The sequence below is a fragment of the Diceros bicornis genome, chromosome 19 (assembly GCF_020826845.1).
Source record: "Diceros bicornis minor isolate mBicDic1 chromosome 19, mDicBic1.mat.cur, whole genome shotgun sequence".
Lineage (NCBI taxonomy): Eukaryota > Metazoa > Chordata > Mammalia > Perissodactyla > Rhinocerotidae > Diceros > Diceros bicornis.
In genome coordinates this window covers 4,939,607-4,995,039 of record NC_080758.1, presented here as the reverse complement: position 1 = coordinate 4,995,039, position 55,433 = coordinate 4,939,607, and the positions used below count along the sequence as shown (strand labels likewise).

Sequence of the window (55,433 nt, the reverse complement as noted above, 5' to 3'; positions counted from 1 at the left end):
AGGACTGTATTTCCTCTCAAATGTGTCTGTGTCCCACCTCCTCCTCAAAGGCTGGGATGGTTCTTTGTCACGAAGCATTAACTTTGACCTATGTATACCTGGTGGGAGATGTCACCAAGGCAATTGGGAGTATGTCTTTTTTTAAACAGCAGAGTCTGTACATACATAGGAGCTGTCTTTATAAGTAGTCACCAAAAAAAAAAAAAAGTAGCTTGCCAAAAGCTAGGCATTTAGTCCTGTGATGCTGCTGTTGCTTATGGCAATTAATTACCTCCAGAGCCTGTTGATGAACCACACAAAAGAAGCAACTCTTACTGTGCTCTCACCTAATTTTTTAACTAGAAATTACATCCCCCCCACTTACTCACCAGCCATTGGCTCTGTCCAAGAATCAAATGCTCTCTCAAAAGAGAGACATTTACCATAGGCTTCGAGAACATTCTGACTAGTGATAATAACATTGAAGAAGTCCTCCATCCTGGTGCAGACTGCTGTAAAAGTGGCAACACGTGTGAATGTGTAGGCTCTGCAGGGTGTGTGAGCTTCTTGAGTGGTAACCTCATGGGTTATGTCCCGACTGAGTTTTTGGTGGCTCACTCCTGAAATGGTGCTACAAGTGTGTGCAGATATAATCGGAAACATTGGGTGTTGAGCAGAGAGCTGCGAAGGCTCAGGTCCTGGCCCTCAGGTGTGACTTGCCTGGAGGCATGGAAGTATGGACAGTCGGGTGACTCTTTTTGAATGGCCACATTGACGGTAGGAGAACAGGCTGGATGTAGATTTACCCTGCTAAATTTCATGAACCTCCTTTAAGAACTCTGATCATAAACCAAAATTTGAGTAACTTAGAATTCTTCCCGGTCTGTCTGTTGTAGTTGTATAGCCACAGCAAAATGACTTACCTAGCCTAGTATGATCTGTATCTAAATTTAATAAGATAGCATGTTGTTCTACATGTGGGCTTCATTTTGTTCATTAGGATCCCTTATTCTAGTCAAGATGTGTAGGGTACTGTATGGAGAGACCTGGCTAATGTCTTCACAGAGGGGGCTTTCGTTAGTTGGGTGTAGGGAGGGTAGAACAACACTTCAGTGGTGCTGATTTATTGATTAGTTGTCGTAAGTTTCCATTTCTTCTTAGATTTAGGTAGGCAGACTAGGTTCATTTGATGTTAGCTGTATTTTCAAACTTAGCACTGTGCATACATATAAATGTGGGCCTTGAATTGTATATCTCTGTGTTAGCCCTTAAAAACTCCTAATTTTCCCTCTCCAAATTCCCGTGACCACCCAGATGCCATCACTAACCTGTTGCCTGATGTTTTTGTTTAGTTTTGTTTTGAAATTAAGGGAAAACAACCCCCTTCAGAATGATGGCCATTAGAGTGAGCTAATGAGGGTGCCGCTGGGTGGGCTCGCAGAGAGACTTCCAGCTCATCTGCAAGTGCCTCGGATTTGGGACTTGGGTTACACGGTGGGCATCAGCTGTGTGCTGTGTGCGTCGTGTCCCTGATTCCACGCCATCTTTGACGTCATCCTCCCAGTCTATGGCCAGGTCTTCTTACAACACAAAGGGACATTCCACAGAGTCAAATGGCAGAGACTTGTGCACAATTATCTGGTCAATTGAGGAAAAAGAAAATAATCATTTGTCCAACTGTCCAAAGTAGCTCCCTGGACTGTCCTGAATGCTCAGGATAATTGTGTGGGCTTCCACTTCGTCTCCGTAATCTGGCTAGAATGGACCATTTAATTGAGACTCTATTCAACATGATGTACATTTAAATTGGGCTTAGTTAAAATAGACCACTGAGTTTAGCTGTTTTCTGTTTGTCAACTATTATTCTAAAATTGCTTTTAGCTAATCATCCAAATTCTGCCATCAATAATCACTATTGCTTTCATTTTATAGATGTTGTAATGGAGGCAAAAGGGCTCTGGTTTGCATCATTTGGTCTCTTTCTCAGAGGAAATGCTGAGGAAATCAAATGTTTTTTTAACTTGGTATTCTGACTCAGGACACCATAATAGACCTCCATTTTCATCAACTGTTGGGGAAAGAGTGTACCCGCACCCCTGCCAAACCTCCCCCTTTTCCAGATGGGGAAACTGAGACCCAAGAGAAGGCTTGCTAGAGTCTCATGACTAATATAACCCAGGGCTGGAACTAGAACCTTCAACTTTCTAATTTCCAGACCACTACTATTGCTGCTTATGCCATTTTAATTGTTCATTTCTTTTCATAAAATTAAGTGACCTTCTTCAAGAAAGATTTCATGGTCAAGATGTGATTTGGTAAAAGCTTCCTCAAGGATTTTTTTTTATTACAAAGATTAGACCAGACTGAGGCTAAGAGAGATTTGCAAACAGTGGTATGTCATTATCCTTGGTTCAGTTTTTGGGGTAATTGGTGTGAAGAGATTGCTGCTGATGACTAAGCCTGCCACTGAACAGAGAGTAATGATTCTTTTGCTACATGACTTGGTGTGCATACATGTATATTTGTGGTTTTTTTAAAAGGTATATGTATACATAAAATGCCTACCAAGAAAGAGAATGGCATTTTAAAATTGTAGATAATAAAAAATAGTCTTGAGCAAAACTGATTTTACAATTGCTGGAGAATGCCACACTTCATTTCCACCCTATGCAATGGCCAGAAATTGATTTTTTTTTTAATCCAATTAAGCCTCAAGGTTGGTTATCCATTTAAAAGGTCGGCTGAGTTAAACAATGACAGTACCTTCAGTTCATGCTAATAATTAAATTTACTCAGAACTTCAGCACTCACATCGTGCATTGTGGAGGCATACATCATGTGTTTTTGCATAACATTGCGCTGCAGAAGTTCCCAGCAACAGTGCACTCACACAAGCAGATCATGAACCCTGACTTGGTAAGTCCTTGAGGTGGCTGCCATCCCTGTCACTCCTTCCCCTCAGATGTCCACAGTCCACCCTGGAGAGGACTGGTCCCAACAGACAACTGTTCCCTGCTTACCTCCCATCCTCTCTTTTCTGTGGCCCCAAGAGTACTGGGAAATGGAAAGTAGCCTCTCATTTAAGTTAAAAAAAAAAGGAGGGAATTCTTGGTGTATACACTACTTGGTTTCATGTGCTGCCGAGTTTATAATGTAACAAATACATCATGTTTGAAAAATAGTACTTTATAGTGCATATTTACTATGCGTCCCTAAGGTGTTAAGAAAAAGACTTCAAAATGTCTCTTTATGGTTCTCATAGGTAATGCATAAGTATTATTGAATTTATGAAGATGTTAGGAGAATCACGAACCTGATTGGAATGCTTTTTACTCTGTTGGGGTTATAATGTCACTCAAGTTTTGTAAGTCATTGAGAAGGCGTGAGTAATCTTATTTCAAATCTAGCATTTTAACCTGCATTGTAATATAAGTAAGGTTCCTCCATTTCAGTATTTTCCATCCATAACTGTTAACCAGCCTGAAATATGGAACGTTCCAGATTGAGTGAGAAAAAAGTACTGAATTTCCTTCTCCTGGCCCTTAAAAAAACTAACAATTTCTGGTTAGTTTTTCCTTCCCCCACCCTTTCCTCACATTGCTCAGCTGCCAAGATCCTCAGCAACAGATTTATGATTCTTTTTTACTTTTTAAAAGATCCACATTTAGATAGTACAGATAGACGTGTTGCTTTACACAAGGGTGTTTCTGGAAAAAATGTGACTCAGGTTTTTGAAGATTGAATCATTTTCAATGCACTGGAGAAATATACTACTTAAAAGGATCCAATGGCTGAAGGTTTTCTTAAAGAAAAGATTTCTTGATCAAAATAAAATTTACCCCTCGTTTTGTTTTTCTATACATCTCAATGCTCATATGCTAAGTGTGCTTCAAGGAATGTGGAGCCACATTTGGTCTGTTAATTATTTCTCTTTTTCTTTCCACAGCTACCCCATCCCCAGGCTCCAGGTCTTCAATATGCCCTTGAAAATTTCTGCAGGTGCAAAAATAAGTTTGGTGGTGTTCTGAAGTAAATAGGAATTTAGTTCCCGAGACATCAGGGTTATTACTATCTGACACTGTGCCCTTCCTGGGAGAATAATCTAGGCAGCAAGAACAGCAAGGGACCTGCAAGAGCTCCTCCCTCAGCCCCCTCATTTCATCGAGAAGTCCTAAAAACTGATGTGAGAAGGATCAGTTCTTGTTGTTAATAAATGGTTCCACTAGTACATTTTTATTAACACATTCTCTCATCCCGCTGATCTCGGAAGGTAGAAACACAGTGCTTTAGATAGTGCAAAATGTGCTTTTTAAGCAAAGTGCAAAAGATTACGTGCAATATGCTATCTTTTGTGTAAGATCTATGAATATATATAATCTCGTATTTTTTTTTCAAAAACAGGAAAGAAAGATAAACCAAAAACTAATAAAAATGGTTCCCTGTGGGAGGACGAGTAGAAAGAAGGTGGAAGAGACGTGGGACTTTTTGAGCATTCCTTTTCACAGTTTTGACTTTCGAATCATATAAATGTTTTATGTGTTCAGAAAAGGAAAACGGCAAACCCTGTGTTGAACACAAACAGAAACGTAGGAATCTAGATGTATGTCGGATAGATGGACCACACAAAAATCAAGTAAGTTTTGAATGTATCAGTGGGATATATTCTAAGAACAAAAAAAAATAAAGAAATCTTGAACTTTTTGTAGGAGGCTCTTTGTCAGGAGTAGAGGCTATTTGGTGAGTGTTGTAGGAAAGAACAACCGAGTATCCACACAAGGGTAATTGGGAACTCGGGTCCTCACTGTGGGAGAAGGAGATAGAGATGTGGGATAGGCGCAGGTGAGGAAAAGGCCTGTAACATGAGATGTGGGAGTTGGAGGAATCAGTATGAACTCATGCTATTAAAAAAAACAAGTCCTACTTCTGTCTTCGAAAAGGGTCGGAAACAATGACACACAGCGCACCTAGCACACAGAGCTGAGTCTCTCAATACGAACCTCTTGCTTTCTAAACAACCATTCCCCCGACAAACAGGAGACGGGGTTCCTTGGAGAAATGGCTGACTCTAGATTTGGGACAAAGAAGGAACAAAGTGAGCCTGGGGATCGTCTTCTTGTTCCAGAAAGGGCAAAAGTACTTAAAAACTGGGGGACTAGGTGAAAAGTCACAGGAGCCAGCCTGGTGGGGCCTCACTGGTCTACGTGGGGACACTGGGAACAGTGATGCTGAAAGATACATGTGGACGCATAGTGGGGGCAAGGCCGGCTGCATGGGCAGGCAGCCGTGGCAGTCACCTGGGGCCCCGTTCTTGGTTTAATGCTCTGCTGTTGCTATCTTGAAATTCTTTTTTGAAAGAAAGGAGGCTCTGCATTTTCATCTTTGCACTGGACCCCACAAATTATGTAGCCTAGTCCTGGGGAGGGGAGGAAGCAGGAGGTCTTCTTTACTCAAGAATACCAGGTAGTAAGTGTAGAAGGAATGATACAGCTAGAAAATCACCATGTTGCAACCAATACTTGATGCAGGCAGAGAGCATCGTTGGATAGGAAAGCTGCTGGGGGAAAGGTGGTCAGGAAACAGAACATTCTCATAGTCTCCGAGCGTCACTCCACATGTTATAAAGAGGAAACTGATTTTAATTCTATTAATTATAAAGGGGGAAATGTATCTTTACCATGAAGAGATCTGGCTGACCCCACTTAAAGCAAGTAACCAACCTTGGCCAGTAATGGGAGACACGTGGGTTCTGTGGCTCCTGGTGAAGTGCAGTGGGAGACACAACGTGTATTGTTGCCAAAAACATTTAACCCGAATCTAATCATAAGGAATCAGTTAGACAAATCCAGACTGTGGGACCTTCTACGAGACATATCAATGTCGGGAAAGACAAAGGCAGGGATTGTTCTGGATTAAAGGAGACCAAAGAGACTTGACAACCAGCAGAATGCCTGATCTTTATTTGGATTTTGGATTTAAAAAGAAAGGTCCAGGAAGGACACTCTTGGGACAATTAAAGAAATTTCAATGTGGACCGTATGTTAGATAATAGTATTGTTTCAAGGTTAAATTTCCATGGGTGTGATAAAGATATTATTGTGAATATGTGGGCTGGTGTCCTTGTTCCTAAGAGATACACACTGAGGTATTCAGGGTTAAGTGTATGCAACTAACTTTAAATGGCACAGAAAAAAATATACATATGTACACAGACATACACATACACATATACATATGAATCTAGGGAAAGGCTATACCAGTTCATTGTACTGGTTATTCAACTTTTCCATAAGTTAATGCATTTTCCAAAAAAGTTTCTACAGAAATGTCATTTTCATGGCAATTAGTTAATTTTTAATCTTTTGGGGAACGTTCAGTGCAAATCTCCTAGGTGCATGTCTGACACAATATTTACAAACGGTAACTGAGGCACTCCCTGATGTCCAGGCACTTATGGCATGGTGAGGGAAGGCACAAACACATACAACACAGGCGGCTTTCTGGAAGGTCATGCAGGTGTCACCATCTTTGTTGGATGGCGGCTCACTTCTAGACGAGCTACTCCATGGAGGGGCATCGTTGGAGCTGAGCCTCCCCTCCCTTCCTCCGGGCACATGAAGCAGCAGGTCATTCTCAACTGGGAATGAGCCCCACCTTCATTTCATGTTAGTCCTGACTGAGGCACTTCCGCTGGCTTTCAGTTGCCCACAAGGTCAAGTGCAGACTTCGTGGCTCAGCATACATCTTATGCTCCCTTTATGTGCAGCCACATGAGCTTTTGACGATTCTGGAATGGACCATGCCCTTTAGTACTTTGGGGCTTTGCGTGAACAATTCCCTTGTCAGGCATCAGACTGCCTGACACACCTCAACCTGCCTTCAAGACCCAGCTCGAATAGCTCATCCAAACTCAGTCTTCTCCCAGGTATTGGATTTCTGGGTTTTACTGCTGTGTTTGTCACACACACACACACACGCGCACACACACACACACACGCATCATTGTATCCCCAAAGCCTAACCCAGCCTGGAGCTCTTCAGAACTGATACTCAATAAATGTACGTTGAATGAATGAATGAAAACACCAGAAAGATGAAGCAAATTCTCCAAGGGAATGAGTGTTTCTTTCTCATATCAGATATAGTGGAATCTGGGAAACTCATGGTGAGCAATTGAGTCTAAGCAGGCATTAGAAGATTTTATACAGGTGAACTGTGGCATGAAAGGAACATATAAATGCACACTTGATACACCTAGAGCCATCTGACATGATGTGATTTCAGAAATGTGTTCTAGAATGTGGTCTGTACCAAAAAACTTCCTAATAAGTCCTGGGAACTTTATTCTGATTTCTTCCAGAAGTTTTTAGTCTTTTCCTCAACTCCTAAATTAAGTCTGAACACCCAGTTGAGTTTGGAACGAGTCTCAAGTCATCACAAACATAAGTTATTTCTTGGGTTGCATGAAAGATCTGGTAAGTTGTTTTATTTTATTTATTTATTATTTTTTTTGTGAGCAAGATCAGCCCTGAGCTAACATCTGCCAATCCTCCTCTTTTTGCTGAGGAATACTGGCCCTGGGCCAACATCCGTGCCCATGTTCCTCCACTTTATATGGGACGCTGCCACAGCATGGCCTGAGAAGCGGTACGTCGGTGCTCGCCTGGGATCCGAACCGGCGAACCCGGGCCGCCACGGTGGAGCGCGTGCACTTAACCGCTTGCGCCACTGGGCCGGCCCCTGGTAAGTTGTTTTCTTTTCATTTTTTAAAGAAAATTAAAATGAGTTGAATTTTTCATTGACAGTGAAATATATACTAAGCTATGGATTAATACCTTCATAAAAATTTATGTAAACAAAGTGCTGCCTGTCTTATTTATGTTGAAGTCTGTAAAGTCTGCAGTGAAAAGGGAAAAGTACTTTCCTGGAATATATTTGTATTTGTCACAAGCTGCATCTTGAGGAAATTGGCAGGCATTTGAAGTGGAATAATTCCTTAGTGTTCTGTTTAGTTTGGATTTCTTTGATTCAGGGGTGGCTTAAAACCAGAATCAAGAATACCTGCTTTTAACAAGCATCTAACATTTTCTCTTGCTTTGTGTATAATAAGTGTTCAATAAATGTTGGTTGAATTGAATCATCTTGTTCATTCTTTCTTGGGGCCATTGGGGTTACTCAGTCTATTCTTAAATACGGAGGAATTGTGAAAGGAAAGAATCTCTAAACTAATCTCTCTACCAACAGTTTCTCTCCCCCTCCAGCTCCCTGTACAGGAAACTGCCAGGTCCGGCACTCTAAAATGATTCTTGCATTCCTTCCTCAGTTTGCAAAAGTCTATGGAGTGAATCAAAGACTCCTGGTCCACCCCCATCACCCCACTCTTTCTCTATTCTCCAGGACCCCTCTTTTCTTACATACTGGTTGCAGACCCCTGTGGACACTCTAGGTCTGTGCTTTCTTCCTGGGTTTCTCCCCACCTGAATGCCTTCCCCTGTGCTGTTTGCCTGCGGAAGTCCTCTTTCATCCAGCGGGGCATAGTTTACGGCCCTCACCCTCTAGGAAGATCCCCCACTGCCTCAGCCCTCTGCTCGAGTGCCCTGTGCCTGTCTGCAATGTATTTGCAAACAGAAGAGAGTGATAGATCTTCATATATGCTCTTCGTACCCTTTACAAATGTGTGAAAACATTCAGCTGCTGTAAAATCTTTTGAGGAAAATAAGATCCAATTAGCGTCGACTCCTATGTCGGGAAAGCTGAGGGTTTCTAAGGAATTCCTTTCCCTCATTCAACAACTATTTTTTGAGCGCCTGCTCTGTGCCAGGCATTGGAGAAAAAAGCAGACAAAAAGACCTGCCTTCAGAATGCTGAAGCTCTAGTCCAGCGGGATGTTTGTGACCCTCTGAGCTGTGCCAGCGACCATGGGTCAAAGCTGAGGAGGAGACATGGAGGGAGGGAACAGGGAAGATGAAAGTGCAGCTTGTGGGTGGGCTGAAGTCAGGGAGTGGGGGAGATGTGCTGGGAGGTCAGTGGCTGATGCCGCCCTAGGGAGTTGGCTTTGCTATTTTTAAGGCTGACAATGAAACGGAAACTCAAAATAAGAGGAGTGGGGCATGGAACTAGCCGGAGGGAACAGAGTGGGGAGCCAAAGGCCCTTGAGCAATCAGGATGCCGGCAGGATGGGGTAACAGATTTTCATTTTTAAATGACTCCTAGCTAGAGCTTCCTCAACTGGGTCATCACTCCCTGAACCTTGTCTCTGAGCCGGGGCAGGAGCCAGGACCCTCACCAACAGCACACCCACCACCCACCAGGTGCCTAGACCCTCTGCCCTCACCCAGAGCCCCTTCACCACTCACCAGGTGCCCCCAACTCCCTCCAGGCACCCCTCGCCCCCACTAGCCTTCCCTCCTCAATGAGTGCTGTCTTGTAAACCGCCCGATGCTGCTCCTCTTGTCTATGGTCTTCTGCTCTCAGTAGGCGGGAGGCTGTAGGGGCAGCTTGCTCAGACTATTGCTAGATGACCCTTCCTGCAGAGGGGTGGGCTGAAGAAGGGTCCTCCACTTGACACCAACCTGGGGATGCCTGGATTTATAATTGGCCATCGAATTATAAGCAGCAACCTGGATGGAAACCCTCATCCCTGACACCCCTCTCACATCCAGGACAGGGCCTGGTAAATGGTGGGGGTCTGATAAATGTCAAGGAACTCATTAAGTGAGGAGGAAGAGACTGTTGACACTTCCCAGCATGCCAGGCCGTGGGGCCTTGTACAACTCAGGAGCTGGCACAAACCCAAGACTCATGAGCCAATCCAAACCTGACTGAGGGGGGAGGTACGGTGTGCTAAGGGCAGCCTTGCCAGTGTGGGGTCTCCCAGGACCACTGCAGGCTGCTCACAGACCTCTGGAGGGCTGGCCCCAGGTTAGGCCTGGGCCTGCTTAGGGCTTATGGAGACTCTGGTCTGATGGGGACGGCTGGGGTGGACTTGAGGTTGAGCCTGAGTCTGCTCAGGACCCGCTGGAGGTCAGGGCCACCAGGAGTCTGCTGGCAGCCTGCTGCGGCTGGGGCCAAGGCCCCTTCCTGGAAAGGCTGTCAGGAGCGCTGTGTTTCCTCACTTTGAGGGCAGGACCCACTTGGGAGCCTGCCCTGGTTTGGGGCCGGCCAGGGGTTGGGGCCTGGCTGGGGTTTGGGGCCTGCCCAGGGTCGGCCTGCGGGGTTGCGGCCTGCCCGGGAGTTGAGGCCTGCCTGGAGGTCGGGGCCCGGGGCGTGGGGCCTGCCGGGGTCGGGGCCCGCCGGAGTCGGGCCTGCGGGCCTGCTCGGGTCGGGGCGCCCGCCCGGCCCGGCCGGGCTCTGCCCTCCCTCCGCCCCACCGGCCGGCGCCCCCTCGCGCCCCGGGCGGGCCCTGCACGTCTCGCGAGCGGCCCGGAGCGGCGGGGGAGGCGGGGCCGGGCGGCCGGGCAGGGCCGGGGCGGCGCCGGGGCCGGGCCGGAGCGGGAGCCCGGGCGGAGCGGGCGCGGCGGCCGGGGCGGGGGGCGCGGGCCGACGAAGATGGCGAACGTGGGGCTGCAGTTCCAGGCGAGCGCCGGGGACGCGGACCCGCAGAGCCGGCCGCTGCTGCTGCTCGGGCAGCTGCACCACCTGCACCGCGTGCCCTGGAGCCACGTCCGCGGGAAGCTGCAGCCCCGGGTCACCGAGGAGGTGAGCGGGCCCGCCGGCCGCCATGCGCCGCCCCGCCGGCGAGCGGAGGACGGGCGGGGGCCGGGCCGGCGGGGCGGCCGCGGAGGCCCCGCCTTGGCCGCCCGGCGCCCCCAGCCCCCCGCCCGCCGGGTGCGCCCGGCCAGGCCGCCAGCCGAGGCCCGGGGCCGCCCGCCTCAGGAGAGGCAGAAGACCAGGCGCCCGTCCAGCGGCGGTGGCGGTGCCCAGCCCCGCCCTGAGAGGCCGCAGGCCCTGCACCCACCGGGCCCCCACGCTCGTGGGGAGAGCTGGCAGATGTGACCAGTCTCTAACGAACTGCCTTCGAGGGGCTGTGCCCTGGCAGCCCTGCTGGGGGATCTGCCCGCCCGCCTTCCAGAACCCCGTGGCAGTGCCCAGCTGCCCCCCCTTCAGTGGCACCCGGCTGGGTCGCACCCCAGTGTGGGTTTCCAGCGTATGAAGTAAAGCAGCCCCCAAACTGGCCTTTTACATCCCCACTGCTTAATCCCACCAGGGTGGAATTGTGCCAGCAGACACACACAGCTCTAGCAAGATGCCACACATCTTAATTAGGAATCGTGGGTGCCCAGGGAAGCTGCAAAAGTGCCCCTTTAGCATTGCAAGCGTCCACACGCAGGCACGGGGCTCCTGGCATGCGGACTGTTTGAAGTCTGGTGTCTGTCTCTTGTCTCTCCCCTTCTGATCCAGCTCTGGCAGGCCGCTCTAAGCACGCTCAACCCCAACCCCACGGACAGCTGTCCCCTCTACCTGAACTATGCCACCGTGGCCGCCCTGCCCTCCAGGGTGAGCAGGCACAACAGCCCCTCGGCCGCGCACTTCATCACCCGACTTGTGCGGACCTGTCTGCCGCCGGGAACCCATCGGTGCATTCTGGTGAGTGCTTCTGAGAGAAGATGGCCCCACGTGGCACCTAGTCATAGCAGGGAACGTGTGTCTCCTGTAGCTCAGCCCTGCTGACCGCAGAGCACTCTGGCCCACAGTATCTCAGAGGTGCATGATGCTGCCACAACCCCAATATTGTAACCCCTGCTTTACAGACAGGGAAACTGAGGTCGGAGAGGCTAAGCCAGTTACCCTAGGTCAGTTTTGGTGGCAAATCTGAGACTCAGACCCAGATTGCCTAAATCCAGATCTACTGTTCGTCCCTCCATGTCCTGCTCTCCTGGCTCAGAAGGCAGTAGACAACATCTGCAGGCTGATGTTTTCTTTTCTCACGTAGCGAGACGGTGGTTCTGGGGAAGGCCCCTGAGGTGATGGTTTTGTTGGGGCACCTCTGTCCAGATTGTGTCCACAGTGGTCTCTGACCCAGCTGTGAGGTCCCAGCACTTCCTGGTCACAGCTCCCGTGGGTTTGCCCCTGTGTCCCATCCCCCCCTTCGCCCCTCATCGTAGCTCTGCCTCTCTGTGCTGCAGATGGTCTGTGAGCGGGCCGACGCCTTCGCCTCTGCCTGCGCCCTGGCCCGCGCTTTCCCGCTGTTCACCCACCGCTCGGGGGCTTCCAGGCGCACGGAGAAGAAGACTGTCACAGTGGAGTTTTTCCTGGTGGGACAAGACAACGGGCCAGTGGAAGTGTCCACTTTGCAAGTGGGTGTCTGGAAATTCAGACCGTGTCCCCAGGTCCCCACGAGCTGGGCAGCCGGAAGGGGTGTCGGGAGAGCGCTCTCTCCCACTTCCTGGGGAGGATGGTAGGGCTGCTCTAATTCCTGAGAAGGCCCCAGAGGCCTTTCCAAACCTGGGCAGGGGGCTCGCTCTCCCTCAGGGTGGTCTTTGTTTTCGGGATTCAGTTCTGTTCCGCCAATGTTTAATGAGCACCAAAGCAGTGCCAGGCACTTTCATGGTTTAATACTCATAATCCTGTCCATGTACATATCATGTTACCCTTTATGGTGCACTTTTACATATGTTATTTCATTTGATCCTCAGAATGATCCTTTTGAGGCAAGGCGAGCCTGGAAGTGATCTCCAACTTAGAAGTCCTTGCATGGGCTGAATGTCGGGTTCCCTTCCTCATGGCAACTGTCCCAGACCCTGTCGCTGTGGTCTCGCCCTCCCCACCTCCAGCCCCAACTCCAACAAGTAGGCCAGACCCAGGTAGTCCTTTCTCCTGCCTCATCCTTCACTTCTGTCTTGGGAAAGCTGTCGCAGTCAGTCCCAGGAGAGCACCCCTCGTCTGCTGTCTCCTCCCAAGGTCTGTAACTGCTCCCCTCTGCCTGGATTCCTTCCTGTAGGAGAGAGCGTGCTTCTGCCTCTGCCATCTTGAAACAGCTCCTCTTTTTCCTTCCCTTCATCTCCAGACTTGTTAAAAACATGGCCTAATTGCTTTGCCTTTCTTAACTCCCTTTTCCCCCTCAGCCCACCAAAAGCTAGTTTCCGCCTCCTTCCTGACATTGTTGTTTTAAGGGCCCTGTCTGCTGGACTCGAACATTTGTCATCCCTCCTTGAAGTGCACACGCCCCACCCAGAGTCGTCCCTCTCCCCTGTTCTTCCTTCGGCCACGGCCCAGCGTTCCGACCTCAGTCTCTCCTCTCTGGGTGGTTTCAGCACCTCCAGGCCCCATCCCACAGTTGGGCACCGACCACTCATTCCCTCTAGCTCCAGGGAGTTCCTTCTGAGTTCAGCCCCACCATTCATCAGACCCCAGGGCTGAGAGCCTGAGCACCAAGCCTAGATTCACCCACCTCCTCCAAGCCCCCTCTTCCTGCCCTTGACCCTACCCCTCCTCCCTTCCCTCCTTCGCTCCCTCCCAGCCACAGTGGACTGACTTCCTGCTGTCCCTGGGCCTTGCCAAGCCCAGTCCTCCTCAGGTTCCCTCTTCATCCTGCTCCAGGTCTGCCTAGTCTCAGTCCGGCTTCTACCCACATCCCTTCTCCAGGGAGGCCTGGCCATCCTGGCTAATATGGCTCCTCTCACACCATCAGGCCCTCTGCCAGCTGAGTGTCACTCACACCTGACATTATACCTCTTTGTTTAGCTTCTGTGCCTTCATGGAATTGGAGCTCCCCAAGGGCAGAGACCTGGTCTTGTGCGTAGTAATCTCAGCAACAGCTACGCACATGACGAGGGCCAGTGGGTTGGGGGGGGGTCTCCTTGGCCCCTATATCCCATCCATCCTACTCTGCCCACTGCTCCTGCCTTGGGGCGCCCCCACCCGTACCCTACTGCTCTCCTGGACCATTGCAGCAGCCTCCTAACTGGTCTTGCTGCCTGCACGTGCCCTCCCTCCAGTTCCCCCTTCCCACTGTCTTACAAAGGTAGATCTGGCCACGTGAGCACCAGTGTTTTCCAGGTGTTGGTCAGTGTCAGGCACTGCCCTGAGCACGTGTGCACACACACAGATTGGTTTACTTAAGTCTCACAACAGCCCTGTGAGATGGATCCTATTATTCCCACTTTAGAGTTGAGCAAACTGAGGCTCAAAGACATTAAGTAACTTACTGGGGCCATGCCAGCAAGGGGTAGAACCATGTTCTAACCGCGGCCACCGTCTGTCAGTCCTCTTTCCCATCTGTCTTAGATCATGAACACATGAGGTTCTGACACCCCGTGGGGCCTTTTCCTCCTCAGCCCCCAACCGGGTCGTGGTCCCCTCCTCCGGATCCTTGTGGCCCCTTGTCCCCTCCTTCTCTGTAGCATTTAATGAAACAATGTGTTGTGATTCTCTGTTGGATCAGAGTCCCTTGATGTCTTTGGATTCTCAGAGTCTAGTGTGGAGCCTGGCACACAGTGGGTGCTCACATAAACGTGGATGGAATGAGTGAATGAATGAATGATCCTGCTTTGCTGATGAGGAAACTGAGGCATGAGGAGGCTCAAGCTCTTCCTCAGTGCGGTGCGGCTGTGCGGTGGTGGAGGGGCACTGGGCGCCTCCGCCACGAATGCTCTCTGCCCTCTCACCCTGAGCCGCGCTGCGCGGAGGAGCTCTGAGCTCACCAGAGGTCTGCAAGGCGAGCGCCTGGCCTCCTCTGAGACGAGTCTCAGGGCATTGACGCACTTCCCAGACAGCAGCCATGGGCTGCGTCAGAGATGAGCAATGGGTCTCTGTGACGCCCACAGACAGGGACCCTCGCTCTCCCGGAGGAGAGCCCGCTGACAGGCGGCGGGGACCACACAGGCACATCTCATATCTGAGCTGTCACGTCTTGCGTCTCTGCGTTTGAGGCTTTGGGGTTTAATTACCTCGGGACAGGCAGAGGTTCTTGCAGCAATTCGACAGGGCCTGGGAGGTGGCTGGGCTGACATTATCGACCCAGAGCCTGCCCTCCCTGACGCTGTGGGACTGGAACAGGCCGTGATAAACTTGATGCTGTCTGCGCCCCCGCTAAACCTGCGCTGCTTTTCTCTTTTAATTTCGCCTCTTTCCTGCATGCTGGGGGAGGCGGCCAGGCCAGCCTGCTGTCTGAAGCTTGGGTGGATGGAGGGGATCGAGGTGGGGCAGGAGGCACCAGGAGTCAGTGAGAGCACGGTGCTGTGGGCAGAAGTGAGGCAGAGACAAATGAGAAGGCACAGAAGTTCCAGAGGCAGGGCTGAAGCAAAAGTAGGACAGAAGGTCTTTGCGGAAATTGTGGGGGGCAGTCAGTTTCTGGACCAAGTGTGACCTCTGCATAGGTGCATATACCCCTGTCTGAAGTGCCTCCCGCTGCAAGGCTGAGCGTGGTGGATGGTGTCAGGCTCCTGCTCCCTTCTGGGCACTGGGTTGACGTGTGAGCTGCACGAGGCAGGGTCTTTCCATGCTCTTCCCTCTCTTGAGAGGATCTGGAGAAGCTTCTGGAGGATATGGCCTTTGAGAAGTGCCTCAAAGGATGGCTGGGATCTTGATGAGAGAAGAGACAGTGTATTGGTCTGCTCAGGCTGCCATAACAAAATACCATAGACCAGGCGACTTTACCAACAGATTTCTCACCGTTCTGGAGGCTGGATGTCCGAGATCTGGGTGGGTTCTGCTGAGGGCTCTCTTCCTGGCTCTCAGCTGCCCACCTTCTTGCTGTGTCCTCACATGGCAGAGAGAGAGGGCTCTGGCTTCTTCCTCTTCTTATAAGGACACTCTAATCCCATCATAGGGGCCCCATCCTCCTGACCTCATGTAAACCTGAACACCTCCCAAAGGCCTCCTAATACATCACATTGGAGCTTTGGGCTTCAAGAGATGAGTTTGGGGGAGACTCAGACTTTCAGACCATAACAGAAGGCCACGCCTCCCCCTGAGAGATGGTACCCAATTAGTAGAGGCCAGAGGTAGGAATGCACGCTTTCAGGGCCAGGCATGAGGGCCACCTGCCACCAGGATGAGGAGAAGAACTAGAGATGAACCTTGGAAAGAGAGGGGGCCCCGCTTGTACCAGGTCAGGACACTGGGCCGGAGAGTGACTGTGTAATTCTGGAGATGGGGTACGGAGCCGTGGGGAACTTTCTATAGATTGCTGGGTGGGTCATGGGCACTGAGGAGCGAGAGCAGTGTGACTCTGGCCTCTCTTCCACCTGCCGCTTGCCTCCCTGTCAGCAGGTCTGCAACTTCCCCCAGGTAACATGTGCCTCTGATGGCTTTGGGTTCCTGGGGGAATGGACGAAGAGGGACAGCCCCCTTGCGCCTGGTCCCAGGGCCCCACTGACAGCCTTTGGTTCTTTTCTAGTGCTTAGCAAACGCCACGGAGGGCGTGCGGTTGGCGGCCCGCATTGTGGACACGCCCTGCAATGAGATGAACACAGACAGCTTCCTAGAGGTTTGTGGCCCCGGGGGACGTGTCAGGGGGTGGGGCCAGGATGGGATGGGTGTCAGTAGACCCCAAGGAGAGTCAGAGGAGACCTGGGGGCTGGCAGGGGACAGTGGCCACGGTCTCTGCACCTTGCCTGGGGAAGCCTGGGACTGCTGTGGATGAAGTCTTGCTGTTTACCCGGCTCTAAGGGGCCTGCAGGCCGTGGCTGAGGGTGGAGGGAGGACAGAGCCTCCTCCGCAAGGCCCCTCCGCAGGACTCCAGCCATGAGCTGCAGGAAATTGCAGAGCTTGGAGGGTGAGTCTGCTCTCCTGGGTTTAATCACGCTCAAAGCCAAGAGAGTTGAAGCCACTGGCTCCCAAGCCTGGTTCCTCTCCCACCGTACAGGCATCGGCTCATCCTGGCTCAGACCCTCGGCCTTGCCTTGACTTCAGCCATTCTCACGTGTCTTCCTGTTGTTGTTTCCATGAATGTGTCCAGGAGATTAAGAAAGTTGGAAAAGATCTGGGGATCGCCCCAACCATCATCCGGGACGAGGAGCTGAAGACAAGAGGATTTGGAGGTGGGTGGGGGCTGGTCCTTTCAGGTCTTGGCCTCAGGGAATGCTCTGGGGTACCTTAGGTGGCAGGGTGGTGGTGGGCCACATGGTATGTTGCCCCAAGCTTCATCCTGAAAGAAACCAGCCTGTGTCCAACTCTGAGGCCAGACTCGGGGAAGCAGACCTTCTCTGGGGGAGAAAGGAGGCAGTGATTCAGATTCTGGAAGACGCGGGATCCAAGTCCTTCCCCCGCCCACTCCCTCTCCAGCTCCTCACGTGCTGCTGTCCTGGCTCCCTGGGCCAACTCAGCAGGGCCTTTCTGTTCCTCGAATACATAAGTTCATATCCACATCAGCGCCTTGAATTTACGGCTCGCTCTATCTAAAATACTTTCCCCCCAGATACTCTCTTAGTGGGGACCATCGTACCCTGTACATGTCAGCTCAAAGCCACCTCCTCAGAGCCTTCCCTGATTACCAGGCCCATCCTCCCCAACTCTTTGGGCACTGGAGGTGTGGTGACAACTAGGACAAGGTACTTTCAGACTGGCTGGGGGAGGGTCACTGTATTCGTTATCTATGGTTGTAAAACAAATTACCCCGGAAGGTAGCAGCTGAAAGCAACACACATGCATTATCTCACGGTTCTGTGGGTGGGAAAGTGGGCCTGGCTTAGCTGGGTCCCAGGCCCAGGGTCTCTCCTAGGCTGTGATTAAGGTGTTGACCAGGGGCTGCAGTCATCTAAAGGCTTGACTGGGGCCAGCGACATGCTCCCAGCAAGGCTTACTCACAGCACTGCCAGCAGGCGTCAGGCCCTCACTGGCTGTTCCTTGTCATGTGGGTTTCTCCTTGAACAGCTCACACGTGGCAGCTGCTTCCCTCAGAGCGAGGTCTTCAAGAGAGAGAGCGAGAAAAAGCGAGCAAGCAAGATAAAGGCACAGTCTTTTTTTGTAACCTAAACTTGGAAGTGGTATCTCATCACTTCTGCCAGATCCAGAAGTGAGACACAAGGTCCTGCCCATACTTAGGGAAACAGGATCCACACGGTCATGAATACCCAGAGGTGGGGGTCATTGGGGGCCATCTTAGAGTACCTACTGCAGACATACAAACCAATTACAAGTGATGAGAGAGGCTGTTCCTATCAGGGAAAGCCTCACAGAGGAGGTGACGTTTGCAGTGGGTCTTGCAGGATGAGTAGGAGTTTATCAGACAGCCATTGTTGGGTTGGGGAACCTTGAGGCATGGATGCTGCCCACAGCAGTCCACCATTTTATTGAGAAGATGGGGCCTGTAAACTGAACAGAGAGGCAATGGTGGGTGCGAGCTTGGAAAGGATAGTGCAGTTCTGAGTGCACAGAGGGTTCAGGGAGGGGAAAACAAGCGTGGGCTGGAGCGGCCTTGAAGCATTATCCAAAAATCATTTCATTCTGCAATCCTGTTCATTTCTTTCTGGGAATGATACAATATTTTTTTTCTCAGCGGGTTTTCTTGCCTAACAGTACTGTGCATAGAATTCATTCGCAGTCCCTGAGTGTTGGAACTAATTTGCATTCCCCATCTCACGCTGGCCAGGGGGCAGGAGAGGGGGCAGGGAGCTCAGGCTTGGACAGCACAGCTCTCCAGGAGAAGGCAATGGATATTTCCTGGGGGAGAGCTCGTGTTTCTGGGGGAGCTGCTGAAAGTCCTCTGTTCAGTTCAACCTGAGCCTAATCGACCCTCTCCCCACGCTTTCTGTAGGAATCTATGGTGTTGGCAAAGCTGCTGTCCACCCCCCAGCTCTGGCCATCCTCAGCCATACTCCAGATGGAGCCACCCAGACCATTGCATGGGTGGGCAAAGGGATCGTCTACGACACAGGGGGTCTCAGCATCAAAGGGAAGGTGAGGTGTGGGGCTGGTGCCTGGGCGGGTCCTGGGGTGGGGAGGGCTCTAGGTGGGCTCACCAGCTCTCAGAGGCGTCGGAGGAAGGCAGGGAGGTTTCTGGGAGCTCGGAGTTGGGGCGTGCCTCTGGGGAGCCAGGTTCAGGAAGAGAGTCAATGGGGCCGATTCCCCTCCTGAGAGGGAGATGATTTCGTGCCCACACTTCAAACAGGAGTCTGGAAGCAAAAAGTCTGGACGGGATCCAGAGAAAAGCTGCAGAAATGATTAAAAGGCTGGAAAACAGAACCCAGGGAGGCAAGGTTCAAGGAATCAGGTGGTTGTGCGAAGAGGAGAAGCGTGTGGGGTGAGGCCCGCTGTCTCCACGACTGTCCGAGGTTTCCACGGAGAGAACACTTAGAGTGGTCCGCATGAGACCGCTCAGAAAGCAGGCGCGCTCGCTAACACAAGGGGAATTTGGAGCCAGAAGCAAGCTGCCTGGGAGCGTTGCCTGGGAGGCCAGCAGTCCCAGAAGTCCCTCCTGTGGGTGGCCTTTTAAGTCCGGCCATCTCAGGAGGATGGGTGCTTAAGAACCTCCTGTCTGCATCTGTCTGCCTCTGAGCAGCCCGCGCTCCTCCATCCCAGCGTGTCGGGGCCTGCTGTGCCCCAGGAGCCGTGCTGGCACCAGGAACAGCAGGAGCGAGAGGTCTTCATCTGCTCGTCCTGCACACTCGTGTTGAGCAGCTCCTGAGCACCAGGCCCGAACTGGGCTCTGAGGAGCAGACTGGGAAGGAGCAGACGTGAAACTGACGCCCCACGAGATCTGGAAGAAGAGAATCAAACATCCCAGAGAGAAAGCTTTAGATGGGCCAGGGCAAGCTAAGCTCGTGCAGAGCAGACGTTGAAAACTGGCAGCCCACATGGCTCACAGATGTGTCCTATTGGCCCAAGTGGTGGTTTAAGATTTGAGTTAGTTACCAACATTTAAAAACAGGAAGAATTCTCACAAAAGACTAAATTTCTGAACTTTGGAAACTCAGAAGATCTGGCAGTGCTCGTCCTATGTTCCCAACTGGCAGCATTCTGCTGGAGCCAAGTGACGGCTGTCCCCATGGGTGTAGTCTACATCCTCCAGTTTGCCGTAGACCCCACCACTCCCTGTCACCTCTCTGACATTGAACCCCAGTATAAGTTGCTCTTTAGGGTAGAGCTTGTGCTGCTACCTTTTGTACTTCTAGCCTGTCCAGTGTGTTTGGTGCCTAGAGGAGATGTCTTTTTTTGTTAAACATCACTCCTCCTCTAAACAACAAAATTATTTTCAGCACTAATCAGGAAATGAAATGAATAATAATAAAGGTTTAAAAAAACAAATACTGATAGTGAATTCTCTTTTATTGAATTCCATACATATTATCATGCTAGTAAAAAATTAAAAATAAATATTACAGTACAAATGAAGAAAACAGTAATGGATTAACACTTTTAAATAGCATTAATATAATTTTTTTTAATAGAAAAAACTCATGCCTCCATATCGATGTCTTGTGGTAGTGGATGTTAGTGTTGCAGTTTCTGTTTTCAGGCCTTAGCTTCTGCAGATTTGTCACTGACTTTATCAGACTTGATCTTCTTCACATCTCTGTGTTCACTAGACAGACAGAGGTACCATATTTGCCATCTATCTTCACTCATAGTCGATCCAAAAAACACTACTAATTTTGATTTTGAAGAGTTTCTGTCACATGAAGCAACCAATATGCAATACTCAAGAAAAGCCTTTAACATAAGGGTCACTTGGCAGAGACTGCTGAAAGTCCCATTTCCCGAGAAATGCCAGAAATTTCAAGACTTTCCATGTCTTCACTTCTTTGAGATCGATTCTAGTGGCTTTCAAATGTCTGTGGAGTCAAAACGCTTTCAACACAACTCCAGTTGTTCACATGGACTGAGGGAAGCGAAGAGACGAGCTCACTGCCCCTGGAGTTGGAGCCACCGTTTGAAGGCAGAACGTGCGACATCGAAGGCCCTGCAATGCCGGCTGCATCCGAAGGCAGACCCCACGGTCCCCAACCATCAGGACCGTTCTCAGAATGAAGGTGCGTCGCGGAGTCTGTGCGTATCAGGCCAGCTGTGTAACTGGCAGTTATTAGCATCCATGTAGAATAATGTTTCTAGAAGGATAAATAATTAAAATAGGTGGATTTGAAGCTTTTATTTGTATGATTAGAACTCAACGTCAACCAACAACAGATTTTTTCAGGAGGAATACTTTACCACTGATGACAACAGGCAAACTGACTTTTAGTCGGTTTATTATTGTTTTTAAATTCTCCACAGACGATGTGGCCCCTCTAGCCCCACCTGCTTTTGACCCCGGCTCTTGCCCTGGAGGCAGCTGAGCTCCGGCTGGTAGCATTGTGGGCTTGTTTCTCCTGGAATCAGACCCTTGTTTTGGCTGTTGGCTTGTTAGAGGGTCAGAGTGAGAAGCAGGGTGTCCTGGGAATTAGTCATTTTGCTGGTGGTACCAATTTTGTAGGAACAATCACAGCTCCATTTCCAGAGATTTCAAAGGCAAACCAGGATCAGCATGAACTAGCAGGTCTCAAATGTGTTAGTCTCAGGACCCCTTATACTCTTAAAAAGTACTGATCCCAAAGAGATTTTGTTTATACGGGTAATGTCTGTTGATATTTACCCTACAAGAAATTAAAACTGGGAAATTGTAAAGATATTTATTAATTCATTCAAAAATAACAATATAACCCCATTACATGTTATGGTAAATAATATAATTTTATGAAAATAACTATATTTTTCAAAATGAAAAAAAATAGTGAGAAGAATAGGCATTGTTTTACATTTTTGCAGATCTCTTTAGTGTCTGCCTTAATAGAAGACAGCTGTGATCTGCGTGTAGTCTATTGTGATACATTATTTTAGTTGAAATGCAAAAAGAAAATCTGGCCTCATTCATTTTGTAGTTGGAAAAGGGAGAAGTGTTTGAGTACTCTTTCCAGATAACTAAGGACATTCTTCTTTGCTGTTACACCAGAACTGGAAAGATTAGTTATAATGTGGAATCTAAAGCCAGATCAGTGAACTTTTGTACTCTGTTACATTAAAATCTACTGGTCTATCCTACACTTTGAATGCATGATTTTGTAATATCCTACATGGATCATTTGGAAATATTGTTCACAGAGTTATGCAGAACCTCCAAATTTTAACACATTTCATTGTATAAAATTAAAGAAAATCACCTTCGATAATACCACCATCCATCTCATTTAAAAAGTTGTTGAGTTTTAGGAAGCTGTCATGGAGGCAAATACAAGTTTTCTAAAATTCTGATTTTTGCCTGAAAGCTCAAATTTTACCATTGGCAACAAATAATATCAGCTATTCTCCTGGAAGTGAGAGGCTCACTTTGTTCGTTTTTGAGAAAACATCTGCCAGCTACCTGTTTGAATAACCATCATGTATCAGCTGATCTTCCAAGGAAAGATGATGTTCATGAGAACAGAGGCTGGTTGAACTCAGAACTCCAACGACCTGGCCTGGCTTCCTCTCTAACCAACCACTGAGCGTCCGGAGAGAGCAGGAGTGCTTTGCGAGGATCTTCTGTTTGGTCACACAGAGTATTGAAAACGGCTGCGCTCAACGGTTGAGACTGTTTTTAAGATTTTATTTATTTATTTATTTTTCCCCCCAAAGCCCCAGTAGATAGTTGTATATCATAGCTGCACATCCTTCTAGCTGCTGTATGTGGGACGCGGCCTCAGCATGGCAGGAGAAGCGGTGTGTCGGTGCGCGCCTGGGATCCGAACCTGGGCCGCCAGCAGCAGAGCGTGCGCACCCAACCGCCAAGCCACGGGGCCAGCCCGTGATTTTTTTAAACTCAAGTGAAATTGGCAGTGCTTTCTTTTCCTGGAGGGCTGGAGATGAATCCAGTGATGCTGGATCCTGGGTGCCACGCCCCGGTCCGTGCCGCGGCACCAGCCCATCATTGATTTTCCCCATTCGTTTGTCAACCCAGTGAAAAAGGCAAACACATCTTGGTGTTAATACGGAAATGGTTTCTTTTTTAAAAACAGGAATGATGTATGGAGAGTCTGCAAAGTTTACACGATCAGTTGAGCTCCTGGGCATTTGTTCTGCCTGTAGTCGGGAGGCTGTGTGGTGACAAGAGGACGCCATTTCAGTGACCATCTTGAGTCATTTTCTGTGTGGGCCATTTTGCAAGTGGTTTGATTCCAGATCTGAGGCCCCATTTTTCCATTTAAACAATCCTGTGCTTCCTCGAATGTTAGGTCAGAAGAGATAGCTTATTTTCAATAGTGCTAGCTGGGTCATTTTCACCCGACTTAATTGTAAAAGCAGCTCCGTTTATATCTAAAAATACTTTCCATTAAAACTCGAGGCTCTTGTAATCCGATAAGGATTCCAAAAATCACTCAGTACACTTCAAACCCAAATCCTTACATCTGATGACCTGTTGTTAATTTAAAATATGAACTTGTCAATTCGAGTTGGGAGCCTGTAAAATGTAAAAATGTGTAACCACTCTCAACTAGTTTATAGAAAATCACATTTGCCTCTGCGGCAGGAGGCGCCTCTGTTTCTAGCGCTGTCTTGTTAGACCCGTCTACGCGGGAGACTTGAACGGAGGATGGGGCCAAGTGGTGGGGTGGGGTTGGTGATGTGACAGTGGCGTTGGGAAGAGTTCACATTAACCCAAGTGGATCCTTCAAGACAGTGACATGGAAGAGGAGAGAGAGCCGAGACCAAAAGTGTCACTGAGGCCAGATGGTGATGGGTTTAAATGCCAGTGAGAGCAAGTGGGGCCTGTTCCCTGGGTGGCCGGTGGCCAGGGCAGGGTGGTCTGCTGCAGAAAGGTGGTCTTGGCTGTGGCATGAGGGAGGGAAGAAGGCTCACGTGCGAGGGAGGCTGGAGCAGTCGTGTGGTGTAGTGAGGGACATGGCCTGGCCCAGCGGAGAGGGCTGGCCAGGGTGAGCCAGACCTTCCAGAAGGACAGCAGGCAGGAGGGAACAGAGGAGGCAGAGATTTGCTCTTGGGAGATGTGTGGAGACTCGCTCCCAAACAAAGATGGAGGGTACGGGGAGGAGGCAGTGGAGGTGAAGTCACCTGGTGCCTGGTTTTAACCTGCTGTGTGGCTGCTGCAGGAAGCCCCTGGGATTTGGGTGTGGATGTGGGTGGGGTGAGAGCTCAGGGGCAGCAGGAAGTGGGCAGGCCTGGGATAAAGCTCCAGGGCTCTTTCCTTGCACTGGGCCTGTGGAAGAAGAGTGGTAGAGAGAGGGGCACGAAGGGAGGAGAGGCTATCCAGGGGAGGCTTCCTGTAGGGCCTGGCTGCCCCAGGGCCCTCCGCTGATGAGCACACTGGGCTGGCACTGGGCCTGCAAGTGCGGGGCAGAGAGCTTCAGAAGCAGGGAGAGGCCACTCCCGTGAGCCCAGCAGCCACCTGGAATCAGAGGGGCCGAAAGCCATGGTGCTTGGCATTGGGGGCACCACTGACCCAACAGAGCACGGTGGCTGGGGGAGGTGGGCCACTGGGAGAAGCAGGTGGCAGGTGAGCAGGTGAGCTGTCCAGAGAGCTCAGGGACAGAGAAGGGGAGTCTCCATGGGCTGTCTCAGGATAAGGATCTCGAGGGTGCCTGTCAGCTGAGGGCTGAGGGGTGGGAACCAAGGAAAAGAGAAAGGTTGGCGTCGTGGGAGGGACCCAGGGCTGGGCCCACCCGGCGGAAGCAGCAGTGGGGGGACAGCACAGGTGAAGGTGGCTCCAGGAGAAGGCCCTGAGGGTGGAGGGAAGACAGGACTCTGATGGCTTTTGAAGCAGGAGGCAAGTTGAGTCCTGAGTGGGGTGGGGCTGATGGGGACAGAGACTGGAAGGTCAGAAAGGCCACCGTGGGAGCGGGGAGCACTGCTCGGGCTTCGGAGGGTGAGTGGACAGAGTGCTGAGTGGCTGTGCCTCCAGCTGTGGCTGGAAATCATAAATGACCATCAGAGGCAGTCAGCCCACTGTGTGGTTTTCTCCAACAGGGCTGCGCTGCCTGGCGCAGCAGCTGAGCAGATGAGGGTCGTGGGGCCACTCTAAGGTAGAGGGCCGGGCTCAACCTTGAGGCAGGAGGGCCAGGGAGCTTCGGGGTGTCTGGCACTGACCTCAACCCCCAGGTCCCCCCATAAACACAGCGGGACCTGTGATAAGTGGAGAGTCCAGGCAAGGTGGCCATGGGCAATCCCATCCCCTCCAGGATTTCACACCCCATCTTGGCCCCGGGAGCTACCCACAGCTCCTCGTGCCTCCGGGAAGCCCTCTCCAGAGCCCTGTGACCTAGTGACCTCAAGCAAAACTCGGAGGCTTCTGGACCTCAGTTTCTTCCTCAAAAATGGGCAGAGAAATAGACAGAGAGAGGCGCTGCAGACAGACCCCCAGGGGGACTTGGCAGCTGCGTGAAGTGGTCACGGCCCAGCCTCCAAGCTAGGGTGGCTGTGTCCATGTAGGAGCCCAGCCACGGGGAACATGGCAGCTCGGGACCTGTCACCCACCTCGATCTCCTCCCCCTCCTCCCCCTCCCCCTCCCCGTCCTCCCACGTCGTAACTCCCAAAGCCCTGCTCCAGTGACGGGGGTCCCATCGTCTTAGGCCATCACTTCCGGAGAGCACCCCCTGACCAATGGGAGCTTCCTGGGTTCTGTGGATGCTCAGGTGACCTGGCACCAGATCCTGCAGGTCTAGGGGAGACCCCTCTGGGGCCCTGGTGTGCTGGGTAGGGTGGGGCAGGGCTGGGGCATTGTTGCTGGCCGGGTCAGCATCCGTTCACCCCTCTCTCGGCCTTTCTGTGCCGCCTCCAGACCACCATGCCTGGGATGAAGAGGGACTGCGGGGGTGCCGCGGCCATCCTAGGGGCCTTCCGAGCAGCCATCAAGCAGGTGAGTGGGAACTCTGCAGTCTGGGGAAGAGGGCTCCTTGGGCGTGCCCTCTCAGGCTTCCTGACCTTCTCCCTCCTCTGCACTCCCACTTTGGGCCCCTCCCGGACTCCCAGAGCTTCCTACCTTATGTCAGGGCTCCTATGTCAGGGCTCCTATGCCTGGGCGTGTGGCCTCTGCCTGAGGATGTCGCCACTGCCTGAGGGTGTCTCCTTTGCCTGAGCGTGTCACCCCAGAGCAGGGTGCACCACGCCTGCCGCTCAGGGCCTGGCATGTATCGGGTGCCCCATGAGCGTTTGTTCAATGAAGAAGCCTGACCTAAAACCACATGGCATGAACTGGTGTAACCCAACATGCCAGGCCCTGGACCGAGCTCGTAGCATAGATTTTCTTCCTGACCACCTTTCTCTGCGTCAGGGTGACCACTGAGAAATGGTCTTGCCAGGACTGGCCCCCTCCTGCACTCGGCCTCAGCAGACACCTGGAGCTCAGGCCAGGAGGACCGTCCCTGAGGGTGCCCATGGAGTGGGGAATGGACTTGAGATTTGTGCCCAGGCACCCCGTAGAAGCCTGGTCCCCCCTGCTGGAGGGGAAACCCTCTGGCAGAGGGTCCTGCTCTGTTGGAAGCCGAAGGCCAGCATGAGGGGGCTCCTCGAGCTGGGAGGACAGCAGCGACAGACCACACTGGGCCACAAGGACTTGGTTTTCTGTCCTCTGGCCTGGGCGATGCGTCCTATGACAGAAGGAGGGCCTGTCTGGTGCCACCTGCTTCTCTTAGCTTTCCATCACTTGTCTTCACATCACAACCAGCCCTTGCCGTTGCCCAGCGATCTACCAGTCACATCATGGGAGTGCTGTCCGTGCTGGTGGGGACCCAGGGCCGCCATCTTCCTTCTCAGCAGACCCAGCTGTCCAGGGTTTGTCATGGCCCAGGAGCAGGGGCCGTCCTCTGGGGTGAGGGTGGCAGTGGTGCCAAAAGGGGAGGGAAAGGTGTCAGGAAGCTGGCTGCCAGGCCTCTGGGAGGGACACTGCTTTGGCCCATTTCCGCTGGTGGGTCACCTTTTGTGACTGCAGTCTTGACCCTGTGCTATTTAGGCCCAAGTGTCTGGCTTCACAAGTCCCCACTTAGTTCTAAGTTCAACCAAAATGGGAAGGGATGCTCTGGAGCAGGGTGCCCCAGCCTGGCCTGCCCACTCACACTCGAGGTCTGGTGCTCAGTGCAGGGCTCTAGGGAGAGGCTGGCTGATGTGTGTGGACCATGGCCAGTTGGAAGGGGACTAGGGTCTGCCCTGGGAATAGCCTAGGTGACCACTTTGAGCGAAGACATCCAAGGGGGTCAGAGGGGCCCCAGGCCCCCCATGCCGCATATATCAGAGATTGCTGAGACTTACCTGCTCACCCAGCAGCAGGTCTCCCCATCCAGGACACGCCTGGCCTCATGGAGCCCAACAATGTGAACCACATTCCTGAGCCAGGGGGAGCCCAGAGTAAAGGGACCAGCAGGCGGTGACTTTGGGGAGCCCCTGGTTAAGGGACCAGCTGGCGGTGGCTGTTCCTCCCGTGTTTGCCCCAAGGAGGTAGCAGGCACCCGCTTGCTGAGGCTCTCGTGTTAAGGAGGCCGCCCAGGAAAGCTCAGGGCCCCTCCCATGTTCTCAGGGCGTCGTGGCCTTGTCCCAGGAGTGCACACGGCCACACTTTGGCGCTAACCGGGTGCATCACCTCACCCTGGAGGGTCTGCACCCATCAGATGCCAAAGGCTCTAAAATGGGGGGATGCAAGGACTCCAAGGAGGCCCCTCCCTGCCGCGGGGCAAGCTGTGATCACTCAGGGCTTGGGTGACATCCTTTGGAGCTCCAAGTCCCGGTGCCATAAAGTGTTTATTCACCAAGGGGTAGCGTGCACTGACCACAGGGGTGACTTACTCCTCAGTGTAGCTCCTTCAGGCCGCTTCTAAGAAGCTCAGCCGTTCATGTCAGTAAATATAAGACCCCCGTTCCCCCAGGGGCTACCTATACATCGGGGTTCCAGGGGCAAACTTAAAGTGAAAACAAAATCAGAAAGGTCTTGGCAAATAGTTTCAAATTCCGGCTGGTCAGGAGTCCAGCCTGTTTCCTAAGAGAGAAGCAGAAGTTCCAGGACGAAGGAGAGGCTCGTCTGTGGTGGATGGGGCTGTCCTCGACTGTGCTCGGGGGCTTCTCAGAGGGCCCGGGGGGGCTGGGACTTCTCAGAGCAGCCGGGCTGGCTCTCGCTTCTGCCCCGCACAGCCTCGTTTGGAACGGACCTTCCCAGGGTCTCGCTGAAGCAGAGCCACAACCACAGGCCCTCTGCAAGCAGGACCCTGGTGGGGAGCTGCAGGAGGAGCAGGCGTCGTCTGCGCTCTGTCGCAGCGCTAGCTGGAGGCTAACAAGGAGCCCCAGCCAGCATTCCATGAGGCACTCGCCTCGCGCCGCACTGCACCCGGCCTGGTTGGGCAGCACCCAGCTCCTGCCACCTGCCCCCCGCCAGGGCCCTGGTGGCTCAGCCAGGCCTGCTGCCTCCGTAGATGAGCCTGTCGGCTGTAGGGTGCTCGCTGGGTGGCTCTCTCTGAAGGGAACAGCTGCGGCTTGTTGGTGGCACATGGGGAAGTGGCGTGGAGGCTCACGTGGCCGGCACTCTGTGTCATCTTTGCCCTTCATCCCCGGTTACTGCTCCAGCAGAGGGTCTGTCCTGGCATCTGGACGGGCTGGTAGACTCTTCCAGGCTCCAGCTCCCTGTTCACAGGGAGCCACTTGGCAATTAACGCTGATTCATCAGCTGGTGGCCATGAATGGTCTCAGGACTCCTCTGGACCCCTCCACCTCAGGGGTGTGCAGTGGGGTGCTGAGGAGCCCCCACCCCCACAAGGACCACAACCTGGAGGCTCCACTCTTAACTCTAATTTTTGTCAGCCTCTTAAAAAGGAATGTGCCACAATTTGAGCCGCAGAATAGATAATGATAGTAATGGATATAACCCACAGAATAAAATAAGAATCTATACATCCATACCAGTAGGAATAAATTGTTGAATGAATAAATGAATAGGGGAGGAGAGGACTATTTGTTACAGTGGAATTCCAGGTGCTAACTGTGGAAGGAGTGGTGGAAATAGAAAATCACCATTTGGCAAACAGCACAGTAATTGTTTCAGGTAAGAACGATCAACAGATGCTAAAATCGGAGTGTTAAAGTGTGGTGAGAAACGGGATGGGTGAGATCTCAGAGTGCCTCCGTACAAGTACTTACAGTGACTGTACCGTGGGGCACCTGGCGGGCATCACTGTGTCCCTGTGGACATCACCAGCACAGGGACAGAGCCCATGATGTGCCTCTGAGATGAGGCACTGAGACGAGCACTTCTCTGGGCTTCCTGCCAAACGCACGCCCTGAGTGTGGCCACAAGGAGACAGCGCAAGTGCCAAGGTCACCACAGACAAAAGGCAGACCTCAGAAGCTCCAGACTGAGGAGGCAGGTGACAACCAAATACGGTGCGTGCCCCTAGACTACATCCAGTCACCATGTTCGTGATAACTCGCTGGTTTGGACCAGCGCCCTGTGATCACACCAGGCATTCACCTTGGGGGAGTTGTCCGTCAGGGGTATCCAGGAATTGTTTGTACCATTTTTGCAAAATTTTTTGTAAGTTTGAAATTATTTCAAAATGAAATGTTTTAACATTTTTAAGAGGGGAGGACATGCCATCCCGACATGAGGGTATGCTGGGAGCAGGGTGGCGCCGGGTTCTGGGGCAGTAGTGAGCAAGCCTTACTTACCTGAGACCCCTGGCTGCCTGCAAGTTTTCAGTCCCCCTGGGGGTCCCCAGACCCGTGTGGCTATTCCCTGTACCCCGATACCCAGCAACGTGAGCCTCAGAACCACCTGCCCACGGCATGCTAAGTCAACCTTCCCAGTGGGGTCCCCACAGCAGCAGCAGCAGCAGCAGCGCCCCAAAAGCCTATTAGAAACGCAGATTCTGGCTCCACCCAGACCTTCTGAATCTGAAATTGGGGGGTGGGGCCAGCGTCAGGTTTCCACAGGCTGGGGAGGCTGAGAGGGTCAAGTTGGGAACGCTGGTCTCTCCTCACACCCCCACCGTCCTGCCCTCACGTTCTGCAAGCTCCTCTCCCCTTCAGGGCCCAGACCCACGTCCCTCTCTCTGGGAGGGCTTCAGGGCTCCCCTGCTCCGTTGGTGAGGTTCACCTCTCTGGCCTCAGTGGCCCAGAGCCCCTGTCTCAATGGTCACGTTGTCATCATTCATTTGTTCCCAGCCACCCACTCCCCCCTGGACGTGAAGGGCTGGAGCCCTGGCACAAGCCAGGCAGTGGTCACTGTGTGCTGAATGTCAGTGATTTGAGGGTTCGGGAGGGGAGCTCTGAAGGGAGGAGGCCGAGGGTCTGGAAGCCCCTGCTCCCTGGTCCTCACACGGGCTGGCCGTGAGCGTGGTAGTGGCACCCTCAGGGCTGTGGGGAGCTGACAGGCGGCCCAGTGTTGTTGCCCCCAAGAAGCCAGTAGGGTTCTTCTCCCTTGCTGGGTGTTGGGGTTTGGGGCCATCTGCGAGGCTCGGGCTCAGAGCATGGACCTGGAGCAGGGGCGGTGGCTGGAGGTCCCGGGGCTTGCAGCCACCCCCAGCCCAGCCCAGCGCTTCAGCCCTGCTGCTGCCCCTGCCTGCCCGCAGGCCTGTGTTTACCTTTGGTGGGTGCTCTGCACCTGTGGCTGAATAAGCGACTGTTCCAGGAGCTGGGAAGATGTTGGATCTGATAGAGCCGTTTGTAAGGGCCCTCGAGGAAGCGGGGAGGGGCCCCGGCACGCTCAGTGCCAAGAGGAGATGTGTCTTGGTTAAGGGCTGTGTCCAGGAGCAGCGGAAGGGCAGGGACGGGGGGTGGGGGTGGACCTCTGCTCCGCCTTCCACTGCCACCTGGGCGAGGCCTGCTTGGGGTTTTCTGGGGACGTTCAGAACCCGTGTAGGGCAGAAACCACTTCTGCCTGTTCAGAGCACTTTTCTCAGTGTACAAATGTTGCATTTTGGCATCAGAAAACCATCACTTCACACTTAAATGTCTGTGAGGCCGAGCTCTTCCTGACCCCCATGCATATGCATGTGTGTAGTGTTCTGTTGTGCAGTGATGCAGAGCCCAGCGGGACATTGACCGCTGGCCGCATTTTGTGGACAGGAGGCGGGGGCTGAGCGAGGCTGAGCGACTGGCCTGGCATGTGCCCCTGGCAAGCAGCAGGGCCAGGATTCAAACGCGGCAGCCCAGCCCCACTTCCGGGCTCGTCCCTGCATTGCATGTGCTCTGGTAGGGGGTGCTGGGACTCCCCAGATGCGGTGAGCCTTGGCCGTAGAGCCCGCGGCCAGGAATGCCAGGGAGTGGCGGGGAAGCTGCGCTCTCTGCTCCCTGGAGTCTGTCTGTCTGTCTGTCTGACCTTGGTGGGTCAGAGAGCTCTGGCCGGTGCTTTCTCCTCCGTGCATTGCCAGCCTGTGACTGGAGCCTCTGCCCACATCCCCTCCAGGGTTTCAAAGACAACCTCCATGCCGTGTTCTGCTTGGCTGAGAACTCAGTGGGGCCCAATGCTACGAGGCCTGACGACATCCACCTGCTGTACTCAGGAAAGTAAGGCCGGCTCCGCCTTCTCTCACCTGCATCACAGCGCCTGCTCCCCTCTGGGCGTGTGCTCCCTGTTGTTGGAACTCTCAGCCCCCTCCTTCCCAGGGCCGGGCTGGGCAGCCCCAAGCCAAGCCTGGCTGAGGGGCGGATTCACCCTGCTCACCCCTGCCAGAGGCAAATCCTGTTGGGAGGACACCCTGTGACAGGAACCCCCTGGGCAACAGGCTGCTCGCTCCCAGGGGTGGCCAGGAAGGGCGACCATGTCATGGGACAAGGTGTTGGGTTCCCTCAGGGCGCCTGACTCAGTAGCTCAGGATTCACCCTGCCTCATCAAGAAGAACCCTTCAAACCCTTAGGCTTAATGTTCTTTGGGCATCTGAAGCCTTGCCCCCCAGATTCCCTACTTGGGGGCTCTCCCTGTGTCTCCTTCTTGAGTTCAGCCCTTGGACTATTCCTTCTCAACTGCAAAAGGGCACACTTGAAAGTCACAGCAGGTGGCAGCTGGAGGAACAGGTGGCCCAGGATTCAGAATAAAAGAGTCCACTCACCCCCCACCCTTACCGCCCCCTGATGGGTACCCATCCCCAGGGTGACCCCAAGGGGTGCTTCCTCCTCTGCATTTACTGGGGCCAGGCACTGTGTGCCAAGGGCTCGCCCAGCCCAGTTCACGCGGCCCACACAACCCTGTTCTCCCATCTTACAGATGAGGAAACTGAGGCACAGGGAGCTGGGTGGCTTGCGCTGGTTCATGGCTGGAGAGCAGCGGGGCTGGACTGACCCCGGCCCTGCATTGGTGTAGGGGTTGGGGGCTGCCTAGCCTCCCAGAGGGAAGAGGGGCTCTAAACGGGGTGTCCCCAGTTCCAAAGGGACTCACTCCCAGTGCCCCAGGGAATGCCCTCCCTGAGCTGGGGTCTCTGCTGTGCCCCAGGACTGTGGAAATCAATAACACCGACGCCGAGGGCAGGCTGGTGCTGGCAGATGGCGTGTCCTACGCCTGCAAGGACCTGGGAGCTGACATCATCCTGGACATGGCCACTCTGACCGGAGCGCAGGTGGGCCCCTTAGCTGCGGCCCCCAGGGAGCCTGAGCCCACCTGGACTCCAAGCGGGGAGGGGGCCGCTGTCATTTCATCTTCATAACCTGGCTGAGGAGGCCAAGGAGCTTGTCCATGGCGCCCAGTGGGGTGCAGGCAGTGGAGCCTGTGGACTGAGGCCTGGATGGGACGGGAAGCCTTCCTCCGCCTGCTCCGTGCTCACGCTCCTCTGTCTCTTCCTCTGCTTCTTGCTGCTGCCCCTCTGGCCCTCTTTTGTCTTGTGTGTTTCTCTCTCCTTTTCTCCCATGGTGGACACTTCCCGTGTGGCTCTGTCCGTCTCTCCCTCACCTCTGTGACTCTCCCTGTGTCCCCCTCCATCTCCTCCCGTTGTGTCCACCCTCCCAGGGCATCGCCACGGGCAAGTACCACGCCGCAGTGCTCACCAACAGTGCCGAGTGGGAAGCGGCCTGTGTGAAGGCTGGGAGGAAGTGTGGGGACCTGGTGCACCCGCTGGTCTACTGCCCCGAGCTGCACTTCAGCGAGTTCACCTCGGCAGTGGCCGACATGAAGAACTCAGTGGCGGTAGGTTTGGAATGGTGACCATGCTGGGTGGAACAGGAGCATTGGGGTAACTTGGGAGACAGAGTGACCCCAAGAAATAGCAGCAGTGCAGACGAGGGTCCCCCCATGAGGCCCCAGATCCATGCTCTGGGGAAGCCATCCAAACGGGGGATGTGCCTCTTACTGGTCTCCCTCCCACGTCCACCATGGCAGCCGCTGGGGATTTCCTCCCTGCTCTGGGGTCGGCCTCGGTTGCCCCCCATCAGTTCCTTCGCCAGCTCCCCGCTTGCCCCGGGGTGAAGGCAGACCCCTTAGCCCATGTGCAAGGCCCTGGGGTCCCTTTCAGCTGCCTCCCCATACTGGGCTCTCCCACCCCGGGGGCCCCTTCTTGCAGACACCAAGGGAGGCAGTGGCTGAGGATGGTGGGTCGAGAGCAGGTGGGGATGTCCACAGTGGGCCCAAGTGGAAGCAGCCCTGAAGGTACTCTTGGTGGAGCCCCTCCCCCAAGCCCCCATTGCTGGGAGTGGAAGGGCCACCATCTGTCCTCCTGTCCCCCCAGGACCGGGACAACAGCCCCAGCTCCTGTGCCGGTCTTTTCATCGCTTCACACATCGGCTTCGATTGGCCCGGGGTCTGGGTCCACGTGGATATCGCTGCACCTGTGCATGCCGTGAGTCCAGCCCCTCTACGGGTGCCCTCGCCTCCCGTTAGGACACTTCCTCGGCCGGTCAGCCAGTCTGCTTCCCCACCCGTCCCCTCCACACTGGCCTGGCTGCTCCTACCCTCTCGTGAGTCCAGAGCCCCTTTCTGGCTCCAGTGCTGCATGCTGAGCTCATTGGAAACACTCTGTGTTGAGGGTCACACTGGCTGTGGCCCAGCCTCCAGCCAGCTGTGGTCCCCCCTGACCTCTGCTCTCTTCATCCCTGGGAACAGAGTGGCTGCTCTGTGTGGTCCTTCCCTAGTCAGCCCATCCTCTGCATGAGGCCCAGGGGCCTCAGTCTCACCCCTTCCCGCCCCAAGGAGACCTGAGGGTTGGAGCCAGAGCACTGTGCCCTGAGTGTGGCAGGACAGCAGAAGGGGGTGGCAGGGCGAGTAGGGGTCTGGAGCCCCTCCCTGCAGAGGCGGGCTTGCTGAGCGGGTCTGGCTCAGTGGCAGAGGGTTTCCACCCCGCCCTTTGCCCACAGGGTGAGCGCGCCACAGGCTTCGGTGTGGCCCTCCTGCTGGCGCTCTTCGGCCGGGCCTCCGAGGATCCTCTGCTGAACCTGGTGTCCCCGCTCGGCTGTGAGGTGGATGCCCAGGAGGAGGATGCGGAGAGGGACTCCAAGAGGCGCAGGCTCGTGTGAGGCCAGCTGCCTCTCCCGGCCCCCAGCAACGCAGGGCTCTTTACCTCACTTTGCACTGATTAATTTTAAGCAATTGGAAGATTATACCTTAAGATCGGCTTTGGTTTGTTTTTGTTTTTAATTGTCGTAGTGATGGAAACGGCTCCTTCTTATGTCTTTGAAGACAGCTTAGGGTTTGGCGGGGGCCCCGGGGGAGGCGCAGGAAGCACTAGGGCTTGTTTCTGCTTGAGTTCCCTGCTGGCCTCCCCGCCACCTTCTGCACAGTGTGTTCCCTCCTGGGGCCTCTGCACGACCTTGGAGCCCCAGAACACATAGGTGGCCCTGACGCCCCTGGCCAGCTGGCCCTCAGGCCTCCTGCCTCTTCTCGGTGCCTACAGTGGGTGCCCATGGCCCTGTCTCTGGCCCCAAGCCCCATGCATGGTACCCACATTACAGAGAGCCCAGGCCCATGCTGCCGCTGCCTCCAAGCAGCCCACCCCTTTGAAAGGATGGAGGTAACTTGCTTCAGGGACCCAATTTCATGGAGCAAGAGAAGTCTCTACTCTGGCCCCTTAGAATTCACTGGACGTTGAATTAAATATGGCTGTACCACATCACATCTCTGCCTCCGTCTCACTCTTTCTCCCATCCCATTTTAGAAACCGACACCAAGGCCTGCCCGTGGGTCTGAGGCTCTACTTCCACACGTGTCTGGCTGTGAGATGTAGCTTGTGGACTGACCTTGTGTTTGCAGATGAGAGCCCTGACACCTGGGGGTGGTGGGGGGGCCAGACCTGCACAGCCTAGGCCAGCTCGGTTTTCTGAGGGTGCATAGTGCAGATTCCAAGGGGAGGCGCCACAGGCCTTCCGGGGCTCTCCCGTGATCCTGCAGTCCGCAGGGAAGGCTGTCCTGACCCCAGAGCACATCACAAGGCGAGTATTATACCGGATCCAGTACGTTTCCTTGGCACTGAAGCCCCCCTAGGCACGATCCTAGGTGCTGAAAGGCAGGGCACGGCCAGGATTCAGGGAGACCCCCATACCTGGGCCCAGTGTAAGGCAGGTGAGGCCGGCCCCAGGGCACCTGGGAGTCAGCTTCCCCCAGTTCGGGTGAGACTGCAGACAAGGCCTATGTCCCCTCTTGTGCTCTATCCCAGCAGGCAGCCTGGGCCCAGAGGAAGAAATTGGGGACTCAAGCCCCACCTGGCACGGAGGCGGCTGCCCACACCTCCTCTGCTGGGAACAGAGGGGTGAGAATGTGGCTGCAGGACATATGTCCCCTGGGCCCACTGACCATCTCACCCCTGCCGTAGGGTCCCCAGGCTCCAAGTCACTTCCCAAGCTCTAGAAATCAAGGTGACTCTTTCTGGGCTTGATCTCAAGCAAATATTTATTAACTGCCTGCTGTGTGCATAGCCCTGGCTGGGCCCGGAACAGGCAAGCAGCAGCTCTGGGGCCCAGGCCCCGTCTGGGAAAACCACGGCCCGACACGTTAAGTAACAATAACAGCGGTCACAAGGCGGTCGGGTGGGCACGGGCTCTGTGAGCCGAGGGGAGGCACGGCTGGCAGCCGGAAAGGCCAAGAGGCTTCATGGGTCATTAGCTTGCTTAATGGCCTTGCAATAGGCAGCTCTTGCCAGCTTCCCTCGGAGATGCCCTGGAGGAGGCAGAGGTCACTGAGGTGGCCCAGCTCCTTCTCTGGGCAGCTGGTAGTGTCCATTCCCCCCGCCAGGGGGCTGCAGGATAGAGAGTCAAGGAGCAGGGGACGAACTGAGTCTCCCTTGTGCCGGCACAAAGGCGGCCTCAGGGCCAGGGACCCAGCGGGGGACCAGCTGCAAGCTCAGGGCCTGGCCTGGCTGCTGGCGTCAGGGGGACCATGGGGGTGAGCCAAGGGCCTTGCTTTCCCAAAGGCCAAAGGGCTTTAGGATGTGACGGCTGCTTTCCCTGGCCCTGCCAGAGCCCTGGCAACAGGGTCAGGGGTGGCTGGCAGTGGGGGGGCAGGTGGGCACTGGCTGGTCCACTTGATCCTGGTTTCCGGTGAGTGGTACCAGAAGGTCATCTTGGCAAAGAGCCGCTGCGCCAGCTCTCAGACCAGGATGTGGATGGAGAGCCTGAGCACGTGGGCTTGTTCATGATGGAGCGGGAGATGCTGAAGAGGTGCTCGCAGATGAACTTGGCTGCAACCATCACCACCACCATGTAGAGCCTGATGATGCTGGGGAGGGCAGCAGCAGCACCTCTGTCCTGGGAGAGGAGGCCGCAGCCCCACTCAGCCCGGTGGGATAGGGGAGCAGACACTGGCCACTCACGGCCCGAACAACCTCCTGTAGGTGGGTCTGGGATCCTGACACCTGCCCAGGGTTGGACGGCGGCCTGGAGCAGAGGACAAGTTACCCTGTGGACAGGAACAAGGGATGAGAGAATGCAAACGTCTCTTTTGGGAAAGGGACAAAGAATTCCCAGCTTCCTGCTGGGAGCTAACAAGCTTCTCCCAGGTTTGGTCAGCAGGTAGGGAGACAGGGAGACCCCATTCTTCTCCGGGGTAGAGAGTTGAATGGGGATTCGGTTGCTAGGGGGTCTGTGTGATGGAGTAAACCACTGTCCTCTCATGCTTCCAGGGCTGAAGGAACTTGTGCTCCCCTCCCAGGGCAGTTCTGGGGAACACAGGCGAGAATGGGCCTGAAGGTTTTGAAAAGCCCAGGGTTGGAGGAGCCTTACCTGTATCCCACCAGGAAGCCTGGGCTCTGGGGGCTGACTCTGTCATCACAGATGACCAGCTCCAGGTCCCAGCCGCAGCCCTGGCTCTGGTCACAGCCTGGCCTCAACTCTTGGACCACCCACAACTCGGCTGCCAGGCTGGCCGCAGGGGTGTTGGCAAGCCTCAATTGCTGCAGCTGGACCGTGGCACTGTGGAACAAGGCTGGCTGGTCCATGTCCTCTGGCCTGTGGGAGTGGACTGTGCGAGAGAGGGGTACAGTCAGCAGCGCCCTGGGAGAGGGGTCCCAATGAGGGTCCCCAGGACTAAGAGCCCTGTCCCTGAAGGACAGGTCTGTCTGTGTCAGCAGAGGGGGCGATGCCAGGGCAGAGCTGGCATCAGACCCCAGGGGACGTCTGCAGGACTGGGAAAACCCAGGACCACTCAAAGTGACTGCATCAGGGGAGTTACCTCTGACAAGTGCATAATGGATGTTTAGGGAAGCAACTGATTGTCACCTGGCTCTCAGGAGAATCAGGACGCCACCTGTGATCGCTGAGATCCTGGGCTCACCACCCACCCACCCCGGGACGACCGAGCTATTGCTTACCCCCCACCCTGGGCGTGAGAGGGAGGATTTCGCACCATCCAATCCCTGGCTCCTACTCCCTACGGAGTTGGGCTCCAGTGACCCAGTCTCCAGCAGGTGGAAGAAACCGCAGGCCAAGAATGTCTTTGTGAACATGTATAAACGGGGCTGGGGGTGTGGGGGCCAATGGTGCACCAGCCTGTGCAGCAAGGGTCCACACTAGTCTCCATGGCCCCTAGCTGTGCCCACCTCCTCTTGGGCTGAGAGTAGGGCAGCTAGACAAGTGGACGTAGGGTTAAGCGACCCCTCCAACTCCACCTCCCATCCTGGCCCTGGTCGTGAGAAACCTGCCCAACCCCCTAAATGCCCACACACATTTCCAGCTGTCACTTCACCTTTCCGTGCCACCCAAAATGGGGGAATAGACTTATTTCAAAGAAGCAACTCAAACGGAACAAAATCGTTTCTATTTGGGGAATGCTGACAGCCATTCAATCACCTCAGAAGATCCCATCCCACCTCACTGCTGCAGATTAATGACCCCAAGTGCTGCTTCCACTGGGGGCTGGCGATAACCCCAGGAAACCTCTAATGCTTCCCTCGTAGGCAACGCAGCCTCCACTCAGGTGCAGCATGGTCTGATGCCCCAAATGCACCCCTCCTTCCTGCCGTGCTCAGGGGTCCCCTATCTGGAGGGCCCCCTCCCAGCCAGCTCCCAGCAGCCTCTCTCAATGGCCCAGTGTTTCTGGTCTATGGAAAGAGCAACCTTGTCTCCTGGTGCATGCTGGAACGCCCCTTAAAAGCTCTTAGCGGCCCCTCATGAGCACATCTGTGACTCCAGCGGGCCCCTCCCCCAATTCATGTTTGTTGAATTTGAATTTGCTGCATATTTCTCTGCCCAGAGCCTCTGTTCAGACTGTGTTCCCTGGTGAATTGATGTTCAGCATTTTTGTTTATTTGTTTGTTCTTTAACAAAAGGTTGTTTTGGTTTGAGATTCAGCAAAAACACACACCGCATTCAGCTTCCTCTCCATTCAGGATTCAGTAAATTAGTTATTTTCCAGTCTGCTTCGAGTTCTTGCCTCAAATGAGCCTCCAACAAGATAATGCATTTAAAAGCCTTTGGAAAAGTACCAGGCCCCACGCACATGTGAGATATTGTCATCAGCCCCGCACCCCTGAGCCAGGCTCAGCTCCTGGAGAACACTGGCCTAGGTGGGGGTCCTTGTATAAGGCTGTGACTAGGGCTCAGGTGGGAAGGGGGCTGCCTTCATGCCCTCCGGCTAGGTCCCCAAAGTCCAGGCCTGCCCTATCCCTCATGGCCTGGGGTTTCTCCTTCTCTGGCAGCATCATTTGGGGGTCTGGGGGACAGGGACCTGAGGGCGGGAGTATCCAGGAAGGCAGCGCTCCCTCAAGAGGTAGAAAGAGTTCTTCCTAACTTCCAACTGGTGGGCTATTTTCGCTTCACTTCAGTCCCCGCTGTGGTCCTGAGAGCTTTTGGGATGAATCCAGGGAGCATTCTTCAGACAGGAAAACAAAACCCCCAAATTGAAAAAGCTCAGAGGCCTGGTTCACGCTCACTGTTAGCACAATTAGAACACGAGGTGGCCTTGAGCTGAACTGTGGATTCCTATTGGCTGTGTGAGAAACTCCGCATGGCTTGGACCCCTTCCCCCCCCTCCTGAATCAATTTAGGAAGTGTCCGCTAACTCCATAACTATAGACCTCTTTTTAATGACTAAGACACTTCCCTTCGTCAATGGGTTGGGTGGATTTCTGTGGCATTCACAAACATGCTTGGTTCAGTGTAGTGATCACCTGAAACCAACTTTCTCATCCAATAATACTTATTAAGTGCCACCTGTATGTGACCACTGAAAAACTCATTTCTTTTGTGGGGATGCCTTCCCAGCTTGCAGCACTCCATACCCAGATTCTGGCCAGGGTGATTTCCAGCAGCCTTGAAGAGGGAGGCAGAGTGGCCCTGCAGGAGGCTGGAGGTGTACTGTGTCCCTGGCACCCAAGGGGGCTGGGCTGTGTGATGCATGCATGCCAGAAGGTTCCCCCAGGCCCACCTCAAATGCTCACTTTCTTGTACCAATCATGTGGATGTTATTAGCCACCACGAGAATAGCTAACATTTCATAAGCAATCTGCCTCGTGCAAGGCAAATTATCTTATTCATATCCAGAGGTGTGGAGGCCAGAGTGTGAGTTGGGGAGAGGTTCACACCCAAACAGCCCATTCTCTCTTTACATGATTTCTGCCTTCCATCCCACACTCTCTGATCTTTGGAGGGCCCTCCCCGCACTGCAGGACCCCCACAGGTAATCGGCAGGTGTGTGTGTTGGTTGATGGAGGAGAGAGGTGAATCAATAGACGCACAAGGCTGTGGATGGCCAGAGAGAGAGATGCGGCCAGTTCGAGGGAAGATCGTCATGGACCAAATACCAAAGGGAACTGTGTGTGTCGCTCCGAGCTCTGGGCCTCAGTTCCCTCATCTGTAAAATGGATAGGCCCTGTACCCCACTGGCCTCCTATGACCCAAGAAGCTGGATAGCTAAGCGTGCCACTCACAGGCTTTGGGTCACCAGAAGTGGGTTCAAATCCTGACTCTGCCATTTTCATGGCTGGAGCCAGTCAGCAAGTCCCTTTACCTGCATCATGGGGACACAACAGACCTAGGGAAGTGTCACCTAAACACTGAAAAACACTCCTTTGCCCACACACTACAGCCCCAGCCTGCACCAGTTGCACCTGGCCACCCGAGCAAGGAGAAGATACCTACACAGGGTCTCTCCTGGTGAGGACCGGCATTTGGACCAGCTGGTCCCAAGTCTCTGCGTCTGTGTATTGCTTGCTGGATGTGCTTGCTGGATGCTTCCACATTCTTGACCAGAGACACATTCCTGAAGGGCAGAGGAAAAGGGTAGCACAGATCCCGAGAAACAACTGCCACAGGTGACCATGGGACCAGCTTCCCTCCCGGCCCAGCCTGTGCCCCAAAGCGTCCCCACGCGGCCCAGCTGCCAGGACTCGCCACCTGAGAAAAGCTGAATGGCCGTTCTTTTTATCTCAGGCCCGCTCAGTGCCCAAAGCCAGAAAGAAACGGTGACAAAAGAGAACCGGCTGTCCAGTGGTTGGGGTCTTCGCCAGGGCTCCGCCCGCCGTCCTCTGAGGGCCTCCTCTACCAAGATCTCACTCGGCCCTGACATTGCCCGGGCGGGCGCACGTGCCTGCTGATGCGCAAGCGCACTTGGGCACCCTTTTACCGGAAGGGCGGGCGGAGGGTTGGCGCATGCTTCCGGTTCCTGCGCGCGGGGGCTGTTGGGAAGACGCCGGAAGAGGCGCCCGGCTTGGCACAGACAGGCTCCTCTTGGCCTGAGCAGGGGCAGTTGGTGCGGCCGGTGCTCCAGGCCAGGCCTGAGGCGGACCTGGCTGCTCCCTGCTCGCCAGCCCCGGGACGCCCACTGACCCCCTGAGCCTCGGTCTCCTCGTCTGAAAGGGGTGGGGGTCGGGGGTCTGAAACCGGCCACCAGCTGCCCAGGCAGGGCCACCGCGAGCGCCTGGCGCGAGGGTTTCATTTCCCGTGAAGAGGGGAGAGCTGGCGACGTGACAGCAGGAGTTGGCTCGGCCGCCTTCCGTGGAGGCGCGGAGCGGCCCCGGGACCCTGGTGCGCCGTGGGAGCCGCGTCCCCCGCACCCCGCCGAGAGGACCAGGAGAGACCCCGACCCCTGCCCGCTGCCCGCCAGCGGCCCTGTGCGCCGTCTTGGGAAGGTTCCCAGTGCACCGCAAGGGCCCTGCTCGCCTCCGTCACCTGCAAAGGGCTTTTTTTTTCTTTTTTGAGTTTTTCAGAGGCCAAGCAGTGCGCCCCGCGGGTAACGCGCCTCGGGTCGAAGGGCCTGGCGAGCACAGCCCTGCCAGCCTGCTGGGCCCCCGAGGAAGGCGCTGTTTCCTCCTGTGGATGGAAGACAGCGCAGTCCCGTTTCCTCCCTGGCTCCGGTAAGAAAATGTGCTATAAATAAACAGCCCACAGATGGCAGTTAGAGCACAGGGGACAGTGCAGCAAGAGAGGGGGCCTGGGGAGAGCGCCGGGGGGGGAAAGCGTCCCTCCAGGAAGTGATGTCTGAGCTGAGGTCGCAAGGACGAGTGAGTATTAAATGGTGCAGAAGATGGAAGAAATAATTTCAGGCAGAGGGAACTGTGTGTGCCAAGGCCCTGGGGCGGGAGAGGCCATGATGAGCTAGAGGAGCAGAAAGGAGGCCAGTGTGGCTGGAAAGGAGAGAGGGCTGTAGGGATGGGGGTGAGGTGGGAGTGGTGGGCAGGGCCGGAGCACGCACAGCCTTGTAAGACACAGGCGGGAGTTGAGTTTTATTCTAAGAGCAGTGATAGCCGTTGAGGTGTTGAGAGCAAACAGGAGACAGGTTGAATTCACACCTTGGCGAGAGACCTCTGGCTGCAGTTCACCAGTTGCCTGCACCCTCTCTGGCACGCGGACGGGGAGCCCGCTTCAACAAGCAGTTGTAGCTGGGATGAATTCAAGTTCCAGTGAAGGCCCAGGGTTCTGAAGAGGGCCAATGAGAGCAAACATTTTAGGGGCTATGGTTCTCAAGCATCGGACCCTAAAAGCCAAGTTCCGGCTGCTTTCCAACAGACGCCACGTTCCCATCTTCTGTAGTGCATGGGTAAGACATAGCTTTGCAGTCCTGCCTGCACCAGCTCTGCTGTTTCCTGGCCATGTGACCTTGCCCCCATGACCTCATCGCTCTGGCCTTCAGCCCCTTCGTAGGCAAAAAGGAGAACACGGTGCAAATATCCACCTGACAGGAGGTTGTGAGGGTCAAAATAGTGTCACTGGTCATGGAAAAACCATGGATAGCAAGTATAAACTTAATAAATATAAAAAACAACTGTTTGAAGATACTGGAGAATGACAAGCATTAAGAAATTAAAGGAGGCTCAAGCCTTGCAAAAAGGGAAGCACACTGAGAGAGGTCCATTTTACATGACTTTTTCCTTAAGGACATCTCCTAGCCCTTAGCACAGGGTGGCTAGAATTCCAACTAAAAGCCACAGTCTTACTGGTGTGAGTGTGAGAAAAAAGAATTCAGGGCCGCTGGGGCAGGTGACAGTCACGATGTTGGGGGAAGGAAGCGAAGTCTGTGTTTAACATCCCCTTAAACTTGATCTGGCCTCTGTTTCCAGCCATGATGGAGTAGAGGGACTGCGTTTACCCTACTGCCTTAAACAAGTAAGAAAACCAGACAAGTACATAGAAATCAGTGGTCTCCAGACACTAGAAAGCAGGCAGCACAGAGAGTTATCCCTGAGAAAGGAAACCAGTGTGGTGAGCCCACCAGTTGCTCCAGGCTGCGGTGCAGGGAGAAGGAACCCAGTCAGATCCCAATCGTCTTCCTGACTTGAAGGTTCAGAGTTGAGGATTCAGGAAGGCCCAGGCCCAGGTGGCTGGAGTTTGTACCGCAGAGAACTGGAAAGCAGAGAGCTGCCTGGAGACAGAGATATCCAGAGCTTTGCAGAGGGTTTCCTGAGTCTTCAGCCAAGTCCTGCTGAGCACATGCACATGAGCAAGCTCCCCATGGCTGGGGAAGAACCACCTGCAGGGGCAGAGGGCACAATGAACACTCATGCAGGACTGGACAGGCCCCGGTCCCATAGGCAGGGACATAGAAAGGCTTTGAGAGCTGAGCTACTTTATACACCAGCACTCAAGTTCCACACTAACCTCTGAGTAGGACGTGCACTGGGCATGCAAACAGCCAGCCAAAGCTTGGAAGACTAAACTGACAGAGGAATCACTGCCCACAGAAGGAGAGAAAGAACTTGCAGTGTGAACCTAGCTGAGTAGACTGCCTGTGACAACAGAAGGAGGAGGACAAGAGAAGGGGAGAGGTAGGAGAAAGAAGAAAGGGAACGAGAGAAGAAAAGCAACGTTCTCCAGAGCATTTTTAACAGGATCCAGTCTTCTCGAATAACAAAAACAAAATGTCCAGGATAAAAATCCAGCATTACTCAGCAGACCAGGAACCAGGAAAATCTGACCAAATCTCAAGGGAAAAGGCAGTCAAAAGATGACAACCCTGAGGTGACCCAGATGTTGGCGTTATCAGACAAAGATTTAGAAGCTGGTAAGGTAAAGCTGAACAGTCTTGAAATGAATGGAGAAATAGAAGTTTTGGCAAAGACAGACAAGCTGTAACAAAGAACCACTGAATGTGACGTGGTATCCTGGATTGAATCCTGGAACAAAAAAAGGACATTAGTGTAAAAACTGGTGAAATCTGAATGAAGTCTGGAGTTTAGATAATAGTAATGTACCAGTGTTAGCATCTTAGTTTTGACAAACATACCTTGCTATGTGGTAATGTAAGATGTTAACATTAGGGAAAACTGGATGAAGGGTATTTGGAATACTCCATGTTATCTTTGCAACCTTTCTGTAAATGTAAAATTTTATAAAAGGACAGGTTATTTAAAAAGATAAAAATTTTAGAACTGAAAAAGTATATGATATGAAAATTTCACTGGATAGGCTAATAGAATGAAGATGACAGAGGAAAGGGTAAACTTGAAAATAGATCAATAGAAATTATCTAATCTGAAGAATGAGAGAAAAAAATTATTTCAAAATGAGTGCCTCAGGGACTTGTTAGACAATATTGAAAGGTCTAACATTATCTTTATCATTAAAATCCCTAAAAGAGAAGAGGAGGAGATTGGTGCAGGAAAAAAAATTGTAACTGCTTTATTGAGGTATGATTGACATACAAAAAGCCATAGATATTTAATGCATTAAATTATAATCTATAAATATAAATTATAAAAAATTATAATTTAAGTTATAAATTATAGATAATTGATGTGTTTGGAGCTAAGAATACACTCGTGACACTATCATCACTATCAAGGCCATGACGTTATCCATCACCTCCGAAAGTTTTTTCCTGCCTTCTTTGTTTTTTTCTTAACATAAGATCTACCCTCTTAGCAAGTTTTTTAAAGTATACAATACAGTATTGTTAATCATTAATCATAGGCCCTATGTTTTGCAGTAAATCTCCAGTACTTATTTATTTTGAATGACCCAAACATTCTCGGTTTTAACCAGGATCCAAAAAAAGTTTTTTGAAAGAATAATGGCTAACCCTTCCCAGATATGTCAAAAGACATAAATTTATAGGTTCAAGAGGCTGAGAGAACTCAAAACAGGATAAACTCAAAGAAAACCACACCCAGACACATCAGAATCAAATTCCTGAAAACTAAAGATAAAGAAAAATATTGAAAGCAGCCAAAGAAATATGACATTTTACATGGAGGGAAACAATGACTGAAGATTTTTCATCAGAAACAATGGTGGTCAAAAGACAGGAAAACAAAACAACATCTTTAAAAATATGCAACAAAAGAACTGTCAACTCAGAATTCTAAGTCCAGCAAAAATATTTTTCAAGAATGAAGGCAAAATAAAGACATATGTCTTCTGAGTATTCAGAAGAAGGAAAAAGCTAAAAGAATTCATCACCAGCAGATCTGCTCTAAAAGAAATATAGAAGAATGTTCTCCAAACAAAAGGGAAATGATACCAGAATAAACTTGGAACATTGGGAATGAAGGAAGAACAACAGAAAAGGCAAAATATCTGGGCAAATGTAATGAACTACTTTTTTTCTGTTACATACTTTATTAAAATATGTATAATTTTAAAAAGCGAACATGGTAACGTTGGGGAGGTTCAGTGTATGTGGATGTACGTTAGACAACTATAACATAGAGAAGTTAACATGGAGAAGGTAAAGATGATTATATGATTATAAGACTTCTATATTTTACGTGCAGTGGTAAAATATTAACTTTAAATAGGTTTTGACAAGTTAGGTATGTATATTATCCCTAAAGCAACAACTAAAAAGTAACACACAGAGATATAGCCAAAAAACCAATAGACAGAATAAGTGGAATACTAAAAAAAATTCAAATAACTTGAAAGAATGCAGAAAAGAGAATAGAGAAAAGGATGAGAAAGATAGAAAAATAAGAAAGTAGTAGACCTAAATTCAACTATAGCAATAATTGCATTAAATCTGAATGGTCTAACACAGCAATTAAAAACAGATATTACCACATTGGGTTGAAAAAAAAAAAAGGACCCAATTAGATGCTGTCTGTAAGAAATGCACCATAAATATAATTCTATAGGGACCAACAAACTGGCCCACAGGCCAAATCCAGCCCACGACCTGTTTTAAAGAATAGCTTTTACAATTTATAAAGGTTGTTAAGAAGAGGAGAAGGAAGGGAGACAGAGACCATATGTGACCACAAAGCCTAAAATATTTACTTAGTGGCTCTTTATAGAAAAAGTTTGCTGGTTCCTCATATCGATGGATTAAAAGTAAAAGGATGGAAAAAGGTATACCAAGTTAACACTAATCAAAATGAAGCAGAAGTGGCTATATTAATATCAGACAAAGAAGACTTCAGAAAAAGAAAACTACCAGGTATAAACAGGGCCATTACATAATGATAAAAGAATCAATTCACCAGGAAGATGTAGCAATCCTAAATATGGATGCCCCCAATGACAGAGTACCAAACTATATGGGACAAAAACTGATTGAGCTGAAAGAAGAAATAGACAAATCCACAGTTATATTTGGAGACTTCATCACTTCTTTCTCAGTAATCAGCAGAATAAATAGACAGAAAATCAGCAAGAATATGGAAAACCTGAACAACACTATCAACTTGACCTAGTTGATGTTTATAGACCACTCCAGCCAACAGTAGCAGAATACTTACTCTTTTCAAGTACAAAGGGACAATCACCAAAATAAATCATATTCTGGGCCATTAAAAAATTAACAATCTTAATTAAAATTATACAATGTATATTCTCTGGCTGTAATGGACTTAAAATAGAAATAACAGAAAGATATCTGGAAAGTCCACAAATATTTGAAAATTAAACAACCACCTCTAAATAACCCATAGATCAAAGAGGAAGTATTACATAAATAATCTGAGATTCTACATTAGAAACCAGAAAAAGAGAAAAACTCAAAGAAAGCATAAGGAAAGAAATAAGAGCAGAAATTAGTGCAATTAAAACAGAAAAATAAGGAAAATAAGTGAAACCAAAAGTTAGTTATTTGAAAAGATGAATACACTTGATAACTCTAGGCAGACTGACCAAAATAAAAAAAGAGAACATACAAATTATAGATATAAGAAATTAAAGATGGGATATTACTACAGATATTAAAGTGATAATAAGGTGATCTCTCTGTGCCATAAATTCAACAATTTAGATGAAGTGGACAAATTAATTGAAAGACAAAAGACACCAAAACTCAAGAAAAAAGATAATCTGAATATGCCTATATCTACTAAAGAAATTGAATTCTTAGTTTAAAATTTTCCAACAACACTTCAGGCCTAGATTATGTCAAAGGCAAGTTCTACTAAACATTTAATGAAGTAATAATACCAATTCTACCCAAGCTCTTCCAGAATGTAGAAGAGGTGAGAACACTTTCCGACTCATTTTATAAGGCCAGCATTACCCTGATATCAAAACCAAAGACATTAGAAGAAAAGAAAACTAAATATAAATATGCCTCTGGGGCCGGCCCCGTGGCTTAGCAGTTAAGTGTGTGCGCTCCGCTACTGGTGGCCCGGGTTCGGATCCCGGGTGCGCGCCGACACACTGCTTGTCCAACCATGCAGAGGCGGTGTCCCACATACAGCAACTAGAAGGATGTGCAACTATGACATACAACTATCTACTGAGGCTTTGGGGGGAAAAGGGAAAAAAAGGAGAAGGATTGGCAATAGATGTTAGCTCAGGGCCAGTCTTCGGCAGCAAAAAGAGGAGGATCGGCATGAATGTTAGCTCAGGGCTGATCTTCCTCACACACACAAAAAAATAAATAAATAAATATGCCTCATGAATATATACACAAAAATCATCAACAAAATATTTGTAAATCAACTCCAGCAGTATATAAAAAGGTAATACATCATTACCAAATGGGATTTATCCTGGGAATACAAGACTCGTTGAACATTAGAAAATAAATCAATGTAATTTACCAGATTGACAGACTAAAGAAAAAAAATATGGTCATGAGAAAATGTACTTGACAAAATTCACCATCCACTTACTATAAAAATTCTCAGCAAACAATGAGCAGAAGGGTGCTTCCTTAACCTGGTAAGGAGTATCTACAAAAAAACTATAGGTAACATTACTTTTAATGGTGAAAGACTGAAAATTTTTCCTGTAAGATCAGGAACAAGGCAAGGATATCTACTCACCACTTCTATTCACTGTCATACTGGAATTCCTAATAAATGTAATAAAGCAAGAAAAAGAAATAGAAAACATTGGCAAGAAAGAAAGAAAAACTATCTTTATTCACAGATGACTTGGTTGCCTACATGGAAAATTGTAAAATCTTGGAATCTACAACCATAAGATATGAAATTGTTTTAGTGAGGTAACAGGATACAAAGCCAATATACAAAAATAAGTTATGTTTCTACATATTAGCAATGAACATTTAAAATATAAATTTTAAAAATCAGTGCCACACCCATGTTCTTAGCAGCATTATTTGCAGTAGCCAAAGGTGAAAGCAACCCAAGTGTCCATCAACAGATGAATGGGTAAATAACATCATATTCAACAATAAAAGACTGCAAAATTTTCCTCTAAGATCAGGAACAAGGTAGGGGTGTCCAATTTTGCCACTTCTATTCAACATAGTACTGCAAGTTCTAGCTGGAGCAATTAGGCAAGAAAAAGAAAAAACATCCAAGTTGGAAAGGAATAAGTAAAATTATATCTGTTCACAGATGATATGATCTTATATGTAGAACATCCTAAAAATTCCATAAAACAGTTGTTAAAACTAATAAATGAATTCAGCAAAGTAGCAGGATACATAGTCAACACAAAAAAATAAGTTGCATTTCTATGTGCTAACAATGAACAATCCGAAAAGAAAATTAAGAAAACAATCTCATTTACAATAGCATAAAAAAGAATAAAGTGCTGAGGAATTAACTAAGGAGATGAAAGACTGTACGATGAAAACCACAAAACGTTGCTGAAAGAAATTAAAGATGACATAAATAACATCCAATGTTCGTGGATTGGAAGACTGAATATTGTTAAATATGTCAGTACTACCTATAGCAATCTACAAATTCAATGGAATCCATATAAAAACCCAACTAACAGTTTTTGCAGAAATAGAAAATTTTTTTCTAAAACTCATATGGAATTTCAAGGGACTCCAAATAGCCAAAACAGTCTTGAAAAAGGAGAACAAAGCCAGAAGACTCACACTTCCTGATTTCAAAATTTACTACAAAACTACAGTAATCAAACACTGTGGTCTTAACATACAGACAGACATATAGACCATGGACTAGAATAGCACAGAAATAAACCTTCATATATACGGTCAAATGATTTACTTGACAGCGATGTCAAGATAATTCAACAGGGAAAGGATAGTGTTTTTAACAAATGGTCCTGGGAAAACTGGATATCCACATGCGGAAGAATGAAATTGGACCCTTACCTAACACCATATACAAAAACTAATTCAAAATGTATCAAAGACCTAAATGTAAGACCTAAAACTATCAACTCTGAGAAGAAAACGTAAGGCAGAAGCTTCACAACATTGGATTTGGCAATGATTTTTTGGATATGACACCAAAGATGCATGCAAAAAAAGAAAAAATAGATAAAATGGATTTCATGAAAATTTTAATTGCATATTAAAAGACACTCTGCACAGAGTAAAAAGGTAACTCATGGAATGGGAGAAAATGCTTGTAAATCATATATTTGATAAGGATTAATATCTAGATTATATAGAGAACTCCTAAAACTCAACAACAACAACAAAAACAATCTGATTCAAAAATGGGCAAAGGACTTGAATAGACATTTCTCCAAAGAAGATATAAAAATGGCCAATAAGCACATGAAAAGATGCTTAACATCACTAATCATTTGGGAAATATAAATCGAAACTATAGTGAGATACCACCCAACACCCGTTAGGACGGCTACCATCAAAAAAACAGAAAGTAAAACTGTTCATGCGAATGAGGAGAAATTGGAACTCTTGTGCACTGTTGGTTGGGCATGTAAAATGGTACAGCCTCTGTGGAAAACAGTATGGTGGTTCCTAAAAAAATTAAAAATAGAATTACCATATGATCCAGCAATTCTGCTTCTAGGTATATACCCAAAAGAATTGAAAACAGGGTCTCAAAGAGATATTTGTATACCCATGTTCATAGCAGCATTATTCACAAAATAAGGAAGCAGCCCAAGTGTCTATTAATGGATAAATAGATAAGCAAAATGTGGTACATACATTCAATAGAATGTTGTTCAACTTTAAAAAGGAAGGAAATTCTGATACATACTACAACATGGATGAATCTTGAGGACATCGTGCTAAATGAAATAAGCTAGTCAGAAAAGGACAAATAGTGTATGATTCCATTTATATATGAGGTACTTACAGTAGTCAAAATCATAGAGACAGACAGTAGAATGTTGGTTGCCAGGGGCTGGGGGAAAGGGAAGAATGAGGAGTTAGTGTTTAATGGGGATAGAGTTTCAGTTTTACAAGATGAAAAGAGTTCTGGAGATGAATGATGGTGATGGTAGTGCATTATGAATGTATTTAATACCACTGACCTGTACACTTAAAAATGGTCATATGATAAATTTTATGTTTGTGTATTTTACCACAATTTAAAAAAATGGGGGAGAAAAAGAATGCATGTTATAATCCCTGGAACAAACATCAAAAACAGAGTGTAAAGATGTATATTTTAAAAGATAACAGGGAATTAAAGTGGAATATTAAAAAATAAAAATTTTCCATTAACCCAAGAGAAGGCAAAAAACAGAGAAGCAAAAAAACACAAACAAAAAACAAAAAAAGACATTAAAAACAAATAGCAAAATGGTAGGCTTAAACTTGACCTCTTATCAATCACTATATTAAGATTCAAATGGACTAAACACTTCAATTAACAGCAAATATTGTCCATTTAGATTTAAAAAGGTAAGATCCAACTACATGTCATCTACAAGAAACAGTTAAAACAAAAACATGGGTTAAAAGTAAAAGGATAGAAAAAAAACATACCATGCAAACAGTAAGCACAATTAAGTTGGTGTGGTTACGTTAATATCACAGAAAGTAGACTATGAGAAAATAAATATTACCAGAGATAAAAAGGAACATTTCATAATGATACAACATTTCATAATGATAATGAAAACATTTCGCAATCCATCAGGAAAACATAACAACCATAAATGTATATGCATCTAATACTAATGTTTCAAAATGCTTGAAGTAAAAACTTGATAGAACCAAAGAGATAGAAAAATCCACTATCATAGATGGATTTTAACACTCCTCTCTGAAATTGATAGTAAAATCAGACCGAATAAAAGACCAAAAAAATCAATAAACACATAAAAGATTCCAACAACATTATCAACCACTTTTCCTTATTGACATTTATTGAATACTACACTCAGTAAATACAGAATATACATTCTGTCACGTAAACATGGAATGTGCATCAAGATAGACCATATGCTGGGCCATAAAATGTCTCAATAAATTTTAAAAGATTGAAAACTTACAAAGGTTTTTTTCCCCTGTGAACACAATGGACTTAAATTAGAAGTCAATAAAAAAAGATGTATAGAAAAGCTGCCAAATATTTGGAAATTAAGCAGCACATGTTTAAATAACACATAGATCAAAGATGAAATGACAAAATTTTAAAATACTTCAAACTGAATGATAATGAAAATTTAACATATCAAAATTTGTGAGATGCAGTTGAAGCAGTGCTTAGAGGGATATTTGTAGATTTTAATTTGTATTGGAAAACAAGGAAGGTTTAAACATCAGTGATATAATTTACCATTTAAGAAGCTAGAAAAAGAAGAGCAAATTAAGCCCAAGTAAGAGAATAAAGGGAATAATAAGATAAAAGCAGAAACCAATGAAATGAAGAACAAGCAACAGATCAGACAGTGATCCCTGAGCACCACTCTGTGCCCCATGCGTTACAAGGTCTTTCCACTATGAATCGTGGGAATACAAATTATTCCTGGCCCATTTTGAACTCCAGGCATTATTCTTCCTGTTGCTTTCCAGCGGTTTTTTCCTACCACCTTGATAGTTTCCTTGTACACATGTAATGATCAACACTCAGCTGCAGACTCAAGGGGAATCCTCTACAGATGTCTAATGTTTTCTCTGTGTTCAGCTTTCTCTTCTCCCTACTCAGACTCACAAATTCTCACCACTTTGGCCTCCCTAAATCCCAAACTCTGCTCAACTATTTGTACTCTGTTTGCATTCCCATCCCCTGTGCTGTGGCCTTGAAACTCTCTCCAGCCACACAAAAAGAGGAAAAAGGAAATGAAAAACAAATGGTACTTATAAAAACATGTGATTAGATAATTTAAACTCAACCATATCAATTATCACAGTAAATGCAAATAGTCAAGATGCACCAGTTAAAAGGAAGAGATTGTAATATTGGATATACAAATAATACCCAAGTCTATGCTGTCTGTAAGAAACCCACTTCAAAACTTATAAGTAAAAGGATGGAAAAAGATAAAATACGAAATACTAATCAGAAGAAAGCTGGAGCTGCTATGTTAAGTAAGACAAAGTAGATTTAAGAGCAAGAAATATTACAAGGATAAAGAGGTTCATGATGAAAAAGGGGACGATTCACCAAAAGGACCTAAATAGAGCTTCAAAATACATGAAGCAAAAACTGACAGATTTTAAAGGAGAAATAGAAAAATCCAGAGTTAATTGCAGTTTTCAACACCCTTCTCTCAGTAATTGATAAAACAGGTAGATAGGAAGTAAGTAAAAATATGGAAGACTTGAACAATACTGTCAATAACAACAGCAGAGTACGCATTCTTTTCAAGAGCACGTGAAGCATTTGTCAAGATAGATCATATTGTGGGACAACTCTCAATAAATTTGAAAAGATTGAAATTATATAAATAATATTCTCTGACCACAATGGAATTAAATTAGAAATCAGTATCAAAATATCTGAAAAATCACAAATATTTGAAACTAAAGAGCATACTTTCAAATGATTGACGGATTAGAGAAGAAATCACAATAGACAGGATAAAATATTTGAACTGAATAAAAATTAAAACATGACTTAAAATTTGTGGGGTGCAGCTAACGCTTGGAGGGAAATTTCAAGCATTAAATGCTTATATTAAAAAGTAGGAAAAAATTCAAATGAATGATCTGAACTTTTACCTTAAAAAACTAAAAAAGTAAATTAAACCCAAAGTACAAGAAAAACTGAAAAACAATATAGAAAAATGAATAAAGTAAAAAATTTCTTTCTTGAGAATATCAATATAATTGATAAACTTTGGTCAGATTGATGAGGGAAAAAAAGAAAAGATATAAATTACCAATATCAGAATTACAGACTATCATTAAAGATCCTATAGATATGAAGAAGATATTGAGTATTATGAACAATGTCTTGTCAATAAATTCAGCATCTGACATAAAATGGAAAAATTCTTTAAAAGACACAAACTACAAAAACTCATTCAAGATGAAATATATAACCTGAATAATAGCTCTATAACTATTAAATTGAATTTGAACTTGAAAGCCTTCTCTCAAAGACAACTCCAGGCCCAAATGGCTTTGCTGGTGAATTCTACCAAACATTTAAAGTAGAAATAATACCAATTCCATGCAAACTTTTCCAGAAAATAAAAGAGGAGTGTGCACTTCCAAACCCATTTTATGATGCCAATATTACTCTGAGACCAAAACCAGACAAACACATTAGAAGAACAGAAAACTACAGAACACTATTCCTCATAAACATAGATGCAGAATTCCTCAGGAAAATACTTGGAAACTGAATCCAATTATGTATTCATGTTGTACCTCATAACACAGGTTTATCCTGGGAACTGAGGCTGGTTTAATGTTAGAAAATAAATCAATGTAATTCATTTCTACAGACATAGAAGGAAAGCTGTGATCATCTCAACAGGTGCAAGAAAGGCCTTTGACAAAATATAATGTCCATTTACAATAAAAACTGCTCTCAGCAAACTAGGAATAGAAGTGATATTAACCCAATAATGAACAACTAGAAAAATCTTCAGCTAACGTCATAATTTATGGTGAAGGATGGGTTGCTTTCTTCTTAAGGTTAAGAACAATGCAAGGATGTCCAGTCTCACCACTCTTATTCAGCATAGTACTGGAAGTTCAAGCTACTGTAATAAGGCGAGAAAAAGAAATGAAAGGCATACAGATTGAAAGAATGAAATAAAACTGTCTGTATTTGCACTTGACATGATTGTCTAAAAAGAAAAAAAAACAACTCCTAGTAGTAATAAATGAGTTCAGCAATGTTGCAAGATACAAGATCAACATGCAGAAATCAATCACATTGGTATATGCTAACAGTGAACATGTGGAAACCAAAACGTAAAACACAATTCTCGACTTGTGGTTTCCAGTCTGGCATATAAGAAGCTGGAAGTTGCCACTCTGTCCTAAAAACAAGTACAAAGATGAACAAACTGAAAAATCAATGTCATCTTAGATCTCTCAGAGAAGTGAGGCCACAGAGCAAACAGCGGCCCCGCAAATTGGAGAGACCAACAGGCAAATACAGAGAATTACAACTTAACCGGAGCAAAAACCCACACGTACAAACCTCCATGTGAACCACTGTTAAAGTAAGGAAAACTGAACTGTAATTGACAGATCGTGGGAGGCTCGGTGTGGACAAGTCTTGGAGATAAAGACTCCAAGGGAACCCAGTCATGGGGGGGCCCTCACACTTTTGTGAATTTTACCTTCAGGAGGTCAACCGGGTCCTCACATGACTATTGGAGAAAAATCCCCTTGAACTCCTGACAGGGGTAGAGGAAATGGAACTATTTTGAAATAAGACAGAGCATTCTGTTCTTCTTAATAAGGCATGCCCTCTGAAGAAACTAGTTAACCAGAGCCTAACCTGTGCCTGACTGACCCAGGGGAAGGGAAATACCCAACTCCAGCCCACAATAGCCATCCTGTCCCACCTAACGAGTGGATTGAAATGAGAAGAACATATGAAGTTCACCAAAGGCACAATCCGTGAAAAGAAAGAACTGACAAGCTGTATTTATTAAAATTAAAAACTTCTACTTTGTGAAAGTCACTGTCGAGAGAATGAAAAGACAAACCACAGACTGAGAGAAAATGTATGTAAAAGGCATGTGATAAAGTACTGTTCTCTAAAATATACGAGGAACTCTTAAAACTCAACAATAAGAAAACAAACAACCCTATTAAAAAATGGGCCAAAGACCTTAACAGACGCCTCATCGAAGATATACAAATGGCAAGTAAACATGTGAAAACCTGTTCCACATTATGTCATCTGGGCAGTGCAAATTAAAACCACAAGAAACCACTACACGCCTATTAGAATGGCCGAAATGTAGAACACTGACAACATCAAATACTAACGAGGATGTGGAGCAACAGGAACTCGCATTCACTGCTGGTGGGAGTGCAAAATGGTCCAGCCACTTTGGAAGACAGTTTGACAGTTTCTTACAAAATTAAACATACTCTTACCATATGATCCAGTGACTGAATTCTTTGGTATTTAGCCAAAGGAGTTGAAAACTTATGTCCACACATCTTGCGCACAGGTATTTATAGGAGCTTTATTCATAATTGCCAAAACTTGGAAGCAACTAAGGTATCATT

At 49.5% G+C, this 55,433-nt stretch overlaps 1 protein-coding gene across 1 annotated transcript; it reads left to right on the top strand.

Annotated features, from left to right (window-relative positions):
• Positions 1-10,486: 10,486 nt before the first annotated feature.
• Positions 10,487-34,396, top strand: NPEPL1 (aminopeptidase like 1). The gene is made up of 12 exons (XM_058562406.1): positions 10,487-10,674; positions 11,377-11,562; positions 12,102-12,272; positions 16,316-16,405; positions 16,877-16,958; positions 18,674-18,816; positions 25,662-25,739; positions 31,266-31,366; positions 32,289-32,412; positions 32,799-32,975; positions 33,514-33,624; positions 34,139-34,396. The coding sequence occupies exons 1-12, from the start codon at positions 10,525-10,527 to the stop codon at positions 34,295-34,297; spliced, it is 1,572 nt and encodes a 523-aa protein (XP_058418389.1). The 5' UTR covers positions 10,487-10,524; the 3' UTR covers positions 34,298-34,396.
• The last annotated feature ends 21,037 nt before the right edge of the window (positions 34,397-55,433 follow it).

Excerpts from the sequence above, each read along its gene's own strand:
- NPEPL1 (XM_058562406.1), top strand. The coding sequence starts at position 10,525 with ATGGCGAACGTGGGGCTGCAGTTCCAGGCGAGCGCCGGGGACGCGGAC. Across the intron at positions 16,959-18,673 it reads GAAGACAAGAGGATTTGGAG|GAATCTATGGTGTTGGCAAA; the intron begins GTGGGTGGGGGC and ends CGCTTTCTGTAG. Across the intron at positions 25,740-31,265 it reads TCCGAGCAGCCATCAAGCAG|GGTTTCAAAGACAACCTCCA; the intron begins GTGAGTGGGAAC and ends CATCCCCTCCAG.